Genomic DNA, 72,089 nt, shown 5'->3' on the forward strand with positions numbered 1-72,089 from the left:
AGGCCTGGATACAGCACAGAAAAAGCATTGGTCATGTTGGTTGATGATCTCTGGAGGGCTCGGGATAAGGGATGTTCCTCTATCCTGGTCCTATTAGATCTCTCAGCGGCTTTTGATACCATTGATCATGGTATCATGCTGCACCGGTTGGAGGGGCTGGGAGTGGGAGGCACCATATTACGGTGGTTCTCGTCCTACCTCTCTGACAGGTCGCAGTCAGTGTTGACAGGTGAACAGAGATCGACTTCGAGGCCCCTTATTTGCGGGGTGCCACAGGGGTCGGTCCTCTCGCCTCTCCTGTTCAACATTTATGTGAAGCCGTTGGGGGAGATCATCCATGGTTTTGGGGTGCGATATCATCTGTACGCTGATGACACTCAGCTGTACATCACCACCACAAACCACCCCAATGATGCCCTTGAAATGATGTCCCGGTGCCTTGAGGCCATACGGGTCTGGATGGGGAGAAACAGGCTTCGACTCAACCCTTCCAAGACTGAGTGGCTGTGGCTGCCGGCGTCCCAGTACAGCCAGTTAGTCCCATCACTAACTATTGGGGACGAGTCATTGACCCCCGCAGAGAAAGCTCGCAATTTAGGCATCCTCCTGGATGCATGACTGACTTTAGAAGATCATATAACAGCCGTGGCCAGAGGAGCTTTCTATCAGGTTCGCCTGATTCGCCAATTGCGTCCCTTTCTAGACAGGGACTCATTACGCACAGTCACTCAAGCCCTCGTCATTTCCCGCCTGGACTATTGCAATGCTCTCTACATGGGGCTCCCCTTGAAGTGCACCCGGAAACTCCAACTGGTCCAGAATGCGGCTGCGCGAGTAATTATGGGAGCAACATGGTGCTCACATGTAACACCTCTTCTACGCGAGCTGCACTGGCTTCCGGTGGCCTTCCGAGTGCGCTTCAAGGTGTTGGTTCTTACCTTTAAAATGCTCCATGGCTTAGGACCTGAGTATGTCAGGTTTCGTTGCTATCTTAAATAAACTTCATTCTCAAATGCAAAGTCTCTAATGAATCTTTTTTCTTTATTTAAGAATAGAAAACGACATGCCTGAACTCTGGTGCAGCCAAGATTGGCACCTCCTTCCAAACCCCTCCCTTTCCGTTCTTCAACCCCAATGTCTCATTGGCCACCATGCAGATCCATTTCTTCGTCCCATGCACTTCTTTTCACAGGAATTTCCCCCCTCCCTCTGTTGCCCAAGTAACGCTATTTGCTGAAGAGCCAGGAACTAGGTGAAAGTTCATCCCAGCATTAAAGCAAGTCTTTCTGTGTCTTTCATTGATTTCATGTCAGCGCTGAAAGAGATCATAATTTGGAACGCTGACAGAGTACTTACGAGACCACCTGCTGCAACCGATAACTTCCTACCAACCAATACGCTCTCACAGAGTAGGCCTACTCATAGTACCATCATTAAAACAATGTCGTCTAGTAGTTGCAAGGGAGAGAGCCTTCTCTGTGGGGGCACCTACTCTTTGGAACAAAATACCCCCTGGAATACGAATAATCTCAGATCTTTGCACTTTCCGATGTGCCCTGAAGACCTTTCTGTTTCAACAAGCAGGGCTAGCATAAACATCTAAATTCTATGTCAAGGTCTTAGCAGATACACCAAGTTGACTCAATTTATTATTTACTGTTTATATATATATATAAAAAATATTATATGTATATGAAATCTTAATCTGTTCACCGCCCTGAGTCCTTCGGGAGAAGGGCGGTATAGAAATTCAATAAATAATAAATAAATAAATAAATAAATAAATAAATAAATAAATAAATAAATAAAAAATAAATAAGAGTTCCAATCTTTGTGGTTTTGTTTGTGTGAAGCCCACTAATCTGAATGGACGTATTTGTTGAAAGAGAAGAAAATAAAAACATTGCATGAGAACGGTTGTAATAACCCTAAAACTGTTTCGGAAAGTGAGTGATGCACTCTGGGATATCTTTTAGGTATGAAAGTAGTAGATCTAGAACACGGGTGTCAAACTCAATTACATTGAGGGCCGCATCAGGGTTGTGTTTGACCTCAGGGGGCCGGGGTGGGTGTGGCTGGGGTGGGTGTGGCCAGCTCAATGTCACTCGTGTCAGAGGCATCTGTGGTGACCCCAGTACTCTGCGGGCAAAAACAGGCTCCTGAGCTCCATTTTCAGCTGCAACAGCCTCCTGCAACCCTCTGCCAGCAAAAACAGAGCTCGCGCGGGCTGCCCGTGGCTCTTGCAAGCCCATTTTCGCTGGCAGTGGTACCATGGGCCAGTCCTTCTCTGTTTACAGGCTAGATCTAAGCTCCCCACAGGCTGGATCTGGCCCCCGGGCCTTGAGTTTGACACCCCTGATCTAGAAGAAAAAGATGTACTTCAGAAACCTGTTTTACATTTCTGCAAACATGTTCCTTGATATATGTTGTTAACACATGTATATGTGTATGAGAATGTTATATGCAATTTATTTCTTATTTTGCACATTTTTAGCATTATAGTATTAAAAATGGAGGATTTGGTAAATATGATATGAGGTTCTGGTAAAACAGGAGCAATCAAAGTAGCTGTATATATATGTGAAGGTTTCTTTGGAAGACTTGCTGATCATCTGACTTGGGAGTCTTAGCTCTCTGTGGAATGTGCTTCCTGGACTTCTTTCTCAGTATCTATTGTCTGTTTCTCCTCTGGCATCAGCTCCAAATCTGGGACTCTTTCTCCACTTCGAGCCACTGTGAATCTATTCATATGTATGGCATCCTCATAAATTGGGGGAGGCTCTGTTCGAGCAGGGTGATGCACTGCTGGCACTCCACTGTGGGAATGTGCTACTGCTAGTATTCTCCTTGCACCTGGGCCAAACATGGAATGGAAGGCTGAAAGGGAAAATACCAGGAGTATTTAGGTTAAAACAAACATTACAACTATAGTACAACCAATTATAACTAATAGTACATTACAACTAAAACCCCAGTAATGATTAAGGGTAGAAATTATTCTCATGTGTTGATTGAGTGATTGACTATATACCATACTATTAAAAGAATTCTACAAAAGTGCTCACTGAATTGAGAAGCAGTTTTAATTCTTTGTTGAAGAGACCATCCTTTTGAAATTCTGCAAAATACTAATACGTTACCATATAGCTTTAAAAAATAGATGTTGTCAGATCCCTATAAGTGACGCTGCCATTCAGTTGGGAGAAGGGGGCCCCTTGGATTCAATTTATTAGCATTGCCTGTGTCAACAATCTATATCCTGGTGCCAAAGCGCCCTGAGATCCCTCAGGGTGCTTAACTTTGGGGAATGTTTATGATGGCCATGTGAGCTGTTTCATTTTAAAGGATAATGGAGGATAGCGACAGGAATACATGCTTATCCGGTTCTCAGGGCAGCTGGTAAAGAAAACATCTTCACACTTGTGTATTGGCTAAAATCTGCATTCTGGCTAAAGGGAGGGGTCTCTACTGCTTTAATCCTACTTGTCTTGCCTAAGGGTATTCATATGTTGCTTTGAATCCATTGCTGTCACTTCTGCTAAATAAAAGTTCCTTTTGAAAAAATACGTTTCAAGAGTTTTTACTTTCTTAAGTTGGAAGGAGAGGCAATCCTTACAGATAACATGCTATGTAAAATACATTAAAATGTTTAAAAATTTATACTATCATGCTTAATACCATACTATTTCAGACTTACTCATAGTATGAAAATGACTCTTACAAAACAAAACCAAAAGCAACAGAAAGAAAATATTTTTTTATAATGAAAGAAAAAAATGGAATTGAAAGAGGTGAAAAACTGTATTGCATACTATGAATGTTCATAGACTGGAATAGGTGACAGGTCAGCCAATGAATAGGCATAGCAACTAAGTCAGCCATTGAGGACTGTTTGGAAACTGAAACAGTAGCAATAGCAATAGCACTTACATACCACTTCATAGTGCTTTTACAGCCCTCTCTAAGTGGTTTTACAGAGTCAGAATATTGCCCCCAACAATCTGGCTCCTCATTTTACCCACCTTGGAAGGATGGAAGGCTGAATCAACCTTGAGCCAGTGAGATTTGAACACTCTAATCACTGCGCCACCTTGGCTCATTTAGTATTTGTTTGTATGGGGCCATAAGAGACAGTTTGGAGTCTGGGCATGCGCTCAAAAGCCTGATTGGGCTTATTATCTGGGGAGGTCTTATTTTGGGGAAAACAGGGTATATAATTTGAACCCTTTTGAAATTATTTAATTGTGTGTCTGATTGTGTGTGCTGCAACAAACTCTGACAGGTTATGGGCTCAGAGCACACCAGACACAGAAAGACTGAACTGTAATTAAGCTGAGAGACTGCCTGTATTAACAGAGAGACAAGGCAGAAAAGGCTTGCAGGATGGTTGTTGAATTTAAGGAGAGCTTTCTGCCTTGTTTGGGACAGAATAATTATATTTTTTGGGCTGCAAAGATGGAATGTTTCCTGAAGGCTAAGGAGCTCTGGGATATTGTTGTTAATCCACCCCAGGGGCCAATGGCAGCTGCAGATCAGAGGCTGCATGATAAAGCAATGGCCTACATCCAGTGGTGGGATTCAATTTTTTTAACAACCGGTTCTGTGGGCGTGGCTTAGTTGGGGGTGTGGCTTGGCGGTCATGTGACCGGGTGGGCGTGGCTAGCTGGTCATGTGACCGGGTAGGCGTGGCTAGCTGGTCATGTGACCGGTGGGCGTGGCTATCTGCATAGGGACTACAGAGGGCTGAAAAGTCATTTCTGACTGGTCCTCGCACTTTTGACCGGTCCTCGCACTTATGACCATCCTCACATTTATGCCCGTTGCGGCATTCTTAACAACCGTGTCACTCATTTCACAACTACTTCTCTTCATCATGGTGACAAGATAGGGCAAAAAACGTAAAATGTGAAGACAGTCGTAAGTTCGAGGACTGGTCAAAAGTGTGAGGACCAGTCAAAAATAACTTTTTCAGCCCTCTGAGTAGTCCATATGCACAAAAGGACTACCCAGAGGGCTGAAAAAAGTGATTTCTGACTGGTCCTCGCACTTTTGACCGGTCTTCGCACTTATGACTGGTCATCATTTATGCCCATTGTAGCATTCTTAACAACCGTGTCACTCATTTCACAACTGCTTCTCTTCACCATGGTGAGAAGATAGGGCAAAAACGTAAAATGTGAGGACAGTCGTAAGTTCGAGGCCTGGTCAAAAGTGCGAGGACCAGTCAGAAATATTTTTTTCAGCCCTCTGAGTAGTCCATATACATAAAAGGATACAGCAATAGAGAGGGATGAAGGAAGGGAAGGGAAATTAGAGTAGGAGTGAGGGTAGGAGAGGGAGGAAGAGAGGAGGAGAAGGAGAAAGGAAGAGGAAGTAGGGAGGAGAAGAAGAAGGGGAGGAAGAGAAAGTAAGAAGGAAAGAAAAGAGAGAGGTGGTAGGTTTGAGGAGAAAGATTGCTGTACAATAAAAAAGATGAAAGGGAAGAAAGCCAACCCCAAACAAATATAAAGAGATTAAGATAAAGAATGAATTGTTAAACTTTAAAGAATAAAAGAGAACAAATATGAATAAATAACAATAATTAGAAACACACATACAAACATACAATGTATTTTCTTTGAACAGAGTATTTGGCCGGTTCACAAATTTAAACAGTGTTTAGTCATTTCAATTAAATTTACAATTTCTATATTTCCTTTTTGCCATATTTATTCCTCATCTATTTTTGTAAAAAACCAATCTTACCCTTCATCTTCATCTCTAATCTTAATCAAATTCAATTTTTCCCTTCTATTCTATATTATACCCCTTCCCATTGTCATCTACTTTTATATCCATCCTCACATTGGTTAATGATGTAATATTACAGTTGTTTAATATAAATTCAACATTTTAATATTTATTATTTATTTTATTAATCGAACTTCTATACCGCCCTTCTCCTTTCGGACTTAGGGCGGTGAACAGCCAAAATAAAAACATTTATACATAACATTACAGTTAAAAATAGATTTAAAATAATTACATAAATTTGGCCCGTAATTTAAAACTTGTCAATATAAAATCCGTATCAAAATTTTAAAACCAACTATAAAATCAAGACAGACCAGCTAACTGAAAAAAGTAAGTTTTTAGGGCCCGACGAAAAGTCCGGAGGTCGGAGATCTGGGGGTAGATTGTTCCAAAGGGTAGGTGCCACCACAGAGAAGGCTCTCCTCCTGGGGGTCACCAGCCGACATTGTCTGGCTGACGGCACCCTGAGGAGGCCCTCTCTGTGGGAGCGAACCGGCCGGTGGGAGGCTATTGGTGGCAGAAGGCGGTCCCGTAAGTACCCCGGCCCTAAGCCATGGAGCGCTTTAAAGATGGTCACCAACACCTTGAAGCGCACCTGGAAGTCCACCGGAAGCCAATGCAGCTTGCGCAGGAGAGGAGTCACATGGGAGCGCTGTGTCGCTCCCATAATCCCCCGCGCGGCCGCATTCTGCACCAGTTGGAGCCTCCGGGTGTACCCCAAGGGGAGCCCCATGTAGAGAGCGTTACAATAGTCCAGACGAGAGGTGACGAGTGCTTGAGTGACCGTGCGTAGGGAGTCCCGATCCAGAAAGGGGCGCAACTGGCGTATCAGGCGAACCTGATAAAAAGCCCCCCTGGCCACGGCTGTCATATGCTCTTCTAAAGACAGCCGTGCATCCAGGATGACACCCAAGTTGCGGGCCCTCTCCGTGGGGGCCAATGATTCGCCCCCAATAACCAGTTATGGTGTCAGCTGGCTATACCGGGACGCCGGCAGCCACAGCCACTCCGTCTTGGAAGGGTTGAGTCGAAGCCTGTTTCTCCCCATCCAGACCCGCACGGCCTCCAGGCACTGGGACATCACTTCCAAGGCATCATTGGGATGGTCTGGGGTGGAAATGTACAGCTGAGTATCATCAGCGTACTGATGGAACTCCACCCCAAAACCACGGATGATCTCACCCAGCGGCTTCACATAAATGTGAAGGAGGGGCGAGAGGACCGACCCTTGTGGTACCCCACAAACAAGGCACATTGGGGTCGACCGCTGCCCCCGTCAACACGGATTGCGACCGGTTGGAGAGATAGGAGGAGAACCACCGCAAAACGGTGCCCCCCACTCCCAGTCCCTCCAGCCGGCGCAACATGATACCATGGTCGATGGTATTAAAAGCCGCTGAGAGGTCTAATAGGACCAGGATAGAGGAATAACCCCTATCCTGGGCCCTCCAGAGATCATCCACCAACGCGACCAATGCCGTTTCCATGCTGTACCCAGGTCTGAAGCCGGACTGGAGCGGATCCAAATAGACAGCTTCATCCAGGTACTGGGGAAGCTGTCGCGCCACCACACTCTCAACAACCTTCGTAATAAAACGAAGATTGGAGACTGGACGATAGTTAGCCAAAACAGCCAGATCCAGGGATGGCTTCTTGAGGAGAGGCCTCACCACCGCCTCTTTCAAGGTGGCTGGCAGGACACCCTCACTCAAAGAAGCGTTGATAATCCCCTGGAGCCAGCCTCGTGTAACCTCCCGGGAAGCCAGCACCAACCAGGAGGGACACGGGTCCAATAAACATGTGGTCGCGTTCAGCCGTCCCAAGATCCTGTTCACGTCCTCGGGAGCCACAGGATCGAACTCCTCCCAGATAACACTCTCAAGGCCTGCCTCAGTCATCTCGTCTGAACTAACCCAGTCGGCGGCCAAGTCTTCCCGAATCTGAGTTATTTTATCATACAGATACTGTACAAAATCCTCAGCTTGGCCCTGCAAGGGGTCCTCCTGCGCTCCCAGATGGAGAAGGGAGCGGGTCACCCTAAACAGGGCGGCTGGGCAATTATCTGATGACGCGATAAGAGCAGCAAAATAGCTAGATTTTGCCGCTTTTATCGCCACTAGGTAGGTCTTAATATGAGACCTTACCAGTGTCAAGTCAGATTCAGAACGACTGGCCCTCCAACCGCTCTCTAGGCGTCTTTTCCAGCGCTTCACGGTCCAAAGCCCCGGCAGCCGCACTATCCCAGGCGGCCACCAGGTCATCAGCCGAGTCATGAGCTAGAGCCTCAGAAAATGGCCCAAGCTCCATCTGGAACCTATCAGGGTCCATCAGGCGCCTGAGGCGGAACCACCTGGTCGGCTCTGCCTCCCTGCGACGGGGTGCGGCGGTCAGAAAGTGAAGTCGAAGGAGCGAGTGGTCAGACCATGACAAGGGTTCAAGATCTACATCCCCTATATCAAGGCCACTCAACCACTGACCAGAGATAAAAACTAAGTCCAGAGTGTGTCCCCCCATATGAGTAGGGCCGTGAATTACTTGGGTCAGGTCCATGGCCGTCATGGAAGCCATGAACTCCCGAGCTACCTCAGATGTTTCACCGATGGATGGCAGGTTGAAATCCCCCATGACCACAAGTCTGGGGGTATCAGTCGCCACCTCGGCTATAACATTGAGGAGTTCGGGCAGGGTCGTTGCCACGTGGCAGGGAGCCAGGTACGTGATCAACAAACCCATCTGCGACCCACGACCCCACTTCACAAAAAGGGACTCACATCTGGCTATCTGAGGTACAGTGGTCTCCCTCGGATCAAGACCTTCTCTTAGAATGACCGCCACCCCCCCGCCCCTGCCCTGAGCTCTCGGCTGATGAAATGCACGGAAGCCTGATGGGCACATCTCCACAAGGGGAAACCCCCCCCCTCATGGCCCAACCAGGTCTCCGTGATACCTGCCAGGTCCGCTCCCCCATCCTGAATAAGATCACAAATGAGGGGGGCTTTATTTACTACGGACCTGGCATTACACAACATCAGCCGGAGACTCGGGCCCTGAGACTCTAAGCAACCTGGGGAACGGGAAGAGCTAAGGGGACTGGGACACGCAATCGCTCGAAGATAGCGAGCGCGTGTCCCCACCACATGATACGGCCCCCTGCTCCCGCCATACCTGCCCCTCCCACTCAGCGTATTAATGGAGAAGCCCTCACTAGAGGGCATTCTAACAGTCCCCCTTCCCCCAGAGTCCGTACCCCCTATGGCACCATTAATAGCAGCCAGACTAGTCTCCAACCCCCGTGGTTTTTTTTCCCCCAAACCCACATAACCTCCCCACCCCTCAGAACCCCTTAAAAATCTATTTAAAAATGTCCTTAAAAAACCCCTCAGTCCCCTTTTTGCGACATGCCATCTCTCGGGGTCCCAAGATCCGTCATTAAGGTAGGCCCTCGATAACATAGAGGGCCAAGCCTGCGAGAGAGGGGAATCTCACAGCGCAAGAAGCTTTGCCCTAGAATACATTTAAAAACACTAGAGTGATAATACAAATTTGGCCTAGACATGGCCTAGGGGTCTATAATAATGGTTTCCAATGTCCAGGAAGCAAGACTAAGTTAATCAGAAGAGTCACCACTACCCTCTCACGGTAATGGGTAGGAGTCCTCACGTTCAGTCCAGCTGGGGGAACTATCCAACCACCCTCTCACGGTGGTTGGCCATCCTAATCAAGGCAAGATGGAAAAAGTCAGAAAAGTCCAAAACCACCCTCTCACGGTGGTTTGGCCCTACTGGCCTTGAGAAGATGAGCATCCCATCCGCGGCGAACGTAGTATGGAACTGGCTCCATCCATCCTCCCGTAACTGCCTTGTCTTCCATACAGCCAGGAGACAGGATGAGAAACAGAGCCAGGTCCCAAGCTCAGGGGTAAGAAAGTCCACATTGGGCCGATAGGCCGATAACAGGGCCAGAAAAAAGGGGGAGGGGGGGAGGCCATCCATAGCGACCCAATGCTTGAGCCGTCCACCAGCCTCTCCAACCCCAGGTCTTTCCACGCAAGCCCTTAATGTCAGCCATGTGTCCTTCAGCCCCTGAGCACAATGGGGTTTAACTCCCCATTTCATTTCAATACTGAGGCTTGATGTTCCTCTCCTCTCCTCCAACGCCAACAGCTCTCCAGCACCATCATCAGCCACCACCGCCCTTGACCTGGTTGCCACGCAGCAGCCGCCATTGCCACAGCGTCGTCCTCGGTGTCGGCCACACCCGAGCTCCCAGCATACCCTAGCGTCCCTGGAACATCCAAACGAAACCTCCAGAGGCATCCAGGGCATCCAGGGCCAAGGGGGAGCTCGCAGGGCATCCAGGGCCAGAGGGGAGTTCGCTGGGCATCACTGCCGCCGCCGCAAACTCTCTGGCCGCCGCCGCCTCAGCCAAACAGGAAGGAAAAGCGGCGGAGCTGATGCGGCTGGGCTGTCGGCGTTCGGCCTCGGCGTTCTTCCACCTGCGCTGTCTTCTCCTCACTCCTCATCAGACTGGGGAGAAGCTCCTCAAGCTGGGAAAGGGGCTGCCGGTGTTCATGGCAGCCCTGAAAGACCCCTACCAGCCCACGAGCCAGCCATCCCTAGATGCGATCAAACGGGCGTCGCCATCTTGGGGCATGCACAGAAGGTACATTATATAAATCAATTAGTTATATAACTACCTCTTTTGTATATTAATCAATATGAACATGAATATTCCAATTATTTCCATGCAATCCAATTTCTTACAAATCAATTAATTATATTTACCAATAATAATAAACCAAATAATTTCCCCCATATATTCCTCCAAACCACAACTTAACCATTTCTGCTTTCAACACAATATACAATTAATAGTATCTCAATTATTACAATTCCCTAGTTAAATAGAGCTTTTTTTCTTTTGTGTTTTAGAATCTTGAACTTTCCTCTTTTCCCTAAATTTCCCATTGTTTGCACCTACCTTTTTTGGTGAGGAAAAAGAAAAAGAAAAAGGAATCTCTCTCTGCCTCATTTTGCCACGTTGCAATAACAGCAAAGCCAACAGCCTGCTTTACTTTGTTTCGTTTTTCAGCATAGCTAGGGGAAAAAAAATCAGCACTCTTTGCAAGCAAGCAGCAGAGCCCTGAGCAAAACAGCTGAGAGCAAATCAGCTGAGAGTCGGGAGCCGATCTAAGCAAGGGCTAATTAGCCTATGCTGAAGCTCCACGGGCCAATAAAATTACAAAAAAACACCAAACCCTTTGTTAAATTGCTGGTTCGCCCACCCCTCGCCCACCACTATTTATTGGCAATAAATAGTGGTGCGGAGGGGCGGGGCAAGGGGTGGGGCGAGCCAGCAATTTAACAAAGGGTTCGGCCGAACCCCCTAGAACCGGCAGAATCCCACCACTGCCTACATCATCTTAAGTTTAGAAGATGAACAATTTATCAATTTAAAGACTGCAAAGGAACTCTGGCTGAAATTAAGAAGTGTGCACATCAGCATGCAATATTGTGCAATTGTCAAAACAATTATACAGAGCCCGTCTGCAATCAGGAGAATCTGTGGAACAGCATTTGCATCACATGCAGACTCCATTTGTTGAGTTAGAACAGCATGGAATGCATATTCCTGAATCTCAGAGAGTGCTGATGGCTTTAAACAGTCTGGGTGAAATATGGGGCATAGTTTCTGCAGTATTTGAGTGCAAACCAGAGCAGTAATTATGTTTGGAGGCCTTAAAGCCTTGTTTAATTTCTGAGGAGCAGAAACGCCATTTTAGGAGAAGCCATAAGGAGAAATTCCTGAGGTGGGGGCCCAAGGAGCGAACTGTAACAGACTGGCTGTCTGCAGAGATCAGAGCAACAGACAAGATGTCTGCAAAGAGAAATATAGAAGCAGAAGAGATCAGAATCAGCAAAGACTTTCTAAGCAGAAAGACCAGGAACAATGGAGGTGTTTCATCTGTGCTGAAAAGACATATTTGAAGAAAAACTGTTTGCAAAAGAAAAACTATTTGCAAGAAAAAACTATTTGCAAGACAAACTATTTGCAAGGAAGAAAATCAGCAGATGGACAAGTTGCTGTGGCAAAAGTTAGCTATTGTAATAGCAGAGACATGACAGTGGGGCTAGTCAAACAATTGTTAATAATTCTAAACTATTTTATAGGTTGGATCCCACTGTTGGAGATGCAGTAGCCTTGGCAAATGGCCAGAAGGCTAAGGTCATTGGAAAAGGCAGTGTGCAAATTCCATATCTGGAAAAGAAGTTTAATGATATATTATGTGTGCCTGAAATGGAGCATAATTTGTTGAGTGTTTCTAGTTTAGATAAGCAAGGATTTGAGACCACATTTGTAAATGGGAGGTGTCTCATAAAGAGAAATGGGAATGTATGTGCACAGGGCATAAAAGAGGATAATATTCATGTGTTGCAACCACATTTAGGAATGTGGCACAATATGATTCAAGTGTTCATCTCTTGCATGGAAAGCTTGGCCATGTCATCTTCAGGGTTTTGCAAAAGTTGCAACAGTTTGCAGAAGGTTTAAAGTTAAAAGGGTGTAAGGCATACTTGGACTGTACAGTATGTAAATTATCAAATTCCAAGGCATTCCCAGTGTGCAAAAGTAGCACAAGGCAGACAATCAGAGCTCAACAATGCAGATTTGGTGGGACCAATGCAAGCCAGTTTGGGAGGAGCAAAGTATGCATTGGTCATTGTAGATGACTACAGCAGGTTTGGGTTCTGCTATTTACTAAAGAGTAAAATAGAGGTACTACAGAAATTTAAGCAATGGGTAAGCTAAAAACAACAGGTATGTTAGGTGCAAACTGACGGAGGTTCAGAATTCATGTCAGCAAATTTTCAAAAGTAGTTGGTACAGTTAGGAATAAAACAGACGCACTAATCCATACCCAGCAGCTGAGAATGGTGTAGTTGAGAGGCAGAATGGAGTTTTACAAATGATGAAGGACTCACTGGTCTGAGCAGCTCATATTGGGGTGAAGCCATGTTGACTGCTAATTATTTAATTAATAGGCTGTGGAGTTCATCTATTAATAATACTCCATATGTAGCGTTTCATTGAGCCAGCCCGACCAAAATAATAATAATAATAATAATAATAATAATAATAATAATAATAATAATAATAATAAGAACAACAACAACAACAACAGGGTGAAGTTGAAATTAAACGAGGCATTTTCCAGGGCGATTCCCTTTCACCCCTACTTTTTATACTCTCAGTGCTACCACTGACAATCATTTTGAAGAAGATGAACTGTGGATACGAACTTGCAAAGAAAGGACTGAAAATCTCGCACTTGATGTACATGGATGATTTGAAGCTGTTTGGTAAAACAAAAGCTGAACTGAATTTATTAATTGAAAACACAAAAGAATTCAGCCAAGACATTGGTATGCAGTTTGGAATTGACAAATGTGCAACAATAGCAACCAAAGCAGGCAAGATCATAGAAGAGGATGGAATAGAACTAGAGAATGAAGAAATGATAAAGGCAGTAAAATCAGAAGAAGGCTACAAGTACTTGGGGATTTTAGAAGCCTCTGACTTAATGCATAATAAAGTCAAGGAATTAACTTCAGCCAAGTACATTCGACGAATTCGTAAGATATTAATGTCCAAATTGAGTGGAGGAAACATCATAAAAGCCATAAATACCTGGGCTATACCTGTGATTAGATACTCTGCAGGAATAATTGACTGGACCCAGATGGAGTTAGACAATTTGGACAGAAAAACAAGGAAGCTTATGACAGTGAATCATGCCTTGCACCCTAAAAGTGATGTTGACCGATTATATTTACCAAGAGCAGAGGGTGGTCGAGGACTCCTACAAGTAAAGCAGACTGTGGAAGAAGAAAAATGCAGCTTGAATGGTTACATCCAGAAAAGTGAAGAACCAATGATTAAGGAAGTAAATAAAGGAGGCCTTTTAAAGACAACTAAAACAAAAGCAGAATATAAGAAAGAAGTAATTGAGCAGCGAGCTGAAAATTGGAAACACAAAGCTCTGCATGGCCAATACTCCAAGGCTCAAGGTTGACTCAGCCTTCCATCCTTTCTAAGGTAGGTTAAATGAGGACCCAGTTTGTGGGGGCAATAAGCTGACTTTGTATAAATATACAAAAGTATGAAGGCTATTGCTGAGCACATTGTAAGCCGCCCTGAGTCTCTGGAGAAGGGCGGCATATAAATCAAAAAAAAAAAAAAATACTTGAGAAGTATTGAAGGCAAAGCTGACCAGAAACTAACTTGGAACTGGTTAAGATCAGGAGTACTGAAAAAAGAAACAGAAAGCTTTATTTTGGCAGCTCAAGAACAAGCCCTAGCCACAAACTGTATGAAGGCAAAAATTCAACATGTTACCACCAACAGCAAATGCCGCCTCTGCAATGAAAAAGAAGAGACAGTTGACCACCTGATCAGTGGGTGCAGCAAAATTTCACAAACTGACTACCTACAACGCCATGACCGTGTTGCTAAAATCATTCACTGGAAATTGTGCCAGAAGTTTGGATTTGAGTACAGCAAAAACCACTGGGAACATCAGGTTGAGAAAGTTTTAGAGAATGAGAAACTCAAGATCTTGTGGGACTTTAGGATTCAGACTGACAGGCACTTGGTCCACAACACACCTGACATAACAATAGTTGAAAAGAAAAAAGTATGGTTCATTGACATTGCAATACCTGGTGATGCACGAATTGAAGATAAGCAGCAAGAAAAAATCACAAAGTACCGGGACTTACAAATTGAAGTTGAGCGACTGTGGAAAAAGAAATCGTGTGTTGTCCCGATTGTAATTGGAGCCCTCGGAGCAATACCCAAAGGGCTACCCCGCTATTTAGAAATTCTAAATTTGCCGGACTTGAACATTTTGACTCTACAAAAAACCACCTTACTCGGAACAGCTTACATCCTCCGACGATACCTTAACAGTTCCTAGGTCCTTGGTTAGGACTCGAGCTGCTGAGCTATTAACCAGCCTCAAAGGCTGTGAATCTCACTAAAGATTAACCAATAAATAATAATAATAATAATAATAATAATAATAATAATAATAATAATAATAATAATAATAATAACTGAAAGCTTTATTTTGGCAGCTCAAGAACAAGCCCTAGCCACAAACTGTATGAAGGCAAAAATTCAACATGTTACCACCAACAGCAAATGCCGCCTCTGCAATGAAAAAGAAGAGACAGTTGACCACCTGATCAGTGGGTGCAGCAAAATTTCACAAACTGACTACCTACAACGCCATGACCGTGTTGCTAAAATCATTCACTGGAAATTGTGCCAGAAGTTTGGATTTGAGTACAGCAAAAACCACTGGGAACATCAGGTTGAGAAAGTTTTAGAGAATGAGAAACTCAAGATCTTGTGGGACTTTAGGATTCAGACTGACAGGCACTTGGTCCACAACACACCTGACATAACAATAGTTGAAAAGAAAAAAGTATGGTTCATTGACATTGCAATACCTGGTGATGCACGAATTGAAGATAAGCAGCAAGAAAAAATCACAAAGTACCGGGACTTACAAATTGAAGTTGAGCGACTGTGGAAAAAGAAATCGTGTGTTGTCCCGATTGTAATTGGAGCCCTCGGAGCAATACCCAAAGGGCTACCCCGCTATTTAGAAATTCTAAATTTGCCGGACTTGAACATTTTGACTCTACAAAAAACCACCTTACTCGGAACAGCTTACATCCTCCGACGATACCTTAACAGTTCCTAGGTCCTTGGTTAGGACTCGAGCTGCTGAGCTATTAACCAGCCTCAAAGGCTGTGAATCTCACTAAAGATTAACCAATAAATAATAATAATAATAATAATAATAATAATAATAATAATAATAATAATAATAATAATAATAACTGAAAGCTTTATTTTGGCAGCTCAAGAACAAGCCCTAGCCACAAACTGTATGAAGGCAAAAATTCAACATGTTACCACCAACAGCAAATGCCGCCTCTGCAATGAAAAAGAAGAGACAGTTGACCACCTGATCAGTGGGTGCAGCAAAATTTCACAAACTGACTACCTACAACGCCATGACCGTGTTGCTAAAATCATTCACTGGAAATTGTGCCAGAAGTTTGGATTTGAGTACAGCAAAAACCACTGGGAACATCAGGTTGAGAAAGTTTTAGAGAATGAGAAACTCAAGATCTTGTGGGACTTTAGGATTCAGACTGACAGGCACTTGGTCCACAACACACCTGACATAACAATAGTTGAAAAGAAAAAAGTATGGTTCATTGACATTGCAATACCTGGTGATGCACGAATTGAAGATAAGCAGCAAGAAAAAATCACAAAGTACCGGGACTTACAAATTGAAGTTGAGCGACTGTGGAAAAAGAAATCGTGTGTTGTCCCGATTGTAATTGGAGCCCTCGGAGCAATACCCAAAGGGCTACCCCGCTATTTAGAAATTCTAAATTTGCCGGACTTGAACATTTTGACTCTACAAAAAACCACCTTACTCGGAACAGCTTACATCCTCCAACGATACCTTAACAGTTCCTAGGTCCTTGGTTAGGACTCGAGCTGCTGAGCTATTAACCAGCCTCAAAGGCTGTGAATCTCACTAAAGATTAACCAATAAATAATAATAATAATAATAATAATAATAATAATAATAATAATAATAATAATAATAATAATAATATTTATAATCTCCCGAAGGACTCAGGGCAGTGTACAGCCTATTTAAAAACACAAGACAAAACATCGATTAAAAATTTAAAATAATTAAATAAATTTGGCTCAATTTAAAACCCCACAAATTTAAAATACCCCAATTTAAAATTATTATGTTGATAGCCCAGCCTGGTGGAACAACAGGGTCTTCAGTGCACAGCGAAACACCCGGAGGTCAGAGATCTTACATATTTCCGGGGGCAGTTCATTCAAAAATTGCAGCTCCAGTGTTATTTAGAGAAAAAAAAGATGGTTCAAAACATCTGTGTTGATTTTCATACTCTGACTGCGATCAGTGTGGAGGACATGTACCCTCTCCCCCTTATGAAAGATATGCTAGCGCATCTTGCTAAAGGGAAAAACTTTTCAAAGCTGGACTTAAGGGAGGCTTACTACCGTGTCAGAATTAAGGAGGGGAATGAGTGGGAAATGGCATTTAACACCCCCCTCGGGTGCTACCAATTCAAGGTGATCCCCTTTGGGTTACAAGGAGCCCCTGCAGTGTTTATGCAGTTAATAAATGAAGTGCTACATCAGCATTTATATAAGGGGGTCCTGGTCTACTTGGACAACATTTTAATCTATACCGAGACCAAAGTAGAACATGTAAAACTAGTCAGGGCGGTTTTAAACAAACTCCACTCTGCCAAACTTTATGCTAAACTTTCTAAATGTGAATTCCACCAAGAGAAGATTGACTATTTGGGGTACCGCATTTCACACCAGGACATAGAAATGGATCCTCTAAAAGTGCAGGCTGTACTTGATTGGGAACCTCCATGCATACGTAAACTGTTACAAAACTTCCTGGGTTTTGCCAACTTTTACCGCCAGTTTATCCCTGTTTTTACTCAGATTGCCCTCCCCATCACCAAGCTGTTAAAAATGAAGGGGGAGGGCAACCCTAAACTGAAGCAACCGTTGAACTGGAATATGGAATGCCAGACGGTATTTGAAAAACTTAAATGGCTGTTCTCAGCAGAACCAATTCTAAAATTGTACACGGAGAAACCATTTGTCATACAAGCAGATGCCAGCGATGTGGCAATAGGAACAGTCCTGCTTCAGACAAATGAGCAAGACCAATTACAACCATGCGCTTACACATCCAAAAAGTTGAATGAGACTGAGCAAAGATGGGCCATTTGGGAGAAAGAGGTTTATGCAGTTCGTTGGGCATTGTTAACCTGGAGACACTTCATAGAAGGTGTTAAGACCTCTTTTGACGTCTGGACTGATCATAAAAATCTAGAAGCCCTAAAGACCCCAAAAAAACTCCTCAAAACAGGTACGATGGGCTCAGTAATTTTAAACAGTTTGATTTTACTCTAAAATACCTCCCGGGGGGAAAAAACTTTCTGGCAGATGTGCTATCCAGAAAACTGCAATACAATAGTGCGAAGTCAGACATAATCAAACCCATAGTACAAAACAATAAACTAGCCACTAAAATAATCACCAGATCTCAGGCAAAACAAGAAATATTGACGGACAATGACATCACCCAAACTTTTAAACAAGCATTGGCCACCAATGAATGGTTTTTGAAACACAAATCTAGCTGTCTGATGAAAGAAGACTTGGCTTGGGTGGGAGGGAGGGAAGTTGTATGATCCAGCCAGCCAAAAACTATGCTTAATGGTAAGGTGCCACGACTCCAAATTAGCTGGACATTTTGGGTTGTGAAAACTTTACACCTGATTAAAAGACAATTTTGGTGGCCATCACTAAACAAGGACATAGAAAGCTATGTAGCTAGCTGCCCCATTTGTGCAGCAGCAAAAAGACGTCAGGGGAAAACCCCAGGTCTATTGTAGAGCCTTCAGTGCCATGGAGAGATTTCTATGGATTTCATTGTAGAATTGCCAAATACTGCTATTTGGGTTGTGACAGACCTGTTTTCAAAACAGGCACATTTTATACCTTGCCAAAAGATCCCAACTGCTAAAGATTTAGCCCAGGGGTGGGCAATTGTGGTTCTTTTACAACCTGTGGACTTCAACTCCCAGAATTCCTGAGACAGCCTGTCTCAGAAATTCTGGGAGTTGAAGTCCACAGGTTGTAAGAGAGCCACAATTGCCCACCCCTGGTTTAGCCAAATTATTCCTAATACACATTTATTGCCTTCATGGAGCTCCACAAAGGATCATCTTCGACAGGGGTTCAAGTCATCTCCAAATTTTGGAGGGCATTTTTGGACTTACTTGGTACTGGCCAGGGGTTGAGCTCTTCCCACCACCTGTCTACTAATGGAAATTCTGAAATTTTGAACTCGGTGCTAGAACAATATCTAAGATGTTTTATTAATTTTCAACAGGATAACTGAATTGAACTTTTGCCTTTTGCTGAAGTTGCGTTTAATAATGCTGTACATTCAAGCACTGGTTTTACCCCTTTTAGAGTAGCGACAGGCCAGAATTTCAGTCCCATGCCTGAACTACCCACAGAAGAAGAACGTACATCCCCTCACTTAAGGAGTGGATGGATAATTTGCAAAACACATGGCCAGTGGTTAGATTAGTCTTTTTATTATTATTATTATTATTAAAGAGTTTTACAAAAATTTTTACAAATATTTCCCCATCCCCCCTCCCTTCCTTACCCTCCCCCCCCACCCCACCCCGAACTTCCCGGAACAAAATACAGGGTATAACAATTAACAATCATATACTAAGTTAAGCTAGCTATCTATGGACTCCTATCCCCCCCTTCACACTTAACTCCCCTTTTACTTAACTAAATATGAATACTCTTAATTTTTCTATTCATTCATAAACTATTTGATACTTTTTAGTCCGATATTTGTTTTGAATATAATCAATCCATCTTCTCCATTCCGATATATATCTTTCTTGTGAATAGTCTTTCAAATATGCTGAAATTTTTGCCATTTCTGCTAAATTTGCTACTTTTAATGTCCATTCTTCAATAGTAGGCAAATCTTCCTTCTTCCAATATTGCACCACCAAAAGTCTAGCTGCAGTTATTAAATTTAAAATCAATTTAGTCTCTATAACCGTACAATCTGTAATTATACCCAACAAAAACAACTGTGAAGTAAACCTTATCTTCTTTTTAAGAATATTTTGGATAATCCACCATATTTTTATCCAAAATGCCTTAACTTTTTTACAAGTCCACCATATATGATAATAGGTAGCATCATCACAATCACATCTCCAACACTTAGGTTGCAAATTTGGATACATACAGGCTAGCTTTTTAGGGTCTAAATGACATCTGTAAAACATTTTATAAAAATTTTCTCTTAAATTTTGTGTTTGCGTGAATTTCACATTTCTAACCCATATTTTTTCCCAAGTTTCCAACATTATTGGTTCCTGAATATTTTGTGCCCATTTTATCATACAATCCTTAACTAATTCCATTTCTGAATCTATTTCTATCAATATATTATATAATCTTTTTATATGCATTTGGCTTTGATCTCTAATTTGTTTTACCAAATTTTCCTCGTTCCACATGATACCGATTCTCTGATCTTCTTTCCATCTAGCTTGCAGCTGTCCATACTGAAACCAAGTTTGAATTATCCTTTCTTCTTTTAATACATTTAAGGACTTTAACTGCAATATACCCCCTTCCATTTTAAGAAGCTCTTTATAGGTAATCACCTCTTGCTTTTGTTCTACACTTATATTCTCTATCACATGTCTGGGTATTGCCCATATAGGTATCTTATAATTTAACTTATATTGATACTTTTTCCAAACTCGTAACAAGGCATTCCTTAGTATATGGCTTTTAAAGGTCTTATCCACCTTCTTATCATATAATAAATAAGCATGCCAACCATATAACAAATCATATCCTTCAATATTCAATATTCTTTCTTCTGTTGAATTAATCCAGTCACTGATTATTGATAGGACAGCTGCTTCATAGTATAATCTTAAATTAGGCATTTTAAGACCTCTTTCATGTATATCTTGCATTATTTTTAACTTTATTCTCGGTCTTCTCCCTGCCCAAACAAAATTATTCATACCCTTCTGCCATTCCCTCAAATTTACATCTTTCTTGAGTATTGGTATCATTTGGAACAAAAATAAAAACCTGGGTAAAACATTCATTTTTATTGCTGCTATTCTTCCCAACAAAGATAATTGTAATTATCCCCAATTCTCCATCTCTTTCTGTATTTTTTGCCATAACAATTCATAATTATTTTTATATAATTTCACATTTGAAGCTGTAATATATACCCTTAAATATTTAACCTTTTTTACTATTTCAAATTCCGTTAATCTTTCTAGTTCTTTTTGCTTTACCGTCATATTTTTAGTTATTATCTTTGTTTTTTGTTTGTTTATTTTGAATCCAGACACTTGTCCATATTGGCTAATTATGTCAATTAAACCTATAACTGATTGTACTGGTTGTTATCTTTACAAAAGCCTCTGCAAAGATCTCTCTCAAATTCTCTTGATTGTGCTCTCTCAAACCTCTTACTCTCAGGGCAAACTCCATCGCTCTATATTGTAACATCACCACTTCATCGTCTACCCTATCCATCTTGATCTGAACTTCATCCATTTTATTTTCCAAGTTCACATTAGACTGATTAATTTCTTCTACCCTTTCATCCAACAATTCAATGTGTTTTGCCAGACCCTGAAATGCCATTACAATATCTTCTCTTATTTCCTTATTCCGAGTTTGGATAACCTCCTTAATTTCAACCATCTCATCAGACACTCCCTTAATTTTTCCCTCTAAAACAGGTTTACTGCTTAAAGGCCTCCTGTAAAGACTCTTGTAGAGCTTCCAAAGTCAATATTTGTGGATTTGGAGTAGACAAAGATTGTAGTTTAGATGGTTGTGCTGGTGATCCTCCAGCACTTTTAAAAGAGCCGGGTTTTGTTTGCTTAGAAGCCATTTTTAACTTTCAATTTATACTTCTTGCAGCAACCAAATCAATAAGTCCAATTGTTTTTAAATCTTTTGTAAATATTGTTATTTATTTAAAGTCCATACTGTAATCTTTCCACTTTAAATCTTTCTTTCTTTAATATAGAATCCAATAATATTGAACAGCCTTAAGAGCGCTAACAATGTTAACAATCACTTTCACTATAACTTTCACTTTTCCACGCCCTGTTACAGTTCAGGCGCCATTTTTCCTTTCCTTTTTTTAAAATGATCTTAGAAGGAAAAAATATGGATACAGAGTTAAAGTTCAGTACTTGCAGTTACTAGGACTCCTGTTTTTGTTCTGCCTGTTTTGGGATTAATTTAAAACTGAATGTTGATTGCAGGGGTGGTTGCGGCGTCTTGTTCTGCTTGGAAGCAGAAAAGTCCCAGATCCGGAGCTCTTGTCGGGCTATCAGGGAGCTTTCACCCTTCAAGCCCCAGAATTATTCCTAGGGCTTTTGGGGAGCTCTTCCTTCGTCCGGCTGCTCGCCTTCCCCTCTTCTCCCGAGGGGAAGGTTTCCAAACTGCTAGACAGCTGATTTGCGCTATCTTGGCGGTTTTTACGAGATTGCGGGGCTGACAATCCAAAAGGAACGTCTGCCAGCGCCTGCGATGCCACCGGAAGTCCTCTGGTTAGATTAGTCTTAAAGGAAGCTAGAGAGGCTTTTAAAATTCAAGCTGACAAGAAAAGGATGGAACCCAAACCTTTTCATATTGGAGACAGAGTATACTTATCTACAAATTCCTGAAATCATTACAACCATCGAAGAAACTAGGGCCAAAGTTCATTGGACCTTTCCCCATCACTAGAGTTGTCAATCCAATAACAGTTGAACTACTCCTTCCAAAGACACTCAGGCAAATCCACTCAGTATTCCATATTAGTTTACTCAAGCGAGAAGTAATCTCATCCCTCAGACCATCTGCATCTACACCACCTGTTCCCATCATGATTGAAGCTGAACAACACTTTGAAATCAAGGAAATCCTTGACTCTAGGACCCACAGAGGGAAAATCCAATACTTAGTCACTTGGAAACATTTACCATCAGCACACAATGAATGGGTCGCTAAACACCATGTTAGGGCTGCAACCTTACTGAGAAAATTTCACTCCCAATACCCTAACAAACCTTGTAAAATAAAATTTTGTTTATATTTGTTTTTTTTATAGGAGGGTAGCATGTCAGATTCCTAAGAGTGATACTGCCAATCAATTGGGAGAAGGGGGAGGCTTGGATTCGATTTAATAGTATTGCCTGTGTCAACAGATATTTTACAACCTATATCCAGGTGCCAAACAGCCCTGAGATCCTCTTAATGTGGAGAAATATTTATGATAGCCATGTCAGTTGTTTCACTTTAAAGGATAACGGTGTGAATACATGTTTGTTCGGGTTCTCAGGGAAACTAGTAAAGAAAACATCTTCACACTTGTGTATTGGCTAAAACCTGCATTCTGATTTAAAAGGAGGGGTCTCTACTGCTTTAATCCTACTTGTCTTGCCTAAGAGTATTCAGATCTTGCTTTAACTTGGTTGCTTTCACTTCTGCTTAATAAAAGAATCCTTTTGAACCAAGAGTCTTTACTTTCTTAAATTGGAAGGAGAAGCAATCATTACAACATGTCTGGGAAGAATATTAAATTATTCTATTTTATTTCTATCCCAGTTATGGAGGAGTGTCAGAGTATGACTGGAATAGGTGACAGGTCAGCCAATGAATAAGCATAGCAACTAAGTCAGCTATTGAGGACTGTTTAGAAACTGAAACATAGCATTTGTTTGTATGGGACCATAAGAGACAATTTGGAGTCTGGGTGTGACTTAGACTTGCTGAACTGTATATAAGAGTCGGTTTGGCTTCTGTAATGGGTGCCTCTGTACAATATACCCTGTTAATAAGTATAAGATAAGACATCCCCTGATAATAAACCCAATCGGGCTTTTGAATGCATAGCAATAAGGCCAAGCGCTTATTTCAGGGTTCAAAAAAAATATAAGATAGGTTCTTATTTTCGGGGAAAAACAGTATTAGCCTCTGTATCTCTCTACTCTGTAATGACTTGCATCTAGGAATATTGCTTCTGTGTTCCTGATATTGTATGCTGAATTCTGCTGTTTGGTATTGCATATAAAGAAGTTTCTTATATATAATTTGAACCCTGCTGAAATTATTTAATTGTGTGTCTGTGTGTGCTGCAACAAACTTTGACACATAAAGATTGATCAGACAAAGCAATTAAGAATTGCAAAGGGCAAAAAGAAAGGCATTAGCACATCAGAAAGAGCAAACCAAATTTTTTTAAAAAACCAGAATAAATTTTGAGTTTGTCTTTCCCTGCAAAATTGCTTAAACAAGATTCAAGCAAGGTAAGAAGCAAACACAGTGTTAGTCAAAATGGACTCAGATGCCTATATACTAAGGCTGAAAGTATAAGGTACAAGCAGGATAAACTTGGAAGTTCTAGTACATGAGAGCAGATGTGGTATCTAATGCATTTGGATTAGGAATAAAAGGAAGAAAGAAAGACATTGCCAACACTCCAGAAGATAGGCTTTAAGATACAGAAAGATCTTGACAGACTTGATCACTGGGACCTATCTAACAAAATGAAATTCAATGTAGAGAAAAGTAAGGTTTTACATTTAGGCAAGAAAAACCAATGCACAGGTATAGAATACATGGTATGTGGCTCAACAGTAGTAACTGCAAAAGGGATCTTGGACTCCTAGTGGATAATCACTTAAATATGAGCCAACGGTATGGTGCACCTGCCAAAAAAGCCAACACAATCTTAGGCTCATTAATAGATTGATAGAATCAAGATCATGTGAAGTGTTAATACCCGTTTTATAATACCTTGGTAACAGAGGTGGGTTTCAGCAGGTCCTGACCAGTTCTGAAGAACCGGTAGCAGAAATTTTGAATAGTTCGGAGAACCGGTAAATACCACCTCTGACAGACCCTGCCCCATCTATTTTCTGCCTCCGGAGTCCCAGCTGATCAGGAGGAAATGGGGATTTTACAGTATCCTTCCCCTGGAGTGGAGTGGGAATGGAGATTTTACAGTATCCTTCCCCTGCCATGTCCACAATGCCATGCCCACAGAACCAGTAGTAAAAAAATTTGAAACCCACCACGCTTGGTAAGAACATACTTGGGATATTGAATCCAGTTTTGGTCACTATGATATAAAAAAGATGTGCAAAGAGTGCAGAGAAGAGCAACAAAAATGATTAGGGAACTAGAGGATAAAGTTGTTGCAGGAATTGGATATGTCTAGTTTAATGAACAGAACAACTATGAGCGATATGATAGCAGTATTCCAATATCTAAGGGGCTGCCAAAAAGAAGAGGGGGGTCAACCTATTCTCCAAAGCACTGAAGGCAGGGCAGGAAGCAATGGATGGAAATTATTCAAGGAGAGAACCAATCTGGAATTAAGGAGACATTTCCTAACAGAAAAATTAATCAGTGGAACGACTTGCCTCCAGAAGATGTGGATGCTTCAACACTGAAAATTTTTAAGAAGAGATTGGACAACATTTGTCTGAAATGATATAATGTTTCCTGCTTGAGCAAGGGGTTGGAAAAGAAGATCTGTTATTCTGGTATATACTGCAGACTACTCAAATACAGGTAGTCCTCAACTTACAACTGTTTGCTTACTGATCATTTGAAGTTACAACGGCATTGAAAAAAGTGATTTATGACCATTTTTCACATTAAAGACTGTTGCAGCATTCCCATGGTCTCATGATTTACATTTGGATGCTTGACAATTGACTCACATTTATGATGGTTGCAGTGTCATGTGATCACCTTTTGAAACATTTTGACAAGCAAAATCAATGGGAAAACTAGATTCATTTAACAACCATGTTACTAATTTAACAACTGCAGCGATTCACTTAACAAATGTAGCAAGAAAAGTCGTAAAATGGGGCAAAACTTACTTAACAAATTTCTCATTTAGTAACAGAAATTTTGGGCTCAATTGTGGTCGTAAGTTGAAGACTGTCTGTAGAGGAAATAGATGAACGTTTTACTAATCAGTTAGCTAAGGTGTGCAGAAAACACACCACAGTAGTAATGGGGGACTTTACCCTAAAATCAACTGGTAGAGAAAATCTGCACCTAGTGAAAAATCGAAGAGGTTCCTGATTAACCTAGCAGACCACTTTGTCACTCAAAGGGTAGAGTAGGAAACTAGAGGGTCAGCTATACTGGACTTATTTCTCAACAAAATGACAAAATGATAGAAGGGGTTGAAGTTAAGGAACTTTGGGGGAGAGTAACATGCAACATTGGAATTCAACATAATGAGGCACAGGCAATAGAACAAAGTCAAACTAGTGTGTCAGACTTTAAGAGATTTGATTTCAACAAACTTGGGAAGGATTCCATGGACTTAAACAGGAAAAAAACTCAGGAAGCATAGGAAATACTGAAAAACGAGATTATAAAAACTGGATCAAGCACAGTACCACTGAGAAAAAAAGTCAGAGGCCCCAGATGGAAAAAAAAAACATGGTTGTATAAAGAACTCTTTGATAAACTGAAAGACAAAAAGGACAAGTATAAAAATGAAAAGGACACTTAACTAAAGTAAAATACAGCAAATAGCCTAGATCTGCAAAGATGAACTCAGGAAAGCAAATGCTAAGAACAAATTAAGACTTGCAACAAATGTCAAAAATAATTTTTAAAAGTATCTTTCAACATGTAAAAAAATCTTCAAGGAAACGATCAGTGCAGTAATGGGGGAAGATGGCAAGGAGTTAATGGGCAGCAAGAAGAATGTGGAACTGCTTAATTCACTTTTTGCACCTGTCTTTACACAGAAGATAAAATACTCCAACCTAACAAAAGCAGTACCATAAAAGATAGATTAGGAATACAAGACAAAATAGGCAAAAAAAAAAAAAGATAAGACAACATCTATAAACTGTATACTAGTAGACCAGATGGATTATATCCCAGCATTCTGAATGAGCTGGCAGAAGTTATCTCAGAAGCACTGAACCATATCTTTCAAAGATCCTGCAGCACTGGAGAAATATCAGAGACTGGAAAAGAGCTGATGTGGCTCCAATCTTCAAAAAAGGGGAAAAAATGGATCTAGCAATCTACAGGCAAATCAACCTGACATCAATACCTAAGAAGATCCTGGAAAAGATAACCAAGCTTCTGTGAACACGTAGAAGCAAGTAAAGCTTAGTTTTGCGACTGTGACTGTGAGAGTCACAGCAGTGACTGTGAGAGGGATCTTGGAATTTTAGTGGACAACCAGCTAAATATGCGGCAGCAGCCAAAAAAGCCAATGCAGTCCTAAATTGCATTAACAGAGGGATACAATCAAGATCAAGTGAGGTACTAATACCACTCTATAAAGCCCTAGTAAGACTACACCGAGAGTACTGCATCCAGTTTTGGTCACCACACTATAAAAAAGATGTTGAGAGTTTAGAAAAAGTGCAGAGGAGAGCAACCAGGATAATTAGGGGACTGGAGGCTAAAACATGAAGAACGGTTGCAGGAATTGGGCATGGCTAGTCTAGTGAAGAGAAGGACCTGGGGAGACATGATAGCTGTCTTCCAATACTTGAGGGGCTGCCACAGAGAGGAGAGGGTCAAGTTGTTTTCCAAAGCACCTGAAGGAATAATGGATGGAAACTGACCAAGGAAGAGATTCAACCTAGAAATGAGGAGGAACTTTTGGATAGTGAGAACAATCAACCAATGAAACAGCTTGCCTTCGGAAGTTGTGGGAGCTTCATCATTTGAGACTTTCAAGAAAAGATTGGACTGCCATTTGTCAGAAATTGTGTAGGGTCTCCTGCTTGAGCAGGGGTTTCTGTGGCCCATTTACCACCGCCACCCTGGCCTGTTCACTACCACCCATTCGCTGAGACCCGTTTGCTGCGGCCCATTTGCCATGGCCTGTTCGCGACTGCCCAAATAGGTGGTGGTGATAGGCAGCGATAGAACAGCTGATCAGCACCGCACCAACCCCACTCTCCCCCCGCCACAATATTTGCTTTATAAGACGCACAGACATTTCTACCTACTTTTGGGGGGAGGGGAAGTCTTATAGTCTGAAAAATACGGTAATTGGGCTAGCCAACATTTTCTCATGATATGAGAAATGTATATACTAGAAAGATATAATGGAATAATTAGTTACATATGGTACATTATGATTTAACTATTTGTATTAATGTGATTGAGATGTTTATTATTATTATTATTATTATTATTTTTCATATTTGTATACCGCCCTACTCCCGAAGGACTCAGGGCGGTGAACAGCCATAATAAATACAAATACATATAGAAGTTAAAAACTATTAAGAAACAGATTAAGTAATTTAGGCTCAAAGATTAAAAAACATCCAAATTTATCTAAAGAGGTTTAAAACCAATTTAAAAGACAGTTTAAAAGCCAATTAAAAAGGGAGAGTTAGGCCAGACCAGCTTGTTGGAATAGAAATGTTTTCAGGGCTCGGCGGAATATGCGTAAGTCTTGGATGTTTCGTAACTCTGGGGGAAGCCCGTTCCAGATGGTAGGTGCCCCCACAGAAAAGGCTCTCCCCCTGGGGGCCGTCAGTCGACATTGTTTGGCCGACGGCAACCTGAGGAGTCCCTCTCTATGGGAGCGAACTGGTCGGTGAGAGGCTATTGGTGGCAGGAGGTGGTCTCGTAAGTACCCTGGTCCTGAGCCATGGAGCGCTCTAAAGATAGTAACCAAAACCTTGAAGCGCACCCGGAAGACCACTGGGAGCCAGTGCAGCTCGCGCAGGAGGGGGGTTACATGAGAGCGCCACATTGCTCCCATTACCACCCGCGCGGCCGCATTCTGGACCAGTTGGAGCCTTCGGGTGCTTCTCAAGGGGAGCCCCATGTAGAGAGCATTACAATAATCCAGGCGTGAGGTGACAAGGGCGTGAGTGACCGTGCGCAACGAGTCCCGATCCAGAAAGGGATGCAACTGGCGAATCAGGCGAACCTGATAAAAAGTCCTCCTGGCTACGGCCGTCATATGCTCTTCAAAAGACAGCCGTGAGTCCAGGAGGATGCCCAAGTTGCGAACCCCATCTGTGGGGGCCAACGACTCGCCCCCAATAGTCAGAGATGGCGCCAACTGACTATATCGGGACGACGGAAGCCACAGCCACTCGGTCTTGGATGGGTTGAGTCTGAGTTTGTTCCTCCCCATCCAGATCCGTACGGCCTCCAGGCACCGGGACATCACCTCGAGGGCATCATTGGGGTGGTCTGGGGTGGAGATGTACAGCTGGGTGTCATCAGCATACTGATGGTACTTCACCCCAAAACCACGGATGATCTCACCCAGCGGCTTCACATAAATGTTGAATAGAAGGGGCGAGAGGACCGATCCTTGTGGCACCCCACATATAAGGGGCCTCGGGGTCGACCTCTGCCCCCCTGTCAACACAGACTGCGACCGGTCAGAGAGAAAGGAGGAGAACCACTGTAGAACAGTGCCCCCCACCCCCAACCCTTCCAACCGGTGCAGCATGATATCATGATCGATGGTATCAAAAGCCGCTGAGAGGTCTAATAGGACAAGGACTGAGGAGCAACCCCTGTCTCGAGCCCTCCAGAGATCATCAACCAATGCGACCAATGCTGTCTCTGTGCTGTACCCGGGCCTGAATCCCGACTGGAACGGATCTAGATAATTCGATTCATCCAGGTACTGAGGCAGTTGTCGTGCAACCACACTCTCAACAACCTTTGCAACAAAGCGAAGGTTGGAGACAGGACGATAATTTGCTAATACAGCTGGATCCAGGGAGGGCTTCTTGAGGAGGGGCCTCACCACCGCCTCTTTCAAGACGGTGGGAAAGACACCCTCACTCAAAGAAGCATTTATAATCTCCTGGAGCCAGCCTCGTGACACCTCCCGGGAGGCCAGTACCAACCAGGATGGACACGGGTCCAATAAACATGTGGTCGCCTTTAGTCTGTTCAGTATCCTGTCCACGCTTTCGGGAGTCACAGGATCAAACTCTTCCCAAATAATATTCTCAGGACCTGCCCCTGTCATCTCCTCTGGATCAATCCAGTCAGAGTCTAGCTGTTCACGAATCTGAGCAATTTTGTCATACAGATATTGTACAAAATCCTCAGCTCTACCCTCCAAGGGGTCTTCCCGCGTCTCTTGATGGAGCAGAGAGCGGGTCACCCTAAACAGGGCGGCTGGGCGATTATCTGATGACGCAATAAGAGTAGAAAAGTAGTTACTCTTCTCTACTCTTATCGCCACTAGGTAATTCTTAATATGAGATCTTACCAGTGTTCGGTCGGATTCAGAACGACTAGCCCTCCAACTGCTCTCTAGGCGTCTTTTCTGGCGCTTCATCTCCCTCAGCTCCTCAGTATACCAAGGAGCCAGGTGAGACCGGTGCCGGGTCAGAGGCCGCAAAGGCACGACTCGGTCTAAAGCATCAGCCGCCGCCCTATCCCAGGCGGCCACTAAGTCCTCAGCCGAGTCGTGTGCTAGAACCTCAGGAAATGGCCCAAGCTCCATCTGGAATCTCTCAGGATCCATCAGGCGCCTGGGGCGGAACCACCTGGTCGGTTCCGCCTCCCTGCGGCGGGGTGTGGAAGTTCGAAGGTCCAGGCGAAGGAGGGAGTGATCTGACCATGACAAGGGTTCAATCGCTATATCCCCTATCTCGAGATCACTCAACCACTGTCCAGAGACAAAAACAAGGTCCAGTGTGTGTCCCCCCATGTGAGTAGAGCCATAAATTAACTGGGTCAGGTCCATAGCCGTCATGGAAGCCATGAACTCCCGAGCCACCTCAGATGTCTCGCCAACTGATGACAGGTTAAAATCCCCCATGACCATAAGCCTGGGGGTGTCAACAGCCACCGCGGCTATAACATCAAGCAGCTCAGGCAGGGCTGCTGCCACATGGCAGGGAGCCAGGTATGTGACTAGCAAGCCCAACTGCACCCTATGACCCCACTTCACAAGAAGGGACTCACATCCAGCCGTCTGAGGAACAGTGGCCTCCCTTGGTCCAAGACCCTCGTTAATAATAACCGCCACCCCTCCGCCCCTCCCCTGAGACCTTGGCTGATGGAAAGCACGGAAACCTGGTGGGCACATATCAACAAGGGGGGCTCCCCCTTCCTGGCCCAACCAGGTCTCCGTAATACCCGCCAGGTCCGCACCCCCCTCCTGAATAAGATCACAAATGAGGGGGGCTTTATTTACCACGGACCTGGCATTGCACAATAACAGCCGAAAGCTCGGGCCTTGAGAGTCTGTGCAACCTGGGGAATGGGAAGAGCTTTGGGGACCTGGCGTTGCACAGCATCAGCCGAAGGCCTGGGGCCCGAGGTTCCGTACAACCTGGGGAACGAGAAGAGCTTTGAGGGTCGGAGTGCGCCACCGCTTGTAAACAGCGAGGACGCACTCCCGTAGGATGATGTGGCCCCCTGCTCCCGCCATATCTGCCCCTCCCACCTACAGGATCGATGTTATGGGCATCTGTATCGTAAGATCTAATCATCTCCTTGACCCCAGAGTTCACACCTCCCATGCCATGCCCTACGGCTGGCCCAGATACCCTCCCCCGCGGGTCTTCCCCCGAACCCACGTAATCTACCCCCCTCCCAGAATCCCTTAAAATCTTATTAAGAAATTTCCCTAAAAAACCCCATAACCCTCTTTTTGCTGTATGCCATCTCTCCGGACTCCAAAGTCCGTCATCGAGATAGGCCCTCAATAAAGAAGAGGGCCAGACCTGCGAGAGGGGGGCATCTCGCAGTTTGAGGAGTTCTCCCAATGAGTACATTTTGTAGCTAGATAGTCTATAGCTGGTAGGCATGTCCTAGTTATCCAGGGTCCTGTGGATAATTTATAATTTATAAATTTATAATTAATTGTGTGTGATAAAGGCACATTTTGTCTTTTAGAAACATTTGGGACCATTTCCATCTTGCAGTTGGTTACTTAGACATATTGTCCTTGAACTCATCAATTTATTTTCTCCGAAATATATTTTTACTATAGTTCTTGAGAAAGGGTTTTGTTTTTAGTCATATTTATTTAAAAAATTGTTTTATAACTTGTCATGCCAATGACAGTCATTATTTAAATTGCCAGCCCCAGGAAGCATTTAATTAAAAATTCTTGTGACATCTCTCAGGATTTCAAAGGTGCCCAAAGTTGGGATGTCCTGTTCACTATTTTGGTAAGACTTTTCTGACTGGGATCTTTCATAATTTTTTTCAACTTTCAGGATGACTAAATTGTCTTTTCACTCACAGGTGATGGTGCTTTGAAGGGTGCTGTCATGATCAAAAGCAATAACTGTAACCTCATATGGTTGAGGACAAGCATCTTCTCCTGGATGGCAATTAAAGCAGCAGCATCTAACACAAACAGAAACAAGGACAAAGAGAAGGAGGACCCCACCAATGCCAACCACAAGCCTGGAAGTGAAGAACAAGAAGAATCAGAACTCTTGTCATTTGTTCATATAATGGAAAAACCTAACAAACTACAGTATTGTTGTCATGCTCCAGCATATAACTTTATATACTGTTGTTGCTCTCTAGCCCCATCTAGTGGCCAGAGAGACAAATACCAAGTACCCCACTACCCATCAGCCCGCACTCTCAAAACAAGTGCATGCTGGGAAGCCAGACCCCATTTCCTTTAGCATTTGGAGAAGGTAGAATAAAAAAAAAAAAGAATCCGTGGCACATGGTCATCCAAGGACAAACCCACATCCCCCACACAGAGCATCACTGATGAGATTTAAATTGCTTGTATTTATTAATTGTTATGTTCAGCAGTAGTTCAATACTGTCTGTCTTGTATTTGGTTCTATTTTCCCCAGTTTCATCATATCCTGTTCTTTCAGTAAAACATTCAGATCTATGCACATGGTCTGTTTTATTGGAGGATAGGTGGGTTTAACTGCATGTTGAGCTGCACACAGACTAATGTGTAGTGAGGACAGAACAATTATTGTAAAACTGGAGATGCACAAAGTTCCCTAATAGACAATTTTTTCTAGAATATTTACAGAAGGCCTACAACTAACTCCAGAATTGAATCAAATGGATATCACTGTCACCATTTCAAGTACATTACTTTCCATTTTTTTCTCTCTCTCTCCCTAACTCATTAGAGTACACTCTGATAATGAATATTCATGGCATACAAATAACTGCATTAAAGTTGATCATAAGAGCAAATTGACCCAGTAAACCAGGGGTGTCAAACTCGTGGCCCATGGGCTGGATGCATCATGTGCTGGCCACACCTACCCCTAGTTTTATGAAGGGGAAAAAGTTATGATATGTCACATGATGACATGTCATTGCGCGTTTGACACTCCTGCACTAAACAGACCTTGTTCCTTTGCCACCTCCTTCTTAGGGATTTTTGGCAAAAGAAAGACAATCTTATAGTGAAGATAAGCATCAAGGGGTCGAGAAAAATATACCTGTTTATAGAAGTCTCCTCTTTCCTCCGCTTGTGCTTTCCAGGTGCTCAGCTTCACATTTCCCAGGTTGCATCTCTAAGATACCAATCAGATCAACCTTCCTGATCTGTAGTTCTTTGCCCTAACTTGTTTCACTAACATTCTTAAGGCTCTGTCCTCCAATCCACCAAGTATTACCTCTTCTCTTTAGTTCTGATTTTCAAGAAACCTGAAAACAATGTACTATACAGGTAGTCTACAACCATTCATTTAACAACTGTTTAAAGTGTGATGGCACTGAAAAAATGACTTATGACCAGCTGTCACACTTAGAACCGTTGCAGCATTCCTGTGGTCATACAATCAACATTTGGGTTCTTGACAACCAGCATGAATCATGTGATGACCATTTGTAATCTTTCTGGGGGCTTTGACAATGTCAATGGAAGAAGCCAAATTCTCTTAATAACCATATGATTTGCTTAATGGCCATAGGAAAAATATATATAAAGTCTGGCACTTAATGACCATGCTGCTTAGTGACAAATGTTCCAGTCCCAATTGTCATAAGTAGTACAGGTCATTTGTACATCAGTTTTTTTTACAAATTGAGTAAACTCTGAAAGGAGAAAGGAAGGAAAGGAGGAAAACTGCCCAAACAAATATACATATATAGTTTGCAATAATGCTGGATATTTGCAGCTCTGGTGTAGGATGAGGGTGAAGGTTCATTTTCCAAGCTTGTGTATTGGTTTCCGAACATTCCATTACCAGACTACATAACATCTTCAGCAGAGTTTATGGATTGTCAGTGTTCTTTTGTTTATAAGGGCTTTGTGTGGTCAGTAGGTCTTGTGATGTGAGGTCATGTCAAGTCAGAGTCCCATCAGATCAGGGTCTTGTGATGGGTCAGGTGTGAGTCACCAGTGAATCTTGTGATGGGTCTTGTGATGGGGAGATTACATCAGGTGAGGGTCATTGGGAGGTGAAGTGCTGGTTGGAGAGGCTTGCAGGGATTGGTTGTTGATTGGTGCTGTCTCTGGTTGGTTGTGTGATTGATTTGGATTCTGAGGGGTTTGTAGGCTGATTGTAGGTCAATGTGTCTGTTGATGGAATTGTTTGTGGAGTGCCAGGCCTTGATGAACTCATGAGCATGATGGTGATAGTGTGGCCGATGATCACACCCACACCAGACTCATCACAGTACTTTGACCTGATAGGACCCTCATCTGACATGACCTCACCATCACAAGACCTACTGACCACATGAAGCCCTTATAAACAGAAGAACATTGACATCCTCCTAAACTCCCTAAACAATGCACAGGGGCCAGGGAGCTTGTGCAGGGGCTGCACATGCATTGCATTTTGGGGGGTTTGGGGGCAGGCATGCACATTTGTGTGTGTGCGCTTTGGGCAGTCAGTCCAGAAAAAGTTAGCCATCACTGCTCTAGGCCATTCTGGACAAATGGTTGTCCAATCTCTTCTTGTAAACCTCCAGTGATGGAGCACCCACAATTTCTGGAGGCAAATTGTTCCATTGATTAATTGTTCTGTCAGGAAATTTCTCCTTAGTTTTAGGTTGGATCTTTCTTTAATGATCTTCTTCTCCTGCCCTGTGATGCTCCTCAAGTACTGGAAGACAGGTATCATATCACTCCTAATCATTCTTTTTTTTTTTAGGCTATACATATCCAGTTGCCTTGAGTGTGTGTATGTGTGGAGAAGTATTCTTAATATTCTCTTGTTTGTTGTGGTTTATGTTTGAGTTACTATCCTTATTGTTTCTATTATCATATTTTATATTTTAAAAGTAAAGAAGTTCACTCAACAAATTCAAAGCATCATAAATGACATGGAATCTTTTCCTATTAACCTTACCAGATGTACCAATGATGGACCCAGTTTGTGTTGGAACAGCTTTGAGAGTAAAAGAAGTTCAAGAAAATATTAATGTCATAGAAATAGAGGATTAATTTTTATATTCTCACAATCAGACAATTTTTAGATGATTGCTCTTGACTTAATAACCCAGATACATGAAAAGTTTTCACTGAAAGCATTTTGCTTTTTTTTTAAAATAAATTTTATTAAGTTTTCCAGGTTAAAATCAACATGAGACAAAAACATTGATTATACATAAAAACAAAAACTATACATTCCCCTCCCTCCCTCCCCCATTCATAACACTAAACATACAAACACGTCTATCCCGGCGATAATATTCCTGCCCTCGTTAATAAATAATTATGCCCACAGCATTTTGTTTTTGAGGGTATATGTGAGATTTAAATGTTACACATTGTGTTATTGATTTACTTCATGCTATCCAAATACACTTGTTAGTAAATTAGCAGCAATCAAAATCCCAAATGATCTTGATTGTATAACTCCATCTCTTTTGAAAGCAGCCAATTATCCAATGTACTCTGGAAACAGAACTTTTTAATAGGATTTCATGAGGTGATCAGCAGATTTAAGGGGAACAACACTCACTCCCATTCTACATGAGTGATGGCAGGCCAGACACAGGATTTGGGCACTGGCACTTTTTTTCAGTGGCTTTCTTTTTACTCAGAGCAATAACTCCTGCAATAGTTTCAATGCACTCCTGAGTGCCATCCAAGGCAAACAAAAGAGGAGAGAAGTGCTCTTGCTAGTCCTTCTGTTATTTTCCTAGGAGGCCTCTCTCTGAGTTCTGGTATTGAGTCTGTGTCTGCTCCAGCTACCCTGAATGCTATGCCTCTTCTACTTTTTGCAGAGTATACAGTGCATGCTTAGGAGACCAGAACATTCAGGCTGCTTGGAATAGGCTGAATGCCAGAATTCAGAATAACACCCCAGGAACAACTCAATGATATGTCCTTCTAGCTTTCTAAAAGTGTATTAAGTCAACATAAAAGATAAGAAAGTTAGACTCCCTCAAACTCTGTAGTTCAATATTGGAAAATATTCAGAATAATAAATCAGACATGCTTCTTGTGCAACAGTTGCATTTTAAAAGCCATACTTCTGCTGCTCAATCCGATGCATGATATATCTAACTCAATTTTAAAATTCTATCCTCACTGCCAGATGTGTCCTTTCATTTTCAGATATAATCTGATAACCAGTAGCATCAATAAGGAAATGTGTGTGTGTGTGTGTGTGTGTGTGAGAGAGAGAGAGAGAGAGAGAGAGAGAGAGAGAGAGATGTGCTATGAAGAAATCCTATTAAAAAGTTATGTTTCCAGAATATATTGGATAATTAGCTGGTTTCAAGAGAGATGAAGGTGTATAGAAAACCTAAAAACCTAAAAATATTTAATTTGACAATTTTATGAATCATTAACTTTAAAAAAATTGGACATTTTTAAAGAGTTTGAGTTTGGATATCTGTACTATTCTGAATATTCTAAGTTATTGATGTTGGTGACTAAAGTTAGTGTCTTTTAGTATTTTCAACCAGGTTTAAAATATAAATCACATCTTCTTGAGAAGAATCTAATGATCCTACAGTCTCATACTTAGGATTAATATTTTGATATGCTTGTATGCTTGAGTGTATGTGTGTGTGTATGAGCATCTTGCACAGATGTTTACTTTACCTATCTTCTCTGTGAAAACAGTTTTCTAGCTAAGATTGAACCATAGTCATCTCCTCCTAATTTTGTCCAAAACATGTGCCTCCTTGAAAATAGGAAAGAGTTTTCCATTGATTTCTTGGAGTGAGGAGGAAATGGCACTAAAATGTTATGGTGTGCACCAGTCTAATGCGAAGTGACAGAATTGTGTAATTTTTTCTATTTTTTAATTTTTTTGTAATCCTTAGACACTTTTTTCTACTGCTTGGAGAATAAAGCCATGCATCATGACATCTGCTCCAAGTCTATCCAGGAACTGCAGACAGTGAACAATGTAAGGCCTTTTCAGTAAGAAAAATAAGGTTAGCAACCTTATAGATTTATAATATTATACAATTATAATAATCATTTCTCTATACCTAATATGTTACTTGGTGGAGATAAAGTAGGGATATAATTTTATTTTCTTACTCTCAATGAATTGTCCAAAAATACATTTTTGAAGTTGTCAGCGCAGCTCATTCCTAAAATTATTTATAGTCTTTTCCCAAAATTCTGTTCCATACAAAAACTGAAGCAATTTTTATCCATATATCTTAGACAGCTTATTGAAGTTATAAGAAATTGATGGTGCTCTGCATATACTCACAGATCATTGTTTGTACAATTCTCTTGCAGTTTCACCTGTGGAATCTTAAAAGAGAAAAGAATCAAGACAATGGCAGAATATTCTGCTTTCTTTCATAGAAATCATAGAATCATAGGGCTGGAAGGGACCTTGGATATCTTCTAATTCATGCCCCTGCCGAAGGCAGAAGACTTTTTATCATCCTGGACAAATAGTTCTCCAATCTTTTCCTGAAGACCTGCAGCATCCAGAACTTTGGGAGGCAAGCTGTTCTTTTTTTCATCCTCACAATGTTAAAGTTACTGTTTTCTTGAACTGGTATAATATTCATAATTGTTTTCTTATTCTCATATACTCAGATATTTGAGTCTCTTTTTTTTCTTGCTGTTCAGCATGAGCAAGAAACATTTTATGCTACAAATGTACGTCCTAAATCAGAATTCATTTCCTTTTGATTTTCCATCTCTTTTTCCATCCTGTTACTTTGTGATCTAATGCAGCTTACCTGAGCCAGACATGCCAAAATAGAGATGGTTACCACTTGGGTACACTTGCTCATCATACGATGTGATTTTTCTTTTCCTTACCAAAAGTGGTGTTGCCTATTTAACTTCATTATGTACAGTCTGCAGACCAAGCAAATCAACAATGAAATAGGCTTAAGACATAGTGCTTTGCTTTTTCAATCTGTATGTTTCTGAAAGTAGTACAGTATCCTTTATTTATAGACATTACAGACGTTCACAAAATATACATGCTTTCTCAGTGTCTGTTTATATTTACCTCAGAAGCTGAATGGAAAACCCACAAAGTTGAAAAGGAACCAAATCACATTGTCCTTCAGTGCAAAATGTTCCTGCTTATTTCTAGTAGTTTTTTTCTTTTCTACTCCTGCCTCCTCTTTGAAGACAGAGATCTAGTTTAGGATGAAGGTTGTAGAGTAGTGCCTCTTTCTTCTTCCTTATTCTTTTTACCAAAGAAATGCTCTTTCAAGGACAGGCTTTTATATTTGCAAAATAACTCAGAAACTACTCTCATGAGATCTACTTAGTCACCCATGCTGCCAATCTCCAATGAAGTACTAAAATGTTAATCTGTAATAAATTGCTGCCATTTCAGTGATTGGCTTCACATAATTAATATAGTTTTTTTTTCTTTTTCAAAGTAGTTATTTTCCCTCAAGCTGCTTAATCAGAATCTTGTAATAACCTGCTGTTTTCCATGGTTGCAGTTTTTGCTATGCTTTGTTGCTTATATGTGTGCATGTATTGAGCTGGAAATATATATACTATATCCCATTATTGAAGAACTCCAAATATTTCTCAATAATTATTCACATTTTAATCAGGTTTATAGTTAACAATTTCCTTTGGGGCATGTAATACCTGTTCCGTGAAAGGCAAGTCAGTGCTGAATCAGAAAATTTGCTTATGCTCAATTACAACTATGTTGCATCAGCAATTAAGCTGGTGAATTATTACTCTGATATAGTTTTCAAAGGCAGCAAGCAGAACCAATGAATTCTGAAGCACGGCAACAATTCTCAATTAGAGGGTTTTTTATTTTTTTTTTTATTTTAACAGGTATCTACAAATCTCATACTGATTCATGCACCAAACAGACTAACATGTTGGCCATTTCAGTAATCCAGAAGATGGCTATAATTTAGCAGCTTTGAAGAGAGGTCACTGGAAAGATCCTATCATGTTTACAAACAGGTAACTGTGGGGTCCTTGTTTTCTTGAAGGTGTTGTCTAAGTTCTGATTAACAAGTGCAAGCAAATTGAAACTCTCAGACTTAAATCTTCCTCAAAGGACTTCTTTATTGGGTACATCATATCGGCACGATTAAGATTAAAACAAACTATAAATGCTCCCTGTGGTTTTGGTATAATTAAAATAGTAAATGATCCCCTTCCCAAGTGTCACAGGTCACATTGTCCAGTTAGGTTAATTGGCGGGTTTCTTAGGCACTCCTCTCTGACTACATCCAACACCTGTGGAGATGACTTTGGTTCCCATGAGAGTTCTGTGTTGTGCCTAGCAAGGCATTCTAGCCTACACACACACACACACACACAGATAAGGGGTGGAGCCAAGATGGAGGACTGGTAGGATATATGCTTCTCCTGCTCAGCTTTTAAGTTTTTACTTCGTCTTTTATTGCGATTTTAACTGTGCTTTTAGCCTTTACCCCCTGATTTTTGCAGAGGAGTTTTAATGCAAAATTGCATACCAGTTAATTTTCCAACTCTCTCCCGGCAACTCCCATTTTACTCTGGAAACGAGCCCGGTTTTGCAATTCCTCTGATATTTTTGTTTGTTAGGCCTAATTGCCTGGCCCAGCGTCCTGCCTTCATTACTCATACTGCTTGCTAACAACTCGGCAAATATTCCCTATGAGCTGCCTTGACTGCTCTGATGCTTTGATGTATATGGGCTGACCTCCGTTGAAGCTTTACCCATACAATTTGCTTTTAACCGGGGGACTCTATAAGCTGGGTCTTCTTTAATTTACTATCAGAATGTTAACCAGCATTGGGCCTTATTATTACCCAACATCCTCCACCAAGAGATCAACTGGCTGCCCTGATATGAGTCCACACAAACATTGTCGTTCCTTGTCCCCAAGGGACCTTAGTCTGGAGACCTCCCTCGAAAACATAATGGGCTCCTTGCCTAAGATCAAAAAGACTGACACCATGAAATTGAACCAAGATCCAAACTTATCAATTACTTCTTTGGAAGAATTCTTCCAAAACTTAACATCTTTGGAGACTCTGCCCAGCTCTCCTTTGGAAGAATCGGAATCCCTGGATGCCTCACTTTGCAACACATCTTCTTTGCTGGATTGCCCGACACCATCAGATGCTAGTTCTGTCTTGCCCTGTCTCACTGCATTGCTGTCCCCTATCGACTCAGTTCAGCCCTCGGATATCCGGCTTTTGCAACAGTTCTGTCTCCGTCTGGCCGACTCTATTACCCTTTTGACATCCTCTGTTGGAGTGCTGGAGGGCAAAGTGGAATCCCTCAGTAAGTCGGTCTCAGCATCACAAATCACCAGACATGCACTGGGTCTGTCCCGAACGGATAGCCATCTTCCTCCACGACCAACGCCGTTAGTGAATCTCCAATTGCTCACAGCCAACTTATGTCTGAACTTGGCCCATTCTCACTTTAACAAGTACGACTGGACCGACCGTAAAACCATTTTAGACACATTAAGGTTTCTATCCAATTCTCACATCCTGAACAATGAGCTGCTTTCCATGGAATGGCTTCCTAGCACATCCCACCACAAACGTTTGATTCTCAAGTTCAGCTCATCTAAGACCCCCTCGCTTTTAAGTGGTCTTCGCAACCATCTGACCCACTTTGGAGTCTTTCCTCAGAGATGCTTTATAAATACTCACCTATCCTCTCTTGGGAGGAAGCGATCAACATGGACACTTGCCGTCGGACGGGGCCGGAGTGCAAGGACCTTCACATGAAACCTGGTAGCCCTCTGAGGGCTTCAACTACCAGTCCCACAACCTCGCTGGCAACCCAGTAACAACGGGAGGATGACCTCCGGACTAGAAATGTTGCGCTCCCAAATCAACCCCTCTCTACCTCTGATGCTGAAGGCTTATCAGGACTTGTCCCCTTATTCCTGATCACTTGTTCCCCTTCTGCTCCGAGAATCTCGCCTCCCAAAATGCCACACTCTCAGTCCCCACAACTGGCTGGTTTGACCTTTCAGACTCCTCGGGCTCCCCCTCTTTCACCATCTATCATTATCACCAAGTCACATAATGGCTGTATTTCTTTTGATGACAACAATACATACAGTTGTCTCCCCCATCATTCCATCTGTACGACATTCAAGCCACTACCGAGACCAGGACAATAACCTCAGTCCAAATCTGGCTTCCCACCAGAATTCTCCAAGATCTAACAATGATCCCAAAACTAAGCAAGATAAACAAGGCAAGATAACAGATTTCTTCGGTCTAACTGTCCCCCGGTCCTTCCCCCAGTCCCCTGTTGCTTTCAAATGACAGTCAAAGATCTACTCTCCAACTCTTCCTTGGTCCATCATGAGTTGGAACATTGCAGGGTGGGCATCCAAAAAAGCCGACCCGGACTTTTTGAACTACCTCAAAAACTTTCAAATTCTCATATTTTAGGAAACGTGGGAGGTTAATGATATTTCGCTATGTGGTTTTGAAATCATATCCCTGCCAGCCCGTCCCTCACTGCTTGGTGGTCGTTCGAAGGGCGGCCTTGCAACAGGTATCTCCCTGGATTTGCATGCAAACATGACTCCTGTGGACTCCCTTGCCCCTTATGCCCAGGCAAATTTGATATCCGTCGGGAAGCTCTCGCTCCTGGTGTTTAATGTCTATCTTCCTCCTGGGGGCTTTCACCGGGACTTGGATGAGCTGTGGGCTGGTCTGGAAGACTTTCTCACTACCATCACACTTAGATTCCCTCATTCTCTGGTTCTTCTGGCGGGGGATCTAAACGCCCACACTGCGGGGACTTGGGAAACCCTGGTTGCCTCTTGTTGGTGGACAGGCCCGACTAGGGATGACCACCCCCTGAATACCTTGAAAGGGAGAGTCTCCAAGGATCGGAAAGTTGACAAAGTGGGGACTTCTCTAGCTCTTCTTACCATCAAACTAGACCTCTTCCCCCTCAATGGCAGATGTACCCCGGATGTCCCCGGGGAATTTACCCACTTGACCAAAAATGGCAACAGCATAATAGACTATACCTTGGTTTCGGAGCCTTTTTGCCATACATTTCCTCCTTCAAAGTAGACGACAGGATTTTCAGTGATCACCTTCCTCTCATTACAGTTGCACGGTTATATAGTCCTCAAGACCATTCTGCTCATGCTGTCTCAATAGACTCTAATCCCAGAGGCTCCCCGATGTTGCCGAAATGGTCAAAGTCTCTGGCCCTTTTTCACGCACGCTTTTATCATCAAGAAGCAGCCAATACTTTGTCAGCCTTAATCAGCACCAAGGCTACACCCGGTGTGTTACTGACCACCTTCACTGAGTGTTTAAGCGGTCTTATAGCCTCCTTTCAGCCCCCCACTCTCACCCCTGGTAGAGTTTCCCGGAGGAAGGGAGCCCCTTGGTTTAACTCGCAGTGCAAACAAGCCAGGAACCATATGAGATTTATATATTCTGCTCACAAACGAACAGGTTCATCGACGGCCCCCCCCCTGCTTATTTCGAGGCCAAGAAGGCATACAAGCTAGCCCTTTCAAGAGCTAAGCAAGACTGGCACCGGCTAAGGTGGAATGCACTACTAGAGGCCGCGAAATCCAACAACCCTCGAGATTTCTGGAGTCTGTTAAACAGGAGGCCAACTAGTAGGCTCACTCACTCCATCTCTGCCACTACATGGGAACTCTTTCTACGCCGAGTCTTTTACGACACCGACGTGCCAGTTTCTTTGACCTCAGGCCCTTTCCCTAACTACCTTCCCAGATGGCCTCCTGTGGAACCATCCATGATTGCCAAACTAATCAGACAACTCAAACTTCGAAAAGCTCCCGGCCCGGATCTCATCCCAGCTGAAGCCATTCTAGCCCATAAGGACTGGTGGACCCCGGTTCTCACCGAGGTATTTAATGCGATCAACCAGACGGGCCTCATCCCCAAACTCTGGAAGGATGCCATAATTATCCCAATACATAAGAAAGGCGCCCATTCTGATCCCGGCAACTTCCGTGACATCAGTCTTCTTTCAATTTTGGGGAAACTCTATGCCCGTTATCTCCTGTCCAAACTGGAGTGCTGGGCTGAAGAGGCCGACCTGCTCGGATATGACCATTCTACAATTGACCATGCCCTAATCCTTCATCATCTTGCCGTAAAATATTCCACCCCCAGGAAGGGCCGTCTCTGCGTTGCCTTTATAGACCTAAAGGCTGCCTTCGACAGCATCCCTAGAGCTAAGCTGTGGGCCAAACTTTCCGCCTGGGGTATTGACAAAAGATTACTTTGGCTTATCTCCCAATTGCACGATGGAACAGAAGCAAAAGTGCGCCTTACCCCGCAGGGGGATCTCTCTATCCCCGTCAACAAGGGGGTTAGGCAGGGATGTATTCTGGCACCCTTTCTCTTCAACTTATATATCAGTGACTGGAGAAAGGCATTTTCGGATCACATGGTCTACATCCATGCCCCTAGATTAGCTGATTATAGATGTCCGCTCCTGCCCTACGATGACGATGCCGCAATACTTTCATTTTCCCGGGTGGGCCTACTTAGAGCCTTAAAAATCCTTTCTGCCTATTGCTCTGCTAACCAACTGCATATAAACCACTCTAAATCTAAAATCATGATTTTTGCAAGAAGCAGGAAAATCTATCAATGGAACCTTGATGGCATCCCAGTGGAACAGGTCCACAGATTCCAATATCTAGGTATCCTCTTTCAATCCAATACCAAGTGGCCTGCGCAGGTTAAGTCCCTCTGTAATAAGGCTAAAATCTCCACCCATGCCCTCCTGCACTTTTTTCATACTGAGGGAGCTCATCACATCCCCTCAGCACTAAAAGTCTACAGGGCAAAGGTGATAGCTGCTATCACCTATGGCGCCTCCCTCTGGGTCCAATCCAACATTTCTTCTCTTGAGTCTGTTCACAGCCAGTTCCTACGCCGTCTGATGGGAGTCCCCTCCTGCGTAAGTAACGCCGCAATTCGTTTGGAACTGGGCATATCCTCACTTGCAACAATCTTGTGGAAACATGCAATTGGCTATTGGTTGTCCCTGTGGACCAGACTCCCAGGCTATTACCTAGGCCAATGCCTATGGCGGGACCCTTTTCATAGCCCCTGGGCCTGTAATATCCATACAAAACTCTTGAAGATCGGAATTTCCCCCATTGAAGCTTTTATTCTAGGCCCTGATGCTGCCAAATCGTTGATCTTTCAACGGCTGGACGACATTGATAGAAAACTAAATCTGGCACACGGATCGGGAACATGCTCACCGTTTTCCCTTGGTATTGTTCCCTCGTCTCACCCTCCGCCTTACCTCTCCGCGTTACACTCTATCAAACACAGGCTCACATTTATGAAGGCACAATTTAATGTGATCCTCTCGAATGTCCTCGACAGTAGGCTTTCGGGGGGAGGGGGGGTAAAATCCATCCATTGTACATCCCTGTTCCAAATTACATTCGTATGTCCCCACTACCGGGTTATAAGATCAAGACTTATTTCTCCTATTTCCCAGATATTCCCTGGTTCACCTGATATGTTCAGCCTTTATTTCCTACTCCAGGAGGCAGACCCCAATATAACTCTAAAGGTGGCAAAATTTTTTGCTGCAGTCGTGGCTGGAAAAAAACAGGAAAAGAGAGAGGTAAGCCCAACGGCAGAGGATCACTAGTATTGACAGTACAGATTGTATTTGAGGCAGTAGATGGTGTACTCTCCCATGATCTATCCATATTTGTAAAACATGCTCCCTTTCTTTGTCTATTTTAATTTTTTTTTTAATTTGATTTATATGCCGCCCTTCTCCGGAGACTCAGGGCGGCTTACAATGCATTAAGCAATAGCCTTCATACTTTTGTATATTTATACAAAGTCAGCTTATTGCCCCCACAAACTGGGTCCTCATTTAACCTACCTTAGAAAGGATGGAAGGCTGAGTCAACCTTGAGCCTGGTAAGATTCGAACCTGCAGTAATTGCAGGCAGCTGTGTTAATAACAGGGTGCTTTAAATCACTGTACTACCAAGGCTCTCTGACCGCAATAAAAGCTTACTTACTTACTCTCTCTCTCTCCTCAGTTGCCACACACAGTGTGGCAACTGAGGAACAAGAAAATGGTTTCTGCCAGGTTCGGTTTGAAGTTGACAGATGTTTCATTACCCAACTAGATAACATCATCAGTGCTGGAAGGGAATAGGGTTTGAACTCTTGTTTATTTACAAATAGTTTGTCCTTTCAGTGTTGGTGGTTTTATTTTAATTTATTCAGAGAAGTTATATGGTCACTCATTCACTCTCACCAGGCAGCTTACAAAAAAATAGAAACCCAATATGTAACAGTAAAACAGTAAAAATAATAACCCCACCCCCACCCTTTTGTGACAACAATCAAACAAGCCAATTGATGGGTCCATCCCACTCTGGGTTCCCCTTGTCCATTGGCAAAACTAGGTCTTCAGGGCCTTGTGAAAGAGTATCAAAATGAGGGCTAGTCTAATCTCTGTGGGGATGATGTTCCAAAGGGAGGGAACCACTATGGAGAAAGCCCTTCTTCTATGTCCTGCCACATGTACTTCCTTAGGAGAGGGGACCTGCAACATTCCCTACCTCTGGTGGGTCAGGGTAAGCAGGAAGAGACAGTCCTTCAGATAACCTGGTCCCAAGCTATGTAGTGCTTTAAAGCAGCACTTTGAATTATACCCAGAAGCAAATCGACAACCAATGCAGCTGCTGCAGGAGAGCTAGACATGTGCATACCTGGGTCTGCACAAAATCCTGAGGGGTGCTTCATTTTGAAACCAATTGAAGCTTCCAGTTACTTTTCAAGGGCAGCCCCATGTAAAGCGCATTGCAAAAGTCAGGATGGAACATGACTAGGGCGTGAGCGATTGTGAGCAGGGATTGTTGGTTTAGGAAAGGGCATAACGTGTACAATCCACAGTTGTCAAAGGCCCTCCTGGCCACAAGTGCCACTTGGTCCTCAAGCAGGACTTGTGAGTTCAGGAGAACTCCCAGAAGCACTGGGGCAGTGGTACTCCATCCAAGAAAAGAGATGGCAATTCTCCATGGACCAAAGAACTCAAAGCCATTCAGTCTTTCAGCAATGGGCTGAAACTTCAGTTCAGCTTCAGTCCGTTACTGCCCATCCAGCCCAGGGGTGAAATGTAAAATTTGTTACTACTGGTTCTGTGGGCATGGCTTGGTGGTGGGGGTAATGTGACTGGGTGGGCGTGGCCAACTTTTTTTTTTTTTTTAACTTTTCAAAGCATTTTTTCTAATGCTTTGAAAAGCCTCTCTGCCATCAGGAACTCAGCTGGGATCGTCAGAGAGGCTTTTTAAAAAATGCCTCTATGCTGATCAGGGAACTCAGCTGGGATCGTCAGAGAGGCTCTTTAAAAAAATGGAATTAGTTAAGGATTGTATGATAAAATGGGCACAAAACCTTCAGGAACCAATAATGATGGAAACTTGGGAAAAAATATGGGTTAGAAATGTAAAATTTACGCAAGCACAAAATTTAAGAGAAAATTTTTATAAAATGTTCTATAGATGGCATTTAGATCCTAAAAAGTTGACTTGTATGTATCCGAATTTGCAATCTAAGTGTTGGAGATGTGATTGTGATGATGCCACTTATTATCATATATGGTGGACTTGTAAAAAAGTTAAAGCATTTTGGATTAAAATATGGTGGATTATCCAAAATATTCTTAAAAAGAAGATAAAGTTTACTCCACAATTGTTTTTGCTGGGTATCATTACATATTTTATGGTTATAGAGACTAAATTGATTTTAAATTTAATAACTGCAGCTAGACTTTTGGTGGCCCAATATTGGAAGAAGGAAGATTTGCCTACTATTGAAGAATGGACATTAAAAGTAGCGAATCTGGCAGAAATGGCGAAAATTTCAGCATATTTGAAAGACTATTCACAAGAAAAATATATATCGGAATGGAGAAGATGGATTGATTATATTCAAAACAAATATCGGACTAAAAAGTATCAAATAGCTTATGAATGAATAGAAAAATTAAGAACATTTATATTTACTTAAGTAAAAGGGGAGTTAAAGTGTGAAGGGGGGGATAGGAATCCTTAGTTAATTAGCTTAGTTTAGCATATGATTGTTAATGATTATACCCTGTATTTTGTTCTGGGAAGTTTGGAGGGGGGGGTAAGGAAGGGGGAGGGGGACGGGGAAATATTTGTAAAAATTTTTTATTTCTTTTTGTAAAACTCTTTAATAATAAAAAAAAGCCTCTCTGCTGATCAGGAACTCAGCTGGGATAGTCAGAGACTTTTCAAAGCATCTTTTTACCACCTCTTCGGCCAAGAGGTTGCAGAAAAAAATGCTTTGAAGAGCCTCTGATGGTCCCAGCAGAGCCGCGCGACCATCAGAGGCTTTTTTTTTTTAACTTTTAAAAGCATTTTTTCATCGAAAGATGTTGTAGAAAAAATGCTTTGAAAAGTTAAAAAAAAAAGCCTCTGATGATTGTGCGGCTCAGTTGGGCATGGGGGGGGGGGCGCAGAGATTTTTGCTACCGGTTCTCTGAACCATCTGCCGCCATCACTACCGGATCGGGTGATCCAGTCTGAACTGGGAGCATTTCACCCCCCTGATCCAGCCTCCAAGCACTGTGAAAGAGAAGTCATAGCATCACTTAGTTCACCATGGATATATATATACATATGATCCCATATATAGAATATGATTTATATATATATATATACAGTACGCTCCCTCCCACATGCTGGGGTAGACCAGGTGTCTCGATAGAAAAACACATAATCTCTCCCCTGGCTCAAGCTGATGAAGGGAGGAGAACTTGTGGCTCAGAGGTTAATACAACTGCCTAACATGCAGGCAGCTCAAGTTCGAATCCAAATAAGGGTATTGTTGTGGCCCCGCCCTCTGAGCCTGTCCCATCGGAGGAAGAAAGCTCCGAGCATGAGGAAGAGGAGTCAGCCAGGCCTCCCTCTCCAGGCCCCTCCCCTCTGGCATTGTTTCAAGTGCCGGCCGAGGGAGAGGAAACAGCTGCTTCGGATCAGAGTGATAATGACACATCATTCCTGGACGCACGCCTCCGAAGGCGTGATAAACGTTTGCAGCAGCTTGGGAGGCGTGCTAGGGATTAGAACTGAGTCACTGGACCACACCCCAGAGACCACACCCCAGAGACTATATAATAGAGAGTGGTGGTCAAGGATCTTTTGTGACGAACAAAGCAAAACCTTGGACAGTCACTAAAGCCTCGTCCGGAACTGCTGGGAGGAATATTATTTCTGTTTGGACTTTCTTGAACGTTCGTATCTTATCTGTCTGTTTGTGAAAATAAAGTAACTTGGCAGACGGTGTGTCTATCGCTGCCAAGTCGGAGATAAGAACTGGGTGCGTTCCAAAGTGTTTCCTTAACCCTCGACTGGCTGTGTGTGTGTGTGTGGGGACGGGGACAGATCAGGTATGGCTAGCTGATGAGAGCTAAATAGCTTGAAATAGATCTATACTAGTTTCCCTTTATTTCTTTATCAGCGAAATATAAATTTGGTATAAAATGGTTTGTCGTGAATGTGACTGCTTGAGGGCTCCTGGATTGGAGTTGAAAGGCAAAAGGGATGCAGTACGCTCCCTCCCACATGCTGGGGTAGACCAGGTGTCTCGATAGAAACAGAAACACACACACACACACACACACACACACACACACACACACACACACACACACATATTGGAGAAATGGAGCCTATCTGTCGATTCATCCATGTCCAGTCTGCTGGAGTTCACCATGCCAGCGGAGGAATGAGGCCCCGTTGTCCCACGGATTCAAATGGGTTGTCTGTGTGCAAATGGGTGCTTGGAAATGGAGTGATCTTTTGAGGGCAATTCTACTGTTGTACCTCCACTTTCTTCAGCTCAGATGCAGCTGGGACACCCAAGCTGCTGGCAGTGGCAGCGGGAGCCACCTGAGCAGCCCCCTACCCAGCCCCGCCTGAGCTACTCCGTGCCTGGCCAGCCAGTCAGCCAGGGCAAAACCTCACTGCTCTTCTCATCCTCATCCTCCCTGCTCAAGCGGTGGCAGGCTCTGCGGGACAACGGGGTCTCTCATTCCAGTATGGGTGTGAGGGGCATGGCTCCAGAGTGCCTCCTTGCTCAGTTGAAGGCTTTGTTCCTGCACTCAAACAGTAAAGATGTCCTGGAATCAGAATCTGAATCAGCCACTCACAGAAACCATTCCTCATTCCTCCCCTGGCATAGCGAACTCCAGCGAGCAGGATGTTGGTGTGAGGGGCTTGGCCCTGCGGTACCTCCTCACTCAGTTGAAGGCTTCATTCCTGCACTCAAACAGTACGGCCTGTGCATGCAAGCAAGCAGTGCACCCCAGTTACAGAGGGTATTGGTTCCTGCATCTGGCCTTAGATCTGATCAATGGGGCAGCTTTGGAGCCAGCGAGGGACTGCCCAGCCGCCTTGGCCCCGCCCCCTGTGTGTACGCATAGGAGGTGGCGAGCATGCAGGGGCTGGCATCCTGGGTGAAAGGGAAGCAGTCCGAACACAGTCAGCCTGCGGGAGAAGATGGTCCCCAGGCATGTCAGGCCTTGTGTGCACTCGCTGCCTCCTGTCCACACACCTAGGGTTGGGACAGTGGTGGTCCCTTGCTGGCTCCATCCTATCATGATGCTGCCATTCTTCTGGGGAAGGGGGGACCCTGGATGTATTACTTAGTTTATTGTGTTCTTCCTTACCTCCCCCCCCAGCCTGTAACCTTTTACTTTAAAACCTTTATCCTGGTGCCTAGGCGCCTTGAGATTTTTTCAACTTTTGGGGAATGTAAGGGGAGGGAGGGCCATGTGGGTTGTATCACTCTGAAAACCAGCAGATGACCCTGAGAACGAAATGACTTCTGGTTGATGTTGTGGTGGTATCAGACACAGAGAATGGGACTCTGTGTTCTCTGTGCTGAAATCTCCTTGTATGTGGGCTCTGAGAGGAACCAAAGCCACCTTGTAGCCACTTTTCTTTTCCCTCTCAGCCACGGTGAGGAGAAGAGGCAGCCTAAAGATGGCTGCCACAAAGCTGGGACAACTAAGACTGGTGCTGGAATGAAGTAGGTGAACTGTGACTGGAACTGGGGGAGAGGATTTTATGAATTCCCCAAGGAATTTAGAACTATTGGCTCAGAACTATTTGTTAACTATTTGTTAAAACGGTATCTAAGCATTCTGAGAAAATACCAGACTGGAAGTGAAAGGCGTAAGAGAGAAAAATAATAAATTTTGAAATAGACAGAAAATTGGACTCTTAAATTGGGAAGACGTGGTACAGGGAAGGCATTTTAAAATGCTGAAATCATTTATTTACAAAACTTATTCTGCTTTTATAATGGATTTATAACGAAAAGAACGATTGACTATTGGCAATGTCAGAATATTGCCTGCTTATGATGCACCAGAGACTGGAAAGGGTTACGTCTTTACAGACATCACATGTGACTATATCAGCCAATGAACTCTTTATTGGACTCTTACCCAGAAACCACTTGGACATCTTCCCTGTTTTTTCTCTCTTTCTCATCTATCTCTCAGCAAGACAACACGTGAACTTCTCTCTCCTCTCAACATCTGAGTCATACAGTTAGGGTAAAAGGTGCAACAGGACACCTTGTTCATTATTGTATGCATGTATATATTTTGTAAATAATAAAACAACTTTTTGAACCTGAAGCTGTATTGACCAAATAACTTTCTCATAGAACCAAATGAGCACGGCCATCAATATATATCTGACAAATGGTAGCAGATGATGAAAAATTATTGCTCAGGTCTATGAATTTTTTTGTAAATTTTAAAATTATAGAACGATTTTTCCTAACATGGAATCCTTGAACCTGAACGAATTATCTTTACAAGAGATTGATGCATTAACCGTATCCTTAACAAAACAGCACCAATCATTATCCAAAAGACTAAAAAAACTTTCTATTGAAGCTACGCAGCAAGTACAAACCTCTTTACGAAAGGACCCAATTTTTTTTCTCTTCACCCGAACACCAAAAGAACAGAACCACACTTACAACAACCTTGCTCCGATCTCAATTCTACCCCACCTCATGACTATCATCAAGGACTTCAACCTTCTGAATCCCTTGTCTGTTCCAACCCTATAACTTCAGACCAACTTTTATTTTCTCAAGCTTCTCCAAAACAGCATTTATATCAAGCTTTACATGCGACAGGCCTGCTAAATGCAGGCTGGACTCCTCAAAGAACTGTTGAACTGTTGAACACCCTTTCAACCTCACCAGACCTGGTAAGCGATAATTTTTTGCTTCAACCCATAGATTCCGAGACTGACCTTTTAAACACCCATTTTATTAAAAATCCTCCCTCCCCACCTATTGACTTTATTGCTCCCAATATGGCTTCCACCTTCCCTGAGAGTATGGCTTCAAAAATGGCAGACAAAATGGCTGCCCCCACACTCCACCATGCGGTCCACAAAATGGCCGACAATTTATATGACCACACTTTAAACAAAATGACGTCTACCACTTCAGAGCACAAGGTCTCATCCAACCCCCTTACCCCCATACATCCTACTACCCACCCCACAACTGGAGATATTCAGACTGATTCCCTACCTTCTTCATCCAGAGCACCAAGTTCGAATCCTCCCAATTTTTTTTAAATTTTCAGAACTTTTCTATTTTTGCCGCCGCTGCAGACCTCCCCATCTATACCACTGCAGCTGCAGCAGCTGCATATATTTCTACTGATACCAATATTGTTTCCAATGTAAAAAGATCCTTTTCAGTCTTTGCAGCCGCCGCCTCACTCCCCCCCTTATCGCCGAATTTGCCGCCACTGCCCCTACCGCCTCCAACACTACAGATGCCCCGTCCAAACAACAAATTCACACAATTTTTGCATCAAAAGCCAACCTACCTTCTACAGCAGCCGATGCTGTCGCAGCAGCTCTTCCGAATCAAACTACAACCACCACCTCCATTATTCCTCCTATCGTTGAATCACCTGCAACATCTTCTCTCACACCAAACGACTCCAATCAACAATCCGACATTCAATTACCTATCTCTGCTGACAGTAACTCATTTCAGCCTTCTATTACTGTAAACTGTAATGATTTAAATATTGAAACTAATCATTCTTTGTCTTTATCTACTAATGTAAATTTATCTTTAGAAATTGAAACTGTTTTGCAACATTATAAACAACATGGCCCATTACCTTTATCACCAAACTTCAAAAAATTACAAACCTCAGGTAATAATTTCCCTACCTGGGAACAAGAAACTCATTTACATCTTTTAAGAAAAGGCACATTTCTTATAATTGAATCTCCCCCTACTAAACCTTGGTCATCTGACTTAACTTTTCTTCACAATAATGTTTATGCCACTCTTATGTCAACTTTAGAAAGTGATATTGTTCATTCTATACCTACAGGTTTTACTGCACAAGAAGTATGGCAATACTTACAAAACCATTACAACAAACCCTCGCCTGCAACTATCGCTACTCTTGCTGGTGACTTTTATAGCACCATATATAAACCTGGCACATCTATGGCCAAACATCTTTTCCACCTCGAATCCATGCGAAAACAACTGATTCAACGCAATCATCCTGTACCTGAAACTGCCATGATTGGTATCATTTTCAATTCTATTAAACACATTCCTGGTTGGTCAGGATTCATTAATAGTCTCCACTCCTTACCCCCCCACATGTACACTGTCACTGAAATCAAATCCAAATTAATAGACGAAGATAGAAGACTCTATCATACTGATACATACCCTACTTCTTTTGACCACCCTTTTTACCCTAAACATGATTCCCATCCTTCACATTCTTCACACAAACCATTCTACCCAAACTGGCAGAAACACCCCTCTCAATATCAAAATAATTTTAATTATTGTAACTATAGAGGACATCATCATACCTACAACTCCCATCCTCCACACGGTGACAACACCACCCACACTCATGATACAAGGGGATACACCCCTACAGACAAGACTAACAAAAGAAATCATACTATCAAAGAACATACTGAACCGTTTCCGGTTACGTCATCGTGTCAAGCAAGACGGTTATCGAGATCGCTCCTGTCCCTTTCTTGTAAACTTTCCAGTCTGGGAGGCTTTTCTGTGCCGGCGGTGGCCCCGGAGAGGCGGCCGTAAGCGGAGAGGAGTAGAGAGCGCGTGTGGAGTGGCAATCCGATGCGCGAAGGTGAATCTCTCCTGTCACAGGCTGGGAAGACGGTGCCAGTAATGGCGGCCCCAAAGCGACGACTACCCATTTTGGAAGGGAAACCCGATCGTAGACGGGCAAGGAGCCCTCTTCTAATGTAAATTAGTCTACATTGTGACGGACCTTTGATCCTTTTGATCTCCCTATTGTGAGTGCTGTGGTTGTGGAGGAATGTTCTGAGTGCCCTTTTACAATTGGAGCTAAGACGAGGAAAGCAGCTGCTAGTTTATTACACCAGGAACTTTGAGCCGTTATTAAATTGTGCTGACTGAAAGAAATATTGGATTTGTACTCTATTGATGGGAAGTATTGTTGGATGGTTTATTTCCTCCCTCCCCGCTGATAAATTAAGAATTAAATTAAGAATGGTGGTCGAACGGACAGATATATCCCTTGGTAGAGAAATACTCTTCTTCCTTCTTTTCTATCATTAGAATGTGTGTGTATGGAACAGTACTTTACCCCCCTCTAGTGGCGAACTGTATAATTACACTATATACTGTGCTCTTAGGAGAGAAGAAATTTGAATCTGTTTTGTACTTGATTATACGTGTTTGAATGAATTACCCCCATTGATTATTATCCTTATTGACTAGACTTGACCTGAAGGACTTGGAATATAATATATTTGCTGAATTGACTAACTTAAAAGCTGATTAAGATATTTTGAAAGTGATCGGGAATACCCCTATAAGCAAGATGTCAAGTGCAACAATTGTAACGACCACAAAATCGGGGAAAAAAGTTTTGACACTCCCAACGGTTGCTACTCCAGCTACACCTACATCATCATCTTCATCATCATCTAAATCTTTGGAGGACTTAGCCACTGCAGGGAAACCTCCATCGTTATTAAGTCTACAAAATATGCTGTAGGCAATGTATGAGGTGATGACAAAAAATCAAGAAGATATCTCCAAAAATTTAGAGGACTTAACGTCAGACCTTAAAGGGGAGCTGGGAGCTGTTAGAAATGATATCAAAATGCTGAACGAGAGGCTGGAAGGTATTCAGGGGGTGTTGACACAACAGGAGAGTAAAGTTCAAGATGTGGAGAAGAGAGTGGGACGATGTGAGGAGAGACTGGATGGAAATGAAAGAGAGCAGCTCTCAGTGAATAGGGCCCTGGAAGAAGAAATTATATTTCTTGAAATGGAAAGGTCAGCCTTTTACTTGAGGATACAAAATGTGGTGGAAGAACGGGGGGAGCCTTTAAGAGATATTGTGACGGATATTTTGGCTGGGATTCTGGAGATAACTAAGAAAGATGTCCTGAGAGATATAGACAACGTTTTCCATGTATTTACAAGTTACGCTAGGAGGCAGAGACTTCCGACAGAGGTTCATGTTAGACTATCAAAAAAAGCTCTTAGGGAAGAAGTGATTTTGAAGTCCAGAGACAAAACGGTGACATATAAGGACAAACAATTGATAATACTGAAGCAACTCCCCAGACGGGTACGGGAAATACGACAAAACTATCATTTCTTAATTAATTAAGAAAATTAAGAAAACACAAAGTACTATACAGGTGGTTATTATTGGAAGGGTTACAATTTACTTGGGCTGACAAAAAAGTGAGAATTGATAACCTTAGAGATGCTAGAGAATTTTTTATAAGACATTTGAACCTTTAGAAGCGGAGGTGGGAGAAGAGTCAGAGGGGAAGAGTGGGGAAGAATTATTAGAGGAGGAAGAGAGAGGGGAACCAGAACAGCTAGGTGGGAGAAAGAAAGGAAGAGGACAGACGCAGATACAGGCAGAAATAGGAATCGAGGGACTAAACCAGAGAGAAACAAGACAAACAAAAAAGAAACTTCAAGTAGAAGGCAAGTAAGGGCAACAGAAGGGAGAAGGGATGGGGGAGGAAATTCGACTATTGTCAGTTAACATTAATGGGCTGAATAGCCAGAATAAGAGAAAAAAGATCTTTAATAAATTAATAAAAGCATGTTTGAATATTATATGCCTTCAAGAAGTACACGTGAAAAGAGATCATCTTTATTTACTGAATTATACCAAATTGGGTCAATTATATACATCTCTAGTGGAAACTAAAAAAAGAGGAGTAGCGATTTATGTTCAAAAGCATATAAACTCGAGAGTAATTTTTGCAGATGAAGAAGGGAGACTTTTGATAATTGAAGTAGAAATTTGTGGTAAAAAAAGCATATTGGTTTGTATTTATACACCTAATGGGAATCAAAAATTTTTTTTTCAGAATCTTTATAGTAAATTGGTAGAACTTGATTACTCACATATTTGTGTAGTGGGGGACTTCAACGCCATAGATGATAAGGATAAAGATTATATATCTGGAAAAAAGAATCAGGAGGAAAAAAGAGATCAGCAAAGAAAAGATTGCCTACTATTTGCCATCAAATTCAAGAGGAATTTGGACTTAGAGACATTTGGAGGGAAAAACATCCGGAAGATAGACACTACACATATTTCTCCACCAGGCACTCATCTTGGTCGCGGATAGATGCGGTTTGGATGTCGGGGGAACTGAGGCAGGGAACACAGAAAGTAAAAATAGGCATCAATGAGTGGGCAGACCATAATCCATTATGGATAACATGGGGAGGCTTGAAAACAAGGCCCAGGTGGAGAATGGATGTAAGGGTCCTCAAAGATGAACAATTCTTAAGTTATTTAAAGAAGGAGATGGGCTTTTTCTTTCAGGAAAATAATAAGGAAGATGCGAACTTTTTAAATGTTTGGGAAACAGCTAAAGCAGTGTTTCGGGGTTTAGTGATAAACTATATAGCGGGGAAACGGAAGAAGGAGAGGGCTAAACGAGATAAATTATTAGAAGACTTGACCAAAAGTGAGGCTATGTTGCAACAGGACCCAAACAATAGAGAACTCAATATGAATTTGAAATTAGTACAACATCAAATTAACTTATTAGACCAAGAGGACTTAGAAAAAAAAATTAGGTGGATGAAACAACGGCAATTTGAAAATGCAAATAAACAGGGAAGATGGCTTACATACTGATTAAAAAAAGAAAAGGAAAGGAGTAGAATTCATAACTTGAGAGATGGGAATGGTGAATGGATTACAGGGGAAGAAGAGAAGAAAAGAATAGCGCAGGAATTTTATTCCGATCTATATAGAAAAGAGGATAAGTCTGAGCAGGAAATAAAGAAATATTTAGAAGAATCTGATCTACCCAAAATATCGGACATGTCTAGGGAAATACTGGACAGGGAGATAACCAAAGGGGAAATTGAAAGGGTTATGGGAAAACAAAAAACAGGAAAGACAGATGGCCTCCCAATAGAATATTACAAGGCACTTTGGGAAGTCTTAAGTCCTTATATGACAGAACTATTTAATGGGGTAATCCGGGAGGGACAGATTCCGAATTCCTGGTCAGAAGCATTAATAACCCTCTTGCCGAAGGAAAGTAGTGACTTATCCCTGATCCAGAATTATAGACCTATTTTGCTTCTTAATGCAGATTACAAATTATTTGCGGCAGTGCTAGCAGAAAGGCTAAAAGTTTTCCTAAGTCAATTTATACATGAAGATCAAAACAGTTTCCTTCCTTGTAGGCAGATTAGAGATAACATGAGAATAATTATGAACGTCTTAGAACATTATGAAACCCATATTGATAAACAATTGGCTTTGGTCTTTGTGGATGCGCAAAAGGCCTTTGATTGAGTGAGTTGGAGTTTTTTAGTGGGTTTATTACAACATATACAATTTGGGGAAAGGTTTATTCAGGCAATTCGTTCAATTTATTCGAAGCAGTCTGTTAAGATTCTAATTAATGGAGATGTTTCTGAACAAATCTGCATTGAGAAAGGAACTAGACAGGGGTGCCCGCTTTCTCTGTGGCTATTTATTTTAACATTAGAACCTTTATTGAGGGAAATTAGGCGTAATTCGGGGATAAAAGGATTGCATATTAAAAACCAACAATATAAGGTACAAGCATATGCTGATGACCTAGTATTTATATTGGAAGACCCCATTTTATCGGGTCCGAATTTGATTAATGAATTAGGAAAATATGGAAATGTAGCAGGTTTAAAAGTAAACAAGGAAAAAACTAAGGTTATTATTAAAAATTTGACAATAAAGCAGGGGAAGGAATTAGAAGTGCATTTGGGATTCCAAATTGTCAATAAATTATGATATCTAGGTATTATATTATCAGCCAAATGCACAACAATTAAAGAAGATAATTATTTGAAATTACTCCAACGAACAGAACAGGATTTAGAGAAATGGAAGAACTTTCAGACGTCTTTATTAGGTAGGATCGCGATTATAAAATCCTATATCCTCCCAAAATAGACATATTTATTTTATACAGCACCAGCTAGACTAGACAATACTTTTTTCCAAATGTTAAATCAATGTGTTCTTAAATTTATCTGGCAAAATAAAAAGCCCAGAATTAAACTTAAAATGCTTCAAGAGGTGAAAGAAAGAGGGGGATTTGGCTTACCAAAATGGGAATATTATTATCAGGCTGCAAATTTAGTTTGGGTAAGGGAATGGATCCTGCTGAGAAGACGGTTGTTGATTCTGGAAGATTCAGGGTTACAACAGGGTTGGCACTATTTTCTTTGGCAAGATAAGATTAAAAAACATATGAGTTTTGCAGGACATTATGTAAGGAATATTCTAATTGATACATGGAGGAAAGTTAAGGGTAAACTCTACTTTTTGACTCCTTCTTGGTTGGTCCTGTTAGAAGCTACAACATATAGTTCGCTTTATAATACAGAAAAACATCTATCCTATCGGGAACTGTTGGATGCCCAAGGCTGCTTAAAAACAAGAACTGAGTTAGAGCTTCAAGGAATAAAATTGGATTGGTGGTCCTATGTCCAGATCAGCTCTAAATATAAGAAAGACAAGGAAAAAAGTGGTATAGACATGACTCAGCAAGAAATAGATAGTATTATATTAGGAAAGGAGGAAAGAATATTATCTAAGATCTATAAATTCTTAATAACTTATTGGATAGGGGATGAGATTGTTAAAGACTCAATGATTGCCTGGGGGAGAAATATTGGTTACTCAATTGAATTGATAAAATGGGAAGAAATTTGGACGAAACAATTGAAATTTCTGATGGCAACCACTTACAAAGAAAACTTGTATCAGATGGTGTATAGATGGCATCTCCCTCCTGCTCGATTAGCCAAAATGTTTCCAGGACTCTCCCCAAATTGTTGGAAGTGTGGGGAGATAGGTACTTATTATCATGTATGGTGGACCTGCCCTAAGGCAATCAAATTTTGGAGATCTATACAGAGGTGGATATTAGAAATCACAGGATATAAATTACAATTGAAACCAGAATACTATCTATTAAATATTAGGCCAGATAAGATAGGCACGAATATATGGTGTCTGATTACATATCACAACCACAGCAAGAATATGTTTTGCTCAACATTGGAAGGGGAAAGACCTACCGGCTGAAGATTTGATTCTGGGAAAAATTATCGAATATGCGGAAGCTGACAGGTTAACAAAAATTTTGAGAGATCAAAAGGACTCCGTATATTTTCAATGCTGGGACCAATGGTATACTTGGTTGAATAATAGAATAAAAAAAGGATAAGGTTAGTATAGATTTTATTTTTTATTTGTATATCTTGACTGAAGTTAATATATTCTGTAAAGCTCCCGTCGCGATCTGTGTGTGAGTAAATATTTTGTTGTAAAGAAATAAATAAAATTTTTTTAAAAAAAGAACATACTGAACCTAAAAGATCCATGGCTACTGAATTTTACATTAGAAAGGGTCCCACACACAAAGATTATAAAGACAGAAGGGGACAACATACTGAACAATCTATATATTCTAACTCCGATTCCCAAACATTCGGCATCTTTCCCAACACCCAACAATACCTGCGTGACACCACGCACCTATGGGTCAACCAATATTTCAATTACAGCAGCAAATGGTACTTCCAGTTGAATATGAGGGATCTATCTTTATACCCAGTATAAGGGAAGTTAGTCAAGTGCTCTATACACCTACCTTTGGCCACAATATTTTGAGTACTTCAAAATTAGGTAAAATCGGTTTTAAAGTATTTCTTGATGATCAACACGGTTTTATAAAATCCAAACATTATAACACTATTATTGCTAATATTTCTGTCATTAATGATTTACCTTTTCTTATTCCAGATTCCTTTACATCATCCTCATCCATGACTCAACTACCTCAATCCTCATCGAGACCTGACCCTGACAATCATCCCGACCGTAACCCTGACACCCACCACGAAGGTACCACACCACACCTCTCTCCAACTTCACCCACATCACAAAACCAATGAACCTCGAAAACAAAAATTCAAACTCATATAGGTGAACCTTTACACGATAATTGTGCCCATTTATTACACAGACGTTTAGCACATGCCAATACTGTTGCTGTAGACAATACTCAAAATTTTTCCCAAGGCATATACACTAAGGATTGCCCTATCCAACTTGACTGTGAGATTTGTAAAACTGCAAAATCAAAGGCAGCCCCAATTCCCCACACCAGCACCAGACGATCAAAACACATATACGAATTGGTACACGTTGACATTGTAGGCCCTTTTCCACTTTCTTTGGGCAAACGCAAATATTTTTTGAACTTAGTCAATGATTTCAGTCGTTTCGGACATATCTATACCCTTACTGAAAAATCTCAAGCATTCCAAAAAATAAAAAAAAATTACACACTCATACAAAACCAACACAACATCAAATTAAAGAAAATTCAAACAGATTGTGGAGCCGAATTCACATCTGTACAATTTCAAAACTGGATTGACTCCAAAGGCATTATACACTACAAAACATCACCTTTTACCCCCCACCAGAATGGGATTTGTGAAAGAAAAAATGGAATATTACAGACCATGATGCGCAGCATCATGTTAGATGCTGATGTACCCCCTAGCTATTGGGCAGAAGCCCTTGCATATGTCAATTACACTTTTAACCGCACATGGAATAAGGTTATTAACCAAACGCCTAATTTTCTTGTATATGGCATTCAACCACACCTCACACATCTTCGTGTTTTTGGCTGCTATGCATATGTCAATATCCCCAAACCACTCAGACGGAAAGGGAATGAGCTGCCAAAAAATTACGTTTCATAGGATATGCACCAGGTTCGAAAGCATATCGATTCATAAAACAACAACACAGTAATAATTTCCCCTTCAGCCACATTCATAGAAAACCACAACTGGACCAAAGTACACTCAAATGACTCATACGTATTAACCCAAGAAACAAATACATTAGATACACCACAGAGAATTCAACATGTACAAACAACAACACCAAATGTTACACCATGAACAAACAACACAGATACACAACTACCAATCAGAAAATCCAAACAAATTACACAAGGCATCCAACCTAAAAGATTTGACGTGAACAATGTGACACAGACAAACCAAATACCCATCACTCCAAAAAATTTTAAATACATGCTCCAATTACCGGAATCAGAACAATTAAAATGGTGGGACGCTATGTCCAAAGAAATGGACTGTTTAATAAATTTAAAAGTATTCACAAAAACAACACCTCCACAACACAAACACCCGATTGGCACTCGATGGGTTTACAAAATTAAAACACTCCCTGACAACACATATCTATACAAAGCACGCCTCGTAGCCCAAGGTTTTGCCCAACGCTTTCCCGAAGATTACGATGAAACTTACTCCCCCACAGTAAAACCAGAAAGCGCAAAAACGGCACTGACTTCAGCCATTGTCTCAAATCAAGAAGTCTACCAATTTGATGTCCAAACCGCATACCTCCATGCACCATTAGAGGAGGAAATTTATGTCAATGGGGCACCAGGCTTTCAAGTTGAATTTGGCAAAACAAGGAGGCTACACAAAGGGTTATACAGCTTAAAACAATCAGGCAAACTCTGGTTTGACTGCCTTACCAACATTTTAAAATCGATGGGGTATAATCAAATTTGATCAGACCAGTGCGTAATGACAAAACCTTATGAAGGGGGAAAAGAAATTATTTTAATCTATGTTGATGATTTGATTTATATCGGGCCCAACATACAATCCAGCGAACAATTTGCAAACAAATTAAGAGAACATGTTAATTTAAAGACCTTAGGTCATATAGACCAATATCTGGGCGTACAAATTTTTAAAACTGATAGAGGTTTTTGCTTCTCACAAAAGGATAAGATTGAAGACCTGTTACAAAGATGTGGCATGGAAGACTGCAATCCCACAGATACACCCATGCGCACTGACTATAATAAAATTGCTTATCTAGACGGTAACAAGCATCATGATAAAACTCAATATCAATCCATCATAGGATCACTCCTTTATATCAGCAGATGGAGTAGACCCGATATATCATTAAGTACAAATCTCTTATCTAGACAAGTAGATGAGCCTAAAGAACAACATTGGGTTGCTATGAAAAGGTTACTCAGATATTTGCATAATACAAAATATATGGTCTTATTATTAGAACCTGATGAAGGAGTCACCCCAGAACTTATCTGTTATTCAGATGCTGATTGGGCAGGGGATGAAAAATCAAGAAAAAGCACATCAGGCTTTATATACTTCCTAAATGGTTGTCCCATAGACTGGTGCGTTTGTCGCCAAAACTTCATTGCTAATTCCACTGCCGAAGCTGAATATGACAGTGCTTCTGACGCTTGCACACTTCTCACATGGATATATGAATTAGTTTCAGATATTTGGACACAAACTTCACTACCTATCACTCTCCACGAGGACAATGAGTCCATCATAGCCTCTTCGGTCAGCTTCAGATCTCACCATATTGATATACGTTATAAAAATGTGAGAGACCTAGTTAAAAAGGGTTTTGTTGAATTTGTTCATTGCGATACCAAAGACCAAACTGCCGATTTCTTAACTAAACCTTGTGAAACACATTGGAACCACTGCAAATCAGTTGGACTGTACTTATAATTTATTTTTTCTTATACTTGTGTTTATTATTATCTTTGAAAACTGTTCCATCACACTTGGCAATAGAATATTGCCTGCTTATGATGCACCAGAGACTAGAAGGGGTTAAGTCTTTACAGACATCACATGTGACTATATCAGCCAATGAACTCTTTATTGGACTCTTACCCAGAAACCACTTGGACATCTTCCCTGTTTTTTTTCTCTCTCTCATCTATCTCTCAGCAAGACAACACGTGAACTTCTCTCTCCTCTCAACATCTGAGTCATACAGTTAGGGTAAAAAGTGCAACAGGACACCTTGTTCATTATTGTATGCATGTATATATTTTGTAAATAATAAAACAACTTTTTGAACCTGAAGCTGTATTGACCAAATAACTTTCTCATAGAACCAAATGAGCACGGCCATCAATATATATCTGACAAATGGTAGCAGACGATGAAAAATTATTGCTCAGGTCTATGAATTTTTTTGTAAATTTTAAAATTATAGAACGATTTTTCCTAACATGGAATCCTTGAACCTGAACGAATTATCTTTACAAGAGATTGATGCATTAACCGTATCCTTAACAAAACAGCACCAATCATTATCATTATTGACCAAATAACTTCCTCATAAAACCAAATGAGCACGACCATCAATATATATCTGACAGGCAATACTGAAATTTAAGTTGAGAGTGCCATCTGCTGACGAAAGGAAAAATTACAAGTCTGGGAATACCTATATGTGCGACTGTGAAAATATTTACTGGATTATCCTTAACTCTATCCCATGATTACTGGAGACTCAAATACAAAAATAAGGAAGCTATCTAATTAAAGGGACCCCTGAATGTTATGTTAGAAGATTGAACCTGTAAAGGAGATGCAAAGAGGCTTTGGATAAACTCTGGGACTATTTAATTGTAATTGATTGTATACCTGTGGGATATAAAGAGCTGTGATTAGTATACTCCTTGAAGGGAAATTTAAGGACTGAATAAACAGTTGAACTGTTTAAAACAAAACAAGATACTTTATAAGGATGAAATGAGTGGAACTTTGAAGGAGATGGCGTTACTTTTTCAAAACACAAAGGATATCATAGAGAAAGGTTTTAAGGAGATTACGGAAAAAATGGAAAATACTATACGAGGGATGATGAGTAAAGACCAAGACATCCAGGAAAGGAAGGAGCCAAGAGAAGAATTGGAGGAAAAGATTGAGCTGAAGAACCAGAGAAGAAAAGAAGAAAAACAAGGAGGAGATAACAATGAAAATAACAGTGACTGATCAATTAAATGAGGGGAAAACATATTAAAAGAGTTGAAAAGAGAATTGGAGATACAGGAAGATACCCTTGAAAGGGAGTTAGGGGCCTGGGTAGAAATTGCATTGATGTTTGTAAAAAAACTTTAAAAAAATACAGCAGAAAGAGACAAAGTGTATCCAGAAGGGAATGTTCAGTAGGCACAAAAATATTAAAAAGAGCTACAAGATTCCAAAAGAGAGAGATAAAAGGCTGACTAAAAAGTCAATAAATGATGGAATTTTAAAAAGGTTAAGAGATGATGGATAATGAGAAAATATATTAATAAAATGGGAAAATACAAATAGGGAAAATAGTATATATATTAATAGATAATACAACTTATTATAACTAAAAATAAGTTAAGATTAGTAGATGGAAATTTAGGATTAGGTAATTTAATTGTATTATTAACATTAATAGTGTGTTAAAGTATATTGTAAATTTAAAATATTAAGGATTAGAAATTGTGGGGATTTTGAGACTCCCGGGATTGATTAAATAATTAATTGATTAAATTGATTAAATTAAATTGATTAAGTGGATTAAATCCACTCCCGATTAAATATTGTTAATATTTGGCGTTATTACTATATTATTACTATCCTACACATTTCAAATATTGAAGTTATGGTGGAATAATGAGTAATTCTTAAAATATTAAATAATAGTAATTTAGTAGGGAATAACAAATACATGGCGCAAAGAAATGTTATTTATATTTAAATAAATTAATGAGGAAAATAATAAAGGATTATGACGAGAGAATAGTATTGTTGACGTTGGAAGATTAGGATTACACATACTTATTTGTATTATTATTGTTAGCATTGTTTAAAAAAGACTTGACCCAGTCCACAAAATATGTATAGTGTGAAAAGAAAACTGCAAATAAAACATGTTTAAAAAAAAGAAAGAAAGAAAATAAACTTCTAGAATTTTTAAAATTTTGGGGAAAAAATCCTTTTAATGAGGTGAGAGGCAGCCCAGCTGAGAGATGGCTCAAATGAGAAGTGGCCCAGGCAGAGACAGCTCAGTTACCCAGCCCAACACCTGAGCGAAGGCAGTGAATTTTATTTTATTTTTTTGAAATTTTTGAATTCTTAACGATTTAAGAGAAAATATAATACACCATGGAAAAAGAGATAGACACTTCAGTGCAATGGTGGACATATCTGCAGATAAATTCAAAGTACACAGAGGATATAAAAAAAGATCAAGTTCGACTAGAAGAAACAGAATTAGATAAAATCATACTAGGGAATGATCGAAAACTAATAAGTAGACTATACAAGTTTCTAATTCGGTATAAAATGGAAGAGGAAATGGTGAAAGATACGATGATCAAATGGCCACAAAACTTTAACCATGTGATAGAACTAGAGAAGTGGGAGAGGATGTGGAAAACGAACATGAAACTAACAATTGCGACGGCATACAAGGAAAACCAGATGAAAATATTTTATAAATGGCACCTCCCACCGGCCAGAATTGTGAAAATGTTCCCTACCAACTCCCCGAAATGTTGGAAGTGCAAGACTGGCTACGGAACATACTATCATCAATGGTGGACCTGTACGATGGCACAAAAATTCTGGAAGAAAATCAAAACTTGGATAGTAGAAATAATTCAGAACCCAATAGAGGGAAAACCGGAACAATTTCTGTTAGGAATCTCAATAGACAATTATACTAAAGAAATACAGTACCTTATATTGCATATATTGACTGCATCACGTATTGTATACGCACAATATTGGAAGAAGGAAACACTACCAACGGAAGAGGATTTAATTAAAAAAATTCTAGAAAGTGCAGAATTAGATAAATTAACTAAAGAAATTAAGGGGAAAGAAGAATCAAAGTATTATAAGGTTTGGAGTAGATGGTATGAATGGTTGAAACATAAGGAAATAAGTTAAATGAATGAAGAAAGGAGGGGGGAAATGTGTATGATCTTTTGTTAGTAAAGAAGAAATGATATAAAGTAGAAAATGAACGTCAAATAAGTATATACTTAAATATTTGTAAATATTGATGTATAGAAAAAGCAGACCGCTGTGTATAGCTGAAAGAAAAGTGATATTTTTCTTTTTTGTGTTACTTTTTGTTGTATGTATGTTTGATTTTTAATGTGTTATTAATGTGTTTAAAATAAAAAACTTTTTAAAAATTTAAAAAAAAAGAAAAAGAGATAGACACTTCAAAAGAGGGAAGATAGTATCAGATCTCTATCGTGATGCTGCCATTTTTCTGGGGAAGGGGGGACCCTGGATGTATTACTTAGTTTATTGTGTTCTTCCTTACCCCTCCCCCCCCATAGCCTGTAACCTTTTACTTTATAACCTTTATCCTGGTGCCTAGGCATCCTGAGATTTTCTCACCTTTTGCGGAATGTAAGGGGAGGGAGGGCCATGTGGGTTGTATCACTCCAAAAGCCAGCAGAAGATGACCCTGAGAACATTTGCTTATCGCATTCTCAGGACAGCCATTACAATAACATCTCCACACCTGCGGATTGGCTGAATGCACATCGAACTGAAGGGAGGGGTTTCTAATTCCTTTATCCTAACTGTATTGCCTGAGGGAAACTCAGAGTCTGCTTTTCTTTTGTCTGCTATCACTCCTGTTCAATAAAAGGTTCCTTTTGAAATGCCAAAGTTTCAAGAGTTTTTACTTTCTTGAACGAGGAGAAGAGGCTGGACCTTACAGATAGTGATGAATTTTTCAAGACAGGGAACAAACAGCCAAGCACTCTTGTAAACTGACATTTCACAACAGGAAAAATATTTAATCTTTAGAAATTTTTAATTTTTTTAACAAAGAAACAAAAAAAATAATAGAAATGGAGACTGATATTATAGTGACTTGCAAATTGTGTCATAAATTTCAGCTTATGCCCACAGAAGACCCAAACTGCAGCAAATGTAAACTACTGGAATTACTAGAAGAAAAAGTAAAGGGTCTAGAGGCAACTCTAACTACTCTGAAACTCAATGAACAAAGTGAAAATTCCCAACCCAAACAAGAAGACTACATCTAAATTGAAAAGGCGTTGGTCTTACCGTGAACGCCGTTTCTCCAGGGGCTGCGGAGTGGGTCAGGAGTGGGATGTCAGTTGATCTGCCCAGATACTGAGTTAAGAAGAATTGGCCATGCCTCCTCTCGTGCCCCTCCTTTCCAGTTTGTTTGATGAAGAGAGGTCTGAAAGACAAGCCCTGCTAGATAGTTAGTAGGGAGTTATGTCGGTGTTGCAGGCGGGGAGGGGCTGACCCACTCTGCAGCCCCTGGAGAAACGGCATTCACGGTAAGACCAACGCCTCTTCTCCCAGTAGGCTGCGGAGTGGGTCAGGACATACCCAAGCTTGTCTGACCTATGGGTGGGAAGCCTGCGAGCTAGAAGCCCCCGAGGCAAGGTGCACCTGTTGTAGGACTCTCTTGCCAAAGGAGGCCTCCGCAGAAGCGAAGACATCCAGTCGATAGTGCTTAATAAAGGGAAAAGGAGTAGTCCAGGTAGCAGCCCTGCAGATGTAGAGGTAGGTTGAAAGGATACGAAGAGAGCCTCAGACCGCCTGGATGGCGCAGTCCGCGAGATGTAGTTTTTAAGAGCTCTGTGGACGTCCAGGGTGTGCCATTTGTGTTCCAAGGGATGGGCTGGCCTTGAGCAGAAGTTAGGGAGGATGACCTCCTGTTCCTAGTGGAATTGGGAATTTACCTTGGGAACAAACGATGGGTCCAGTCTAAGGACCACCCTCTCGGGATGAATGACGCAGAGGTCGGGCCTGATGGAGAGGGCCGTGAGCTCCGAAATGCACCTGGCCGATGTAATGGCCACCAGAAATGCCACCTTAAAGGTGAAGAATCTGAGACTCAAGGTACTTAAGGGCTTGAATGGAGGTTCGGTGAGGGCCCGTAGGACACGCGGCAAATCCCAGGTGGGATAGCGGTGTATTATGGGGGGACAGAGATTGCAGGCGCCGTGCAAAAACCTGTGGATGGATGGGTGGTGAGACAGTGGTGCTCCATCCCTGGGTGACAAAACTGTGGAAAGTGCAGTGACGTGACACTTGAGCGTGTTGTGCGCCAGACCTTTGCGGAGCCCCGCCTGCAAGAAGTTGAGGACCTGTGGGACACAAGCTGATACAGGATTAATCTCACGCGAAGAGCACCAAGAGACAAATACCTTCCAGGTAATGTTGTAAAGCCCAATGGTGGAAGGCTTTCTGTCCGCCTGCATGGTCTGGATGACGTCTTCAGAATAACGCGCCTGCCTCAGGAGGAGCCCTCAAGGGCCAGGCAGTTAGATGTAGCCACTGGGGCTCTGGATGGTAAATGGCCCCCTGGCTGAGGGACACCCTCTCCGGGGGAATCCTCCAGGGGTGTGATGTCGAGAGGGCGACCAGGTCTGAGAACCAAGGTCTCCGTGGCCAGTGGGGGGTGATGAAGATTAACTCCGTGGCCTCTGCTATGATCTTGCGTATCACCTTGGGCAGCAGGGCCAGGGGGGGAAACGTGTACAGAAGCCCTGGTGGCCAGGGGCAGTGAAGGGAATCCGTGTTCTCCACCCCCGGAGCTGGGTAACGGGTGAAGAACCTGGGGAGTTGCGCATTCGCTGGCGAGGCGAACAGGTCCACTTGTGGTTGTCCGAACCGGAGATAGATGGCTTTGAAGAGGTCGGGGTGGAGTCACCATTCTGATGGCTCCACTGTGGTTAGGCTGAGGAAGTCTGCCTGCAAGTTTTCCTTGCCAGCGATGTGGTCCGCCCGCAGAGAGCTAAGGTGGGCCTCCGCCCACCGCCCGATGTGGAGAGTCTCCCGCATCAGAGTCCTGGAACGCGTCCCTCCCAAACGATTTACGTGGGCTTTACGATGTTACGATGTGACATCCTCGTACTTTGTGGTGGAAGGAGCTGAGGGCCAGATGGATGGCCCGAAGTTCCAGGAGATTGATGCTGGATTGTGCTTCCTCCGGGGACCAGCGGCCCTGAGCTACATGAGCATCCAGGTGCGACCCCCCAGCTGTAGAGGCTGGTGTCCATCATGATTACAACTTTTTGGGTGTCTGCGAAGACGCACCCCTTGTCCAGGGCCAGTGAGATCCACCAGTGCAGCGACTGGCGGACCGATTGGGAGAGTCTGACTTTGGTTAGAGAAGTCGAGGTCTTGGTCCTTTGGTGCGGTAGCAGAAACCATTGGAGACTGCGTGCATGAAGTCGAGCCCAGGGAACTATGTTTATGCAAGACGCTAGTTTCCCTAGCAGTTGTGACAAGGTGAGTACAGTCACCTTTGGCTCCCGTAGGATTTGACAAGTCAGCGCCCTGAGATTGTCTTCCTCTCTTGAGACAGGAATACCTGTCCCAATTGAGTGTCGATAAGTGCCCCGAGATGTGTCAGCCAAGTCTGGGGCTCCAGATGGCTTTTTGGGAAATTGACTAAGAATCCGTGGTCCTGTAGGACCTGGAGGGTCAGTTGTAAATCGGCCTGAGCCTTTGAGAGGGTGGGGGCCTGGACCAGGATATTGTCCAGGTAGACTTGAAGCCGTACTGGGACAGACCGTAGATGGGCCACCAAGGCAGCTAGGACCTTGGTGAAGCTGCGCGGGGCCGATGCCAGCCTGAATGGCAAGGCACAGTATTGCAGGTGGCACCCCACGTAACTGAACTTGAGATAACGCCGATGGGCAGGCGATACTGGAATGTGGAGGTAAGCCTCGGAGAGGTCTATGGAGGCTAAGAAGTCTCCAGGCCTGATCCCTTCCAAGATGGTCTTGAGGGTGTTCATTTTGAACCTCCTGTAAACAAGGTGGGCATTGAGGGACTTCAAGTCTAGGATCGCCCTCCAGAGCGTTTCGGTACCACAGATAGGATTGAGTAGAATCCCTGTCTCCACTGATTGGGGGGAACCTCCTCCACCGCCTTGATAGCTAATAGATGTTGAATGGCCAGCTCCATGAGGCGGCACTTGCGAGGGGACTTGGAGACAGGGCATGGTACGAAGTGGTTCGGGGGGCTGGAGAGGAACTCCAGAGGAAGTCCGAGTTCGATGGTGTGGAGGACCCACTGGTCTATTGTAATGAGGGCCCACCTGTCTAGAAAGAGGCTCAACCTGCCTCCTATGGGGGCAGTGAGGTGAGAGTCATTTTTGGCAATGGAACTGACGGCCGCCAGTTCCGCGGAGGGACCATTTGGGTGCCCCAGAAAATCGTGGTTTATCTCGAAAGGAGCTCCGATCCGGTTGACGAAAGGAGCCCTGCGAGTAAGGGCGCTGGCTGGTACTTTCCTGAGGAAAGAAGCAGGAAGGTTGTCTACGGTAATAGGGAGTGGCCCAGTGATCCACCCGTCTAGTGGTGGAAGGCAAGACTTTTCTCCAGGGTGGATAAAAATCAATTGTTTTTTTAAAAAAAATAAAAAAAAACAGATTTTTTTGATTTAAATCAGATTTTTTTTTATTTTTATCGAATTTATTTTAATAAAAAACTTTTGGGGTAAAAATCTATCGTAAGATAGTTTTCTATTTAAGATACATAAATAATTTAGTTTATTCAACATGAAATGGAGCTTAGTTATGTAGCATGAGGCTGTATATTCTGCAACACTGGGACTATCGGTGAGTCAACAGTGGGTCAAAGGAGTAGCAGAGATGACAGTTGCTCTTTAAAAATTATGATTTAAATCGAGTTGATTTAAATCAAGCCTTTTTACTAGTGATTTAAATTGTGATTTAAATCAACTCGATTTAAATCAAATCCACCCTGCTTTTCTCCTGTCCTTATCCTCGACCAACAATGGTTCGAGGGCATCACCAAATAGTTTAGACCCTGAGTATGGGGCTGCGGCCAGGCGCCATTTGGCCTTGATGTCAGCAGGCCATTGGCGTAGCCATAACAGGCGCCGCGAGGTGACAGATGATGCCATGGCTCGAGACGCGTACTTGGCCGCGTTGAGCATGGCATTGGAGGCAAATTGTGTCGCCGCAATGATTTTGTTCAGGTCCTGATGTACCCGAACATTTTGGGCGGGCAAACGGGACTGAAGCTGTTGGAGCCACAGGAGAGAGGAATGGGAGAAGAAGGAAGCCGCAGTAGCGGCCTGGATCGCCCAGGCCGAAGCCTGATGCGTTTTCTTGAAGGACAGGTCGAATTTCCTGTCCTCAGGCTTAAGGCCTTCGGAGGAGTCCCCCGATATATAGGAGGAGGGGGACGAGAGCGCAACAACCGGGCCATCAACTGGAGGTACCTGGAGAATATTAGCTAGCGCTGGCTCCAAATTGTAGTTGCGCTGGTCAGTTCCACTGGGTGTAGGTAGAGAAGCCGGGTTGGACCATTGTTTTCGAACAACGTTGGTGAACAATTTGGGAGCGGGAATGAAGAATTGCTCCGTGACTGGTTCCGAAAATAGACCCTGCCCGGCACTCGTGGTAGGGGCAGATGCAGGATTGGTGGCAGCTGGATCCAGGAGGCCAGATGTAACCTTGGCCTTGTGCAAAAGAGATTTGAAGAGCCCCTGCGGAAACAGACCCGTGAAGGCTGGAGCATCTGGAGGGGCGCCTTCGTCATCGGATAGATCAGTGTCTCTCCGAAGGTCCTCCTCCATGAAGAGGTCAGCACTGCCCTGTGATCTGGTCGGAGACCATTGAGGGAATCCAGTAAGGCTGGCAGAAGGAGAGACGTGGGTATGATGTGAATGAAGACTTTCATATGCCAAGGACGCTGAACGGTGTCCTCAAATGCCCGCGGCAATGCCCTGAGAAATGGCATTGACAATCAGATGGTGAACTGCCTCGAGTAAGTCTTCCAATGCCACAGGAGTAGATGTTCACTCTTGTGGAGGTGAAGGGGCGGGCTCTTGCGGAGCTACCAGGCAAGCAAAGGGGTCCCCCTTTGAATGGCCTTTGGAAGGCAGAGAGGCGTCCTCAGAGAGTTGGTCAGCCCTCTCAGGGGTCGTCTCTGGAGAGAGTGCCCTGGAAAGGTCCGGGTCATCATCCAGCTCCTGGTGTTTTTCACTGATGGACAAGCGCTTCTCTAGATCAGCTCGTTCTTTTTCCGCCTGTAGTGGATAGTGTCGCTCCAAGGCTTTTTGACACCATTGGAGATCCTTCAGCTCAGCCTGAGATGGTTGCTGGGCCTTCCTGCCTGAGGCAGACTTAGACGTGGCCTTGCGGCCAGGCTCAATTTGGGGAGCCTTCATGGCTGATGACTGGTTTGCCATAATAAGTGCAAATGGGCACTGGTGGCGGCTGTAGCCTGTGCACTAGATGTAACAGATGGACGGCTTACTCAGGAGTCTGAGAGGCGCCAGCACCAAAGGCTGCTCTAAAGAAAGCCTGTGGGCGTGATAGGCAACACAGCAGATGAAATGAGCATTGCAAAAATGGCTGCCGCAGCTCAGCAATGCACTAAAATGGCTGCCCCGGTAATAGCGCTGAGAAGGCAAGATGCAGCGTTTTCAAAATGGCCACCGTTGAATCACTATTGATGAAGATAGGCCACCCACAAGGTTGCAATCAGTCGCGCTAAAATGGCCACTGGCAACTCACACAAAGACCGCTCGCCTAGTAGAGTGGCGGCTCCGCTAATTTCAGTCCAGTTGCGTTACCTGAAAGGAGTCCAAAGAGGCAGGCGAGGTGTCTGCAGCAAAGCCTGGAGACTTGGTGAGCAGTGCT

The 72,089-nt window shown here is 42.4% G+C and overlaps 1 protein-coding gene and 1 long non-coding RNA gene across 2 annotated transcripts; one reads left to right on the forward strand and one right to left on the reverse strand.

Annotated features, from left to right (window-relative positions):
- Positions 1 to 2,545: 2,545 nt before the first annotated feature.
- On the reverse strand, positions 2,546 to 37,701 carry TMEM52B (transmembrane protein 52B). The gene is made up of 5 exons (XM_070938331.1): positions 37,645 to 37,701; positions 37,161 to 37,204; positions 34,830 to 34,868; positions 31,781 to 31,947; positions 2,546 to 2,877 (listed from the first exon to the last, which is right to left on the reverse strand). The coding sequence occupies exons 1-5, from the start codon at positions 37,699 to 37,701 to the stop codon at positions 2,627 to 2,629; spliced, it is 558 nt and encodes a 185-aa protein (XP_070794432.1). The 3' UTR covers positions 2,546 to 2,626.
- On the forward strand, positions 37,277 to 59,362 carry LOC139313020 (uncharacterized). Its single transcript, XR_011600061.1, has 4 exons — positions 37,277 to 37,401; positions 38,723 to 38,857; positions 44,382 to 44,510; positions 59,316 to 59,362. It is a non-coding gene; the product is annotated as an uncharacterized lncRNA (long non-coding RNA).
- The last annotated feature ends 12,727 nt before the right edge of the window (positions 59,363 to 72,089 follow it).

This window comes from Pituophis catenifer, unplaced genomic scaffold, assembly GCF_029215685.1.
Source record: "Pituophis catenifer annectens isolate HBS135680 unplaced genomic scaffold, rPitCat1.0.hap2 SCAF_2, whole genome shotgun sequence".
Lineage (NCBI taxonomy): Eukaryota > Metazoa > Chordata > Lepidosauria > Squamata > Colubridae > Pituophis > Pituophis catenifer.

Excerpts from the sequence above, each read along its gene's own strand:
- TMEM52B (XM_070938331.1), bottom strand. The coding sequence starts at position 37,701 with ATGATGAGCAAGTGTACCCAAGTGGTAACCATCTCTATTTTGGCATGT. Across the intron at positions 37,205-37,644 it reads TTTTGGCATGTCTGGCTCAG|ATTCCACAGGTGAAACTGCA; the intron begins GTAAGCTGCATT and ends TTCTCTTTTAAG. Across the intron at positions 34,869-37,160 it reads AATTGTACAAACAATGATCT|CTGTTCCAACACAAACTGGG; the intron begins GTGAGTATATGC and ends TTACTCTCAAAG.